At 47.2% G+C, this 70,374-nt stretch overlaps 4 protein-coding genes across 7 annotated transcripts in view; 3 read left to right on the top strand and 1 right to left on the bottom strand.

The window, feature by feature from the left end:
• Positions 1-9,863, top strand: part of GSK3A (glycogen synthase kinase 3 alpha) — a 35,019-nt gene extending 25,156 nt beyond the window's left edge. The window contains exons 8-11 of the mRNA XM_060258262.1: positions 1-47; positions 1,688-1,874; positions 8,161-8,262; positions 8,389-9,863. The exon at positions 1-47 is cut by the window's left edge and continues 49 nt beyond it. Of these exons, the coding sequence (XP_060114245.1) occupies positions 1-47; positions 1,688-1,874; positions 8,161-8,262; positions 8,389-8,465 (413 nt within the window). The 3' untranslated portion in view covers positions 8,466-9,863. The remainder of the gene's footprint in view (positions 48-1,687; positions 1,875-8,160; positions 8,263-8,388) is intronic.
• Positions 9,864-23,196: 13,333 nt separating this feature from the next.
• LOC132586168 (zinc finger protein 526-like) lies at positions 23,197-26,083 on the bottom strand. Its single transcript, XM_060258142.1, has one exon. It carries the CDS (start codon positions 26,060-26,062, stop codon positions 23,501-23,503), a length of 2,562 nt encoding a protein of 853 aa, XP_060114125.1. The 5' UTR covers positions 26,063-26,083; the 3' UTR covers positions 23,197-23,500.
• A 3,439-nt stretch (positions 26,084-29,522) lies between these two features.
• On the top strand, positions 29,523-42,192 carry DEDD2 (death effector domain containing 2). Of its 2 annotated transcripts, none has more exons than XM_060258153.1 (5): positions 29,523-29,641; positions 31,178-31,839; positions 32,630-32,740; positions 33,051-33,182; positions 39,106-42,192. In XM_060258153.1, the coding sequence occupies exons 2-5, from the start codon at positions 31,365-31,367 to the stop codon at positions 39,477-39,479; spliced, it is 1,092 nt and encodes a 363-aa protein (XP_060114136.1). In that variant the 5' UTR covers positions 29,523-29,641; positions 31,178-31,364; the 3' UTR covers positions 39,480-42,192. The 2 variants fall into 2 exon arrangements, with proteins under 2 accessions (XP_060114136.1, XP_060114135.1); XM_060258152.1 differs by having other exon boundaries at positions 29,605-29,710.
• A 20,984-nt stretch (positions 42,193-63,176) lies between these two features.
• The window catches only part of POU2F2 (POU class 2 homeobox 2), a 179,081-nt gene continuing 171,883 nt past the window's right edge, over positions 63,177-70,374 (top strand). The window contains exon 1 of one of the 3 annotated variants that reach the window (XM_060258671.1): positions 63,177-63,277. The gene's annotated coding sequence lies outside the window, so the exon portion shown is untranslated. The remainder of the gene's footprint in view (positions 63,278-70,374) is intronic. The other 2 variants (XM_060258673.1, XM_060258674.1) reach the window with 2 other exon arrangements.

Consider the following 70,374-nt stretch of genomic DNA (forward strand, 5'->3'; position numbering starts at 1 on the left):
ACACGGAGTTCAAGTTCCCCCAGATCAAAGCACACCCCTGGATAAAGGTAAGAAAAGAACAAAGGCGGGCAGTATCAGGGGGAAGCGTTTACGGGTACTGCCTTCTGCTGTCCAAAATGGCAGGAGGCTGTAGAGTGTTTTTGATCCCAGGGCTCTGACACTGGCACTTGGAGAGGCGCTCTGGTATGGGGGGACTAGGTGTCCACAACTCATCTCATTAAGAACAGTGAAAATTCTGCATCCGGCCCTTGAGATTCAGCAGCAAGGAACACTGAGCCCAGTGCCGGATTAAGCCCTGTGGAGGCCCCTAGGCAGTCAAAATCTTGCCCCCCCCCCTTCACAAATTATTTCAGAATTGGAGCACCCACCAGCCACGGCCCCCGCTGCAGCCTGCAGGCACCTTCTCAAAAGCAGGAGGGGAGGGGGACAGAGAGAGGCAAACTTGGTGATGATGCCAGCAGCAGCCGCACCAGGCAAGTTGGGCAAAGAGCAACTCAGTTGCTGGCTGCCACGTGCAGGCTGAGAGGGCTGCAAGCAGGGGGGAAACCGGGGGGAGGGGAAAGCTGACCTGCGGCCCCTAAAGGCATGGGGTCCCATAGGCCAGTGCCTACTTGGCCTCATTGTTAATCCAGCCCTGACTGAGCCTTGTGATGCGTGCCAGATGTGCACACCATAGGATCTTGCAGCGGAACTCTGCAAATAACACAGACATTCTCTGCTTGACAAGTTACATTGCGGGGCGGGGGAATGTCCACGAATGCATTTTCAGTTTGCATTCCGTTTCAGGGGAGGTGGGTGTGGCCACAACGGATATGTGTGCAGGAGGGAGAGGGGCACGGGAGCAAAGGAGGCCAAGCAGGCGGGGCTTGTGTTCGAGATCTGCCCACTCCGATGGCAGTTCTCATTTCAGTCTGGTTAGTTTGTAGTTCAGGGTACAGTGCTGTGACTTGGCTGTGCTTGAAGGAAAGGTCACTGTCTGTTGGAATTTCCCTGCCTAGATGGTGTTAATCTCGTCCAACGGGGATTTGCTACTATTTTTTTTAAACATGTGATAAGTTTATTTTAAAAATTCCAAGTTATACAGCTAATTTGTTGGATGAAGTAGCATCAAGTAGATTAATTCCATATATAACAAAATTCTACGATGCATAAAGTGCTATGGTATATATAACATCGTAGAACATCTTATTTAGCATTTAAGATAATTTCCAGTTTGCCAATCAATCAATCCCTTCTTTCCCTTCTTCCCCCACAACAGGCACCCTGTGAGGTAGGTGGGGCTGAGAGAGCTCTGACAGAAGCTGCCCTTTCAAGGACAGCTCTGCGAGAGCTATGACTGACCCAAGGCCATTCCAGCAGATAGATAAATCAATAAATATCTTATTAAGAATAGATTAACTGACAATTGGGCTAGAATTTTCGACTCTTAAGCTAAGAATAATGCCTTGCCCCATCCCGAGCCAAACGAAAGGATTTGCTACTTAATGTTTTCAGCAGTGCAGACGAGAAACTTGTCTGGACTCCATGTTTTCTGTAGATGGCTTTTGTGCCCCACGCTGCCGGCTTTTAGGCCAACCTGTGATAGAGCAACCCCTGATTTAAGGGGATGAAGGCATCGGTGTGGGGTTTAAATAGTATGGGCTTGTGGGTGACTCTGCATCTTCCCTTCTGGACGCCTTCCCCGCAGGTGTTCAAGCCCCGCACGCCGCTGGAGGCCATCTCGCTGTGCAGCCGGCTGCTGGAATACACGCCCGCCACCCGCCTCTCCCCCCTCGAGGCCTGCGCCAACAGCTTCTTCGACGAGCTGCGCGAGCCCAACACCCGGCTGCCCAATGGGCGCGAGCTGCCCCCGCTCTTCAACTTCAGCCCCGTGGGTAAGTGGGTTGAGGATGGGGCAAACTCACAGGGGTGTGGACCTCGGAGACAAAGCAAGCGTTTGCTAGGGGAGAGCATTTAATTTCTCCAGGGCATCCCATCGCTGACCTAAGAGCGGCAGTCCTCAAACAGAGAAGCTTCACAGGGAGAATACGTGAGATTGCTGTATGTGAGTTCATTCACAATTTCAAGGCAATGGGCCCCTCCCCCCAGGGCTGAATAGAGACATAAGGGTTCTAAAAATCTTCCTACAGATGCTGATTTTCTGCCTCCGAGCATTTCGCCCCTGCTCTAATCAAGCTGAGTACATTTTGCATTGTAACTCCGCATCCTGACTCCTTTCTTTGCAATACCTTCACACTGGGATATAAGGACCGGGATCTGTATTTCTACTTGCATTTGACAAAGGGAGCTTGGACTCTGGAAAATGCATACCCCAGAATGCATCCCCCTCTCTAAGATGCTACTGGAATTGAATCTACCTTGCTAGGGGAGGCCCACGGTACCCCCACAGAGCCAGGAATCCAAATCCACAGCATTCAGATTTTGATGCTGGGGAATTCTTAATCCACACCCTGTGCCTTCCTTACTTCTGATTCTTAAAGCTACACAATAATTGGGATTTTTAAAAAGCCCCACATGTAGAAGAATAAGAAGACTATAGATTTATGCCTCGCCCTCCACTCAGAATCTCAGAGCGGCTCACAATCGCCTTTCCCTTCTTCCCCCACAACCGACACCCTGTGAGGTAGGTGGGGCTGAGAGAGCTCTGACAGAAGCTGCCCTTTCAAGGACAGCTCTGCGAGAGCTATGACTGACCCAAGGCCATTCCAGCAGCTGCAAGTGGAGGAGTGGGGAATCAAACCCTGTTCACCTAGATAAGAGGTCGCACACTTAACCGCTACTCTAAATCTGGGCCCCACCTCACATTCTGTTTCAGAGGGTAGCCAGGTGGATCTGCAGCAGAAGAGCCGGATTCAAGTCCAGTGGCATCTTAAAGACCGACCAGATATTCGCAGGGTATGAGCTTCCACAAGTCGAAGCTTCCTTTGCCAGATACAAGTAGGGACAGGGGTCCCTGTCTGAGCTTTGCAAGGCTTCTCTTGTAGAAAAAGCCCAGCAGGAACTCATTTGCATATTAGGCCACATCCCCTGATGTCACCATTGTTCTGCACAGGTCTTTTTTTTTCGGTAGAAAAACAACATGAACTCATTTGCATATTAGGCCACACCCCCTGACACTAAGCCAGCCAGAACTGTGTTCCTGTGCGTTCTTGTTAAAAAAAAAAAAGCCCTGGAGCTTTGACTTTCAGAAGATACTCCTAGAGTCATAGAGTTGGAAGGGTCCTCTAGTTCAACGCTCTGCACAATGCAGGAAGTTCACAGGTACCTCTCCACACCTACAGTGACCCCTGTTCCAAGCCCAGAATATGGCAAAAACTTCTGAGATTCTTGGCAAACTGGCCTGGAGAAAAATTGCTGTCTGACCCCAAAGTGGCGAACAGCATTTCCCTGGGCGTGCAAGAAGGGGTCGTGAGAACGAAGCCCTGATGCAACCCGTTCCTGCCTTCCTTATCACGATCTGTCTAAGGTCACAGAATCAGCATTGCTGCCTAGCCTCTGTTTAAAAACCTCCAAAGAAGGAGAACCCACCGCCTCCCGAGGAAGGCAAGGCTACTTTGTCTTAGAAATATTTGCCTTAAGTGCTTTGGAATCAAATAGAGTGCCTTGTCTAAAATGAGGGACGGTGGCTCAGTGGCAGAGCATCTGCTTGGGAAGCAGAAGGTCCCAGGTTCAATCCCCGGCATCTCTACTAAAAAAAGGTCCAGGCAAATAGGCATGAAAAATCTTAGCTTGAGACCCTGGAGAGCCGCTGCCAGTCTGAGTAGACAATACTGACTTTGATGGACTGAGGGTCTGATTCAGTAGAAGGCAGCTTTCTATGTCCATAATTACTTGAAAACTTGGACATAAGAACACAAGAGAAGCCATGTTGGATCAGGCCAATGGCCCATCCAGTCCAACACTCTGTGTCACACAGTGGCCAAAAAAGAAAACAAACAAACAAACCCAAGTGCCATCAAGAGGTTCACAATTGGGGCTAGAAGCCCTTCTACTTTGCCCCCCCCCCCAACACCAAGAATACAGAGCATCACTGCCCCAGACAGTTCCAACAATACGCTGTGGCCAATAGCCACTGAATCATGCAATTAATTAATTGGACCCACAAAATATACAGGATGGACATGAAAACCACTATGATGGCATAGTTTGGTACATGCCATTCATTGAGGAAGAAGTCATCGGAACAAGGGATTGTCTAGAATCCTCGTGTGGACTAAGACTTCATATTGGACTTCTCATGGACGTGACGGTTTCCATTTGAGAACTAATGGACTTTGTGAATTAATTTGTTTATTGGACTTTATGTACTCTGCCTGTTGCTTTAATGCTCCACGTTGAGAGGCAATAATCTTGTGTAAAAATATAACAAGATTCTGTCATCATTGACATGAATGAAAATTGTTTTTTATTTCTGTGCTATTACAGCTAACAGTGTGTTGGTTCAATTTGACCTCCCGAGGAAGCCTGTTCCACTGAGGAACCGTTCTAATGGTCAGGAAGTTCTCCCTAATGTTAAGCTGGAAAGTCTTCTGATTTAATTTCAGCCTGTTGGTTCTGGTCCTGCCTTCTGGGGCCACGAAAAGCACATCCACCCCATCCTCTGTACGATAGGCCTTCAAGTGCTTGAAGATGTTATCGTATCACCTCTCTGTTGTCTCCTCTCCAAACTAAACAAAAATCCTGTTGATCCGAAAGGTGCTACTGGACTCAAATGTAGCTCTTCTACGTGGCTGCCCTCCTGATACAGAACTTACAGCCATCTTAGTTCTGGGTACTGACAGATTCAAATCTGGTTGTCTCACATTCTGTTTACCGGCTGCAACATTCTGTTTACTCCGGCTGCAACGCCACTGAGGACGTTCTCCGCAGCCGAGAACGAAACGTCTGGAAGAAAAACGAAACGTCTGGAAGAAACACTTTCTCCAGTAGAACACGGCACTTGAGCCCGAAAGATTCTACAAACCCTAAGGATTTTACCAGCCGTGAACACCTGAAATCTTTGATTCTGTTTACCCTTTGCAATAAATAAAGACAGGGCTTTTTTTTTTTTGCAGCAGGAACTCGTTTGCATATTAGGCCACACGCCCCTGATGTAGCCAATCCTCCTGGAGCTTCCAGTAGGCCCTGTAAGAAGAGCCCTGTAAGCTCTTGGAGGACTGGCTACATCAGGGGTGTGTGGCCTAATATGCAAAGGAGCTCCTGCTACAAAAAAATCCCCTGATTGTAGCCAATCCTCCAGGATCTTACAGAGCTCTTCCTTCAGGGCCTACGGTAAAGCCCTTGGAGGGCTGGCTACATCAGGGGGGTGTGGCCTTAAATGCAAAGGAGGTCCTGCTACGGAAGAAGCCCTGAATAAAAATGTATGTTTTCTGGTAGATTCAGGTGGGTAGCCATGTTGGTCTGAAGCAGCAGAACAAAGTTTGAGTCCAGTGGCACCTTGAAGACCAACAAAGTTTAATTTCTGGGTAGAAGCTTTCATGTGCATGCACGCTTCTTTCAGCTTATCTACAGAAGAGCCAGTTTGGTGTAGTGGTTAAGTGTGCGGACTCTTATCTGGGAGAACCGGGTTTGATTCCCCACTCCTCCACTTGCACCTGCTGGAATGGCCTTGGGTCAGCCATAGCTCTGGCAGAGGTTGTCCTTGAGAGGGCAGCTGCTGGGAGAGCCCTCTCCAGCCCCACCCACCTCACAGGGTGTCTGTTGTGGGGGAGGAAGGGAAAGGAGAATGTGAGCCGCTCTGAGACTCTTTGGAGTGGAGGGCGGGATATAAATCCAATATCTTCTTCTCAATGACGTGTGCATGCACACCAAAGCTTATACCCAGAAGTAAACTTTTTTGGTATTAAAGGAGCGAATGGTCCGAAGCTTTGTTTTGTGGTGTTTCATGGGGGCATGAATGCATGCAGCTTAACCTTAAATAAAGCAAGGTAAAAGGCAGCTGCAATTTTGGGGCTGTATTAACAGAGGTATGGTGTCCAGATCACGTGAAGTGATGGTATCGCTTTACTCTACTCTGGTGAGACCTCACCTGGAGTATTGCGTTCAGTTAGGAGCACCACATTTTAAGAAGACTATAGACAAGCTGGAAGGGGTCCAGAGGAAGGCGACGAAGTTGGTGAGGGGTCTGGAGACCAAGTCCTATGAGGAAAGGTTGAAGGAACTGGGTATGTTTAACCTGGAGAGGAGGTAGCTGAGAGGTGATAGGATCACCATCTTCAAGTACTTAGAGGGCTGTCATGTAGAGGATGGTGCAGAATTGTTTTCTGTTAGGCCAGAAGGTGGGTCCAGAACCAATGGGTTGAAATTAAATCAAAAGAGCTTCCGGCTCAACATTAGGAAGAACTTCCTGACAGAGCGATTCCTCATTGGAACAGGCTTCCTCCTTGGGAGGTGGTGGGCTCTCCTTCCTTGGAGGTTTTTAAACAGAGGCTAGATGGCCATCTGACAGCGATGCTGGTCCTGTGAACTTAGGGGGAGGTATTTGTGAATATCCTGCATTGTGCAGGGAGTTGGACCAAATGACCCTGGGGGTCCCTTCCAACTCTATGATTCTAAGGATTTATCTCCATTAGTCCACTGAAGAAAACAGGGGAAGGAATCGGAAGGCTGTGAGGTAAAAACACTCACTTTACGCCAATGCAACTGACAAAGGCAGTCTTTGCCATTTAGTAAAGAATATATTAAATCAGGAATGTCAGACTCATTTTGCTATGTAGGCCAGAATCTGACATAAATGAGGTCTTGTTGGGCCGGGCCATGTGTGTGCCTGTTTAAGATTAGGTAGCAGAGATATAGACTTTTTAAAGGACATAAACATGACTAAAGATTTTTTTTTTTAACTTAAAAGGTTAGAACTTGTTGGTCTTAAAGGTGCTTTCTTTGTATTTCTCCCGTGGGATCCAGGGAACTAGGGAGCTCTGGTTGTTTCCTTCCCTCCCCAGGGGACCAGGAGGGGGAGGAGCCTCAACCAATGGAGAAAGTAGAAGTCTTGCTCTGTAGCTCCTGTGCGATTAAGCAAGCCTTACAAAGCAAGTTGAGTTGCAGAAGGAAGCAAGTGAGAGGGAGAAGGAAGCAGACAGCAGCCAGTTGCTCAGGGACCTGATAGGAATCTTCCCGGGGCCTGATTTGGCATCCCTGTATTAAATGATATATGCCCGAAACAGGTCAAAGGAACTTGTGCAGACTCCTGAGGCTGTACCTGTACCGCAAACTATACTGTATTTGTGAAATCGAATCAGGGTGATCAGATGCACCCATTGGTCTTTTTAAGCTGTAGACTTGTTGGGAGAGCCAGTTTGGTGTAGTGGTTAAGTGTGCGGACTCTTATCTGAGAGAACCGGGTTTGATTCCCCACGCCTCTGCTTACAGCTGCTGGAATGGCCTTGGGTCAGCCATAGCTCTCGCAGGAGTTGTCCTTGAAAGGGCAGCTGCTGTGAGAGCCCTCTCAGCCCCACCCACCTCTCAGGGTGTCTGTTGTAGGGAGGAGGAGATAAAGGAGATTGTGGGTCTCTGAGTCTCTGAATCAGAGAGGGCAGGGTATAAATCTACAGTCATCGTCGTCTTCTTGACTCACTACCAGTGTTCCCTCTAAGCTGAGTTAATGTGAGCCAGCTCACAGATTTTTAGCCTCCAGCTCACAGATTTTTTTCTCAGCTCAGGAAAAGTGGCTCTAGAGCAAACCAATTTAGGCAGCAACTCGCAACTTTAATGCCAGTAGCTCACAAAGTAGAATTTTTGCTCACAAGACTCCGCAGCAGGGATGGTCAGACTGCGGCTCGGGAGCTACATGTGGCTCTTTCACAGATATTGTGTGGCTCTTGAAGCCCTCACCACCCAGTCAGCTGCCTTGGAAAACGGCATTTGTTTCTTTAGATCACTTCTCTAAGCCAAGCCAACCAGTAGCTTGGAGGATGCTTTTAAAGCTAAAGTTGCTTTCTTTCCATCTCTCCCTCCCTCCATCTGTTTGCATTCCTTCCTTCCTTGTCTTCTGGCTCTCAAAAATCTGATGTTTATTCTATGTGGCTCTTGCGTTACGAGCTGAGCTGCTTTGCAAACGCAAACCCTCTGCTTTAAAATGCGGGGAGATTCCCACTGGCTCAGGAAGCCTGGGAAGACTTCCGGCCCCTGCGGTTAACCTCCTGTCTCTCTCTCCCTTTGCAGAATTATCCATCCAGCCGTTGCTCAACCCCAGCCTCATTCCGCCACACGTCCGGTCCCAGGCTGCCTCAGTGGGATCCGTGCCTGGCCCCACAACTGCACAAAGTGAGTGGTTTTCTCCACGGATTGCTCTGCCCATCCCTGCTGAGTGGCGGGGATTCTCCAGGAACTGATTCCCTCTGGATTCTGGGAGCATCCCACCTGAACTCTTCCTGGTTTCTTTTTTTGCAGGTGAAGGGAGATTGGGAGGCGACAGGAGCCAGGTGACGCCCGCAGACGGTGCAGGACCCATCGCCAACACGTCCTGAGGGGCTGCCGGGCCAGGGGGGCAGGCCCCTCCACTCTCCCCCACCCCCCCAGGCCACCCACATGGACTTCTCTGAACTGTGAATGGTGGGGGAAAAGCAACCGCAGCCCAGGAGACCGCACGGAGCCCGCTTCCCGTCAGCCAAGGGGGAGGCCAGCCGGAGACGAGACGGCCGCTTGGACGGGAGGGAGACGTTCCTGTCTCCCCGAGTCACTTGCCTCGACTCCCTCTCACGTGGCCCCGTGATGCCTTGGCACGGAGAGAGGGCAGGGGAAATCCCGCGGTTTTAAGGGCTCCCTTCTTTAAAAAAAAAAAAGCAGTTCAGGCTGGTGCCTCCGGGGAGGGGTGGAGAGACCCGAGAGCTGCCTTGGGATGCTTCCCTCTCTCCCCCCCTTCCCCAGTGCGTCCCACCTCGATTTTAAGGTCCTCTTGGTTTTTAACATCCCATGGAAACAACATGGTTTTATTTCTAGTCTCACGCTGCCTGCCGTTTCCGACGTCCCACCCCCACGGCCCTTCGACACACCGTACGTTCTCCCTCTCCCAAGTACCCCCCAGCCTCTGCCAACTCGGATGCTGTCTTTTTTTAAGCAGGTCGTTCGGTTTTTATCGTTCAGGCTGTTCTCCACCACCACCACCCCCGGCCCGGCCCCTTCCCTTTTCTTCCGTCCCCATCATTCATTGGCTGTGTCCCCAACCACAATCTTTCCTTATTGGGAACAAGAATCTTCTCCCTCCTGGCCCCCCCCCCCAAGCTTGCGTCGGGGGGGGGGGGGGGGCACGGCCAGCCATTCCTTTCACAAACCGACCTTCCGAAATCGACAGCAACCGAATTTCCTACGGTTCGTTACAGGATGGTATTGAGCCTGCTTTTTCCAAGCAAGCGGGCTGGCAGGGGACGCCTGTCCCCACCCCCCTTCCCCATCACAGATCCTTTCCCAGCGCCGCCAACCCACGCCAGTGGGGAGGAGCTCTCGAAAAGGCATACAGAGAAGACTAGTTTTTAAGTTCCCGCCCACTCCGTTTCCAGCTGTAAATACATCTCCCATTTTTTTGCCCCGTCCCTCTCCTCCCAGATGGTTTCCTTTTACCGTTCTCCCTGTAAATAGATTATAATTTTTTTTTTCTTAACGCAACGTTGCAACGATCACCCCCCCCCCCCCCCCCGGAACTCTGTTCTCCCGCCCTCCACCTTCGAATCGCTGTAGGAGCGAAGGTTCCCCTCCCTGGGGAGCCAGGGTGCAGCCTGTGGATAACCCCCCACCCCACCCTACCCCTCCACACACCGATCATCACTGCCTTCCTTTCCCTCCCGACATTGTGTGTTAGTTTCTTTCTTAGGTTTTTTGGCTGTGTACAGACATCCGGTTCAATAAATTATTGGCATGAACGGAAAGAACGGCACGGGATTCCTTGTTTTTGCATGGTGGGGGGGGGGAGGTCGGAGCCCAGAAATATGGGGATCAATGCACCCTCTAAGCCACGGGTGTCAAACTCATTTGTTATGAGGGCCGGATCTGGCATAAATGAGACCTTGTTGGGCTGGGCCATGTCTGTACCTATTTAAGATTAAGTAGCAGGGATATAAATTTTATAAAGAACACAGACAAACACAAATATATATATTTTAAAAACTTAAAAACATGCTTACAACATTAGCACTCATTGGTCTTAAGGATGCTTTCTTTGTATTTCTGCCATGGGATCCAGAGAACTGGGCAAAGGAAGCTCTGGCTCTTTCATTCCTTCCTCAGGGGGCAAGGGGGGGGAGCCTCAGCCAATAGAAGGAAGAGATGCTTGGCTCAGTAGCTCTGCTGTGCAGTTGAGAGCCTGGCAAAGCAAGCTATTCATCTCCCCCCCCCTTCCTCCCCAAGGGAGGAGCCTCAGCCAATGGAGAAAATAGAGACTGCTCTGTAGCTCCTGTGCAATTGAACAAGCCTTGCAAAGTAAGCTTTTATGCAGAAGGAAGCAAGATATAGGGAGAAGAAAGAAGATGACAGCCAGCTGCTGGGGGGCCTGAGAGGAGCCCTCTGGGGGCCTGATTCGGCTTCCGAACTGCATGTTTGACACCCCTGCTGTGAGCCATGGAGCCTTGTGTGCAAAACCTCTACTTTCTGAGCTCGTGGCATTAAAGTTGTGAGCTACTGCATAAAATTGTACCAGCCACATGGCGCAGAGTGGTAAAGTTGCAGCACTGCAGTCCAAGCTCTCTGCTCACAACCTGAGTTCGATCCCGGCAAAAGCTGGGTTCAGGTAGCCGGCTCAAGGTCGACTCAGTCTTCCATCCTTCCGAGGTCGGTCAAATGAGTACCCAGCTTGCTGGGGGGGAAGTGTAAAAGACTGGGGGAGGCAATGGCAAACCACCCCGTAAAAAGTCTGCCATGAAAACGTCATGATGCGACATCACCCCAGAGTCGGAAACGACTGGTGCTTGCACAGGGGACTACCTTTATCATCTTTTACTGCATAAATTAGTTTGCTCTGGGGCCATTTTTCCTGAGCTAAGACAAAAACGCGTGAGCCAGAGGCCGAAAATCTGTGAGCTGGCTCACACAATCTCAGCAGACAGAACGCTGGTTAGGATTAACGGTCCAGGTGACCCCAGTCATTTTTAGCGATAGAGGGGGAGAGGGCCACTGCTAGTAAAGGAGTCTGACCTCTCCAGCTTTAAGACCATTGCCCCAGATCTCAGAAACAGTGGGAGCTCTCCCTTCTCATGCACACGTGAAGGTGCCTTCTATTGAATCAGACCCTTGGTCCATCCAAATCAGTATTGTCTAATCATAATGGCAGCCGCTCTGCAGGCTCTTGGAGAGAGAGAAGCTTTCACATTGCCTACCACCTGATATTTTGTACTGGAAATAATGAGGAATGAACCTGGGACCTTCTCGGTGCAAAGCAGAGACTCTTCACTGATACACAACCCCTCCGTTTGGTGTAGTGGTTTAAGTGCGCGGAACTCTTATCTGGGAGAACCGGGTTTAATTCCCCACTCCTCCACTTGCACTTGCTGGAATGGCCTTGGGCCAGCCATAGCTCTGACAGAAGTTGTCCTTGAAAGGACAGACTCCTCTTATCTGGGAGAACCAGGTTTGATTCCCCACTCCTCCACTTGCAGCTGCTGGAATGGCTTGGGGTCAGCCGCAGCTCTGCAGAGCTGTCCTTGAAAGGGCAGCTTTTGGGAGAGTGCTCTCAGCCCCACCTACCTCATGGTGTTGTGCGGGGAGGAATGTAAAGGAGACTGGCGGCCCCTCAGATTCAGAGTGAAGGGCAGGATACAAATCGAATATCATCTTCAATCTTAAGAGTCCCTTCACTAGCTGCCTTTCTTGTCGTTTTGGCATTGCCGGGCAAGGTTAAGGCTGCTATTTTAAAAATGTCATCACCCGAACAGCAGGGCCCAAGTCTTCAATGCTGCAAGGCAATGACCGGCTCAGTCTGCTGTTGGAAGCGACTAAGGTGAAGAAGATGACATTGGATTTATATTCCGCCCTCCACTCGAGTCTCAGAGCGGCTGACAGTCTCCTTTACCTTCCTCCCCGCACAACACCATGAGGTAGGTGGGGCTGAGAGCACTCTCCCAGCAGCTGCCCTTTCGAGGACAGCTCTGTGAGAGCTATGGCTGACCCAAGGCCGTTCCAGCAGCTGCAAGCGGAGGAGTGGGGAATCAAACCTGGTTTTCCCAGATAAGAGTCTGCCCTTTCAAGGATAGCCTCTGCCAGAGCTATGGCTGACCCAAGGCCATTCCAGCAGCTGCAAGCGGAGGAGTGGGGAATCAAACCTGGTTCTCCCAGATAAGAGTCCGCGCACTTAACCATTACACCAAACTGGCACAATTAGTGACTGTTTCAGCAATGAGCTGCTTCAAACAGCTCATTTCCTCCTCCGCCAAAGAACAATTCCATGCAGCAGAAAGGGATGCAAAATGAGGATGACCAGATGTTTACTCATGCCTGTCGCACGTGTGTACTGGGAAGTAGTATTTACCCACGGCTTTGTAATAACCCAGCATGGCATGTGCACTCACTAATAGGCACATTTGATCACCTCAGGCTACTTTTCATGTTTCCAGCGCATTAGAAGATATTGGATTTATATCCCACCCTCCATTTCGAATTTCAGAGTCTCAGAGCAGCTCACAATCTCCTTTATCTTCCTCCCCCACAACAGGCACCCTGTGAGGTAGGTGGGGCTGAGAGAGCTCTCATAGCAGCTGCCCTTCTCTCTGAATCAGAGACTCAGTGGCTTACAATCTCCTATATGTCTTCTCCGCCCACAACAGACACTCTGTGAGGTGGGTGGGGCTGAGAGAGCTCTGACAGAAGCTGCCCTTTCAAGGACAGCTCTGCCAGAGCTACGGATGACCCCAGGCCATTCCAACAGGTGCAAGTGGAGGAGTGGGGAATCCAACCCGGTTCTCCCAGATAAGAGTCTGCACACTTAACCACTACACCAAACTGGCTTAAAGGAACTCTGCTAGTCTGTATAAGGAATGCTTTGGCTACTCTTAGCATTTAAGAAACGGAAATCTCAACTTCACATGCTGTGAGCTTGTTAGCCTATATTCCACTCCTAGTATCTTCTCTGGTCACAAACTGATCACAGAAGCAACCAAGTCAGCCGCAATCTCCTTTGCACAGTTAAATTCAGGAATGTGTTCCTTTTTTATTCAGTTAACCAAGGGGACCGCCCTATTTAGTTGTTCACTATTCCCTGAGGGGGGTGGATGAACTCAAAGGCTTCTTCCCAACCTCTGCTCAGGGGCAGCTGTGAGGGTGGGAGGATTATGAGGACTACCAGGGGTGGAATTCTAGCAGAAGCTTCTTTGCATATTAGGCCACACATCCCTGTTGTAGCCAATCCTCCATGAGCTTACAAAAAAGAGCCTTGTAAGCCCTTGGAGGATTGGCTACATCAGGGGAGTGTGGCCTAATATGCAAAGGAGCTCCTGCTAGAATTCCACCCCTGAGGGTTACAATTATTATGATAGTCTTGTTTCACCTTTTCATCCCATGGTGTCCAGCTAGGGCTGCCAGGCCCCCCCTGACCACCGATGGGGGGCTAAGGTTGCCAGCTCCAGGCTGGGAAACTCCTGGAGATTTGGGGGTGGAGCTTGAGGAGAGAGACCTCAGTGGGGTCCAGGGTCATAGACTCCACCCCTCCGAAGCATCCATTTTCTCCAGGGGAATTGATCTCTGTAGATAAGGGTTAATTCCGGGGGATCTCCAGGCCCCACCTGGAGGCTAAGGCAACCAACCAGATTAACGCAGAAATTGGAGCAGGGACAAAAAGGCACAAAGCCTCCGTGAAAAACCAGCCTCTATCAATTTTACAGTATACTTATCATCAGTTTTATGCAAGATATCGCATACTTATACATTCATGTTGAAATAAATCACATCCAGAGCGTAAGAACACTGACCACACCCACACCCAAAGTCTTTCAAACAGCAATCGATGCCAATCGCTCCGAAATCGAATGTCCAGGCAGTGGTGAAAAGGGTTGTTCTCACGCGGAGTCCAACGCTCTTAAGTCCTTCTTCTAAATGTAGCAGGTGTAATGTTCAAATGCAGCAAGGCACGATAGAAACGCGACAGGGTTGTACGTGATGCCCCGTTTCACTCTAGGCTTCTGCAAGCTTCGAAACGCCGTTATACATTTTTCAGTGGGAGAGCAATCCTTTACGCAAAACTTCTACCAACTTCTTACGCTATGAATGTGATTTATTTCAACATGCATTTATAAGTATGCTATATCTTGCATAAAATTGACAAGTATACTGTATATTGATGGAAGCTGGTTTTTCGTGGAGGCTTTGTGCCTTTCCCCCTGAACATATGAAGCTGCCGTCTACTGAATCAGACCCTGGGTCCATCAGAGTCAGTATTGTCTACTCAGACTGGCAGCGGCTCTCCAGGGTCTCAAGCTGAGGTTTTTCTCGCCTACTTGCCAGGACCCTTCTTAGTTGGAGATGCCAGGGATTGAACCTGGGATCACCTTCTGCTTACCAAGCAGATGCTCTACCGCTGAGCCACCATCCCTCCCCCTGCCCCACCTGGAGGCTGGCATCCCTATATCCAGCCATGCTACCTGCTGTTCTTAAGGGAGAAGACTGCCAGCAGTAACCAGGTTTCCCCATGGGAAAGGGTTATGAGAACAGTTGATGTGACCAAAGTTGTTGATTTGCTAGAGTGTGATCGCACAATTAAGAAGTTCCCCATGTGCCACTTTTATGTGCTCTGTTTTGTTGAGAATGTGGCTGTGTGGCGGGCATTACGGTGTTACGGTGTCAACGTTTTAGAAAGGTGGAGGAGCAAAACTGTAAATGGAATCCATGCCTGGATTTAAAGGTCCGGATAGATAGAAAAGGCCTATTGGCTGGGTCAGCCATCATTCAGGGGTGCCAAACTCATTTGCTATGAGGGCTGGATCGGACATAAATGAGACTTTGTTGGGCCAGGCCATGTGTGTATCTATTTAAGATTAGGTTGAACAGGTATAAACTTTATAAAGGACAAACACAATTAAAGATTTTTTTAAGCTTAAAATAAAACATGCTTAAAACATTATCACTCGTTGGTTTTAAAGGTGCTTTCCTTGTATCTCTCCCATGGGATCCAGGGAACTGGGCAAAAGCCTCAGCCAGTAGAAGAGAGGCTTGGCTCAGTAGCTGTGCTGTGCAATTGAGAGAGCCTGGCAAAGCAAGCTCTCCCTTTCCCCTCTTCCTCCCCAAGGGAGGAGCCTCAGCCAATGGAGTAAATAGAGGTTTTGCAGATGACTAGTTGTTTGGGGGCCTGATTCAGCCCCCTGCCTGCATGTTTGACACCCCTGATCTAGACTATAATTGAAACAGCCTCTTGTATGTGGATCTGAAAAAATCAGGTGGAAACAAACTCAACTTTGAAATATGCTGAAAAGGCTACAAGGGTCAAGCTACAGCAGATAACATAATATCTCCATGCGTGTTACACCATGTAATATTCATTTTGATATTGTTTCATTTGCAGTAATTTGATTTTTTGTGGATCCAAAAACCTGGGATGGCATGGTGCTTGAAGTGCTGGACTAAGTTCTGGGAGACCCAAGTTCGAATCCCCACTCGTGCCATGGAAGCTCGTTGGGTGGCCTTGGGCCAGTCACATGCTCTCTGCCTAACCTACCATACAGGGTTGTTGTGAGTATAAAATGGAGGAGAGGAGAACGATGTAATCCACTTTGGGACGCCATCGGAGTGTCAGATGGTACATAAATAATTGTCTCCTATGTCTATAGAAGAAGACAACTGGACTTCTGGGATCGGAAAATGGCGAGCTGAGCTGCTTTCCTTAACGGGGGCAGGCTGGCACTTCTGTTTGGGGTAGTAAAAGGCAAACTAATGCCTTCTGCCTACTTTTCTCAGCTAGAGAATTGTCCAAGATATGCACAGATACTTTGAGGAGACTTACCTTGGCTGAAAGGGTGTTCCGGAGGGGGCTCTTTTGAGGCTTTGAGGGATCTCTGGAGAGAAGTTGCATATTCATCATCTACAGAAGTTTCCAGAGTCATTTATTTGACTTAAGCTCGACAGGATCCGAGTCTTCTTTTACAACTTTAAACATCTAATCTACAAAAGACTGGTGTCGATTTGGATAAACTACAAAAAAAAGGTATTGATCGCTATCTTTTTACTCCGGGACTAATTAAAGCTAAACAAAACTAAAAGGTGAGAGTTGGATATAATGGAAGCCTGAAAGGAGGAGAAGAAAAGGGGCTAAATTTGAACTTTGTAAATTTAAAAGACAGTGCTAAAAGGAGAAAGGAATTTATTGTTTTGTCTATCTGCGGCTGAGGAAGTAGCCCCATCGTCATAGATCTGCAGCACTCACAGTCAACACAGGAAGTACGTCAGACATCGCGAGATTTCTCTACCAGCGAAATGAGACTTGGTGGCAGGAAAAGCAGGAAGTACCAGAGGAAGAAGGAAGCAAGAGAAACAAACAGTCTACTTCAGGATTATAATTTCAGAGAGAAACATCGGCAGCCATTGTTGGGAGGACAAAGTTTTAACAACTTTTTAAAGTGACTGGGACATTAAAATTGGTGGAGTTAATTGAGTTGGTAATTTTAAAATAAGGACTATTGGACAGTGGTGAAGAAAATTTGAATTTGATTAAGGGAAAAGAAGGGAAATTTTTAAAGTGAAGCAAAAGTTGCGTCCGCCATTTTTGGGAAAATAAAAACTTTAAACATTAATATCTGAGCCTGGGAGGCTCAGAAGATGGCGAATTGGGTTCATTGGAAAGGGCAAGCTTCACTCTATTAAACCTGATGGTCCAAATTTAATTTGGTAAGAAAAATTTTCGATCTTTTTTATATGTCAGATCTGAAGCAAATTCGTACTAGGTCTGGTTCGATGGAGAAAATGCAAGCCCAATTAGATGCAATGGAAGCCAGAATAATGAAGGGGGTGAAAAAAAATGATAACTGCCTCTAAAAAAGAAATAAGATAAGATATTGAAGACTCAAAAAAAGAATTTAAAAAAGAGAGAATCTCAGAAATGAGACTGTAGTAATAACAAAAAAAGTACAGGAGGTGGAAGAGAGTGAAAACACATGATTCCACCTTATTAAAATTACAAGAAAAGATGATAATACATGACTGCAAGTTGATGGAGACACAGATTTGTCTGACAGGTATACCAGAAGATGATGAATCTGACTTGAAAGAATACATCATAAAAATAATTGCAGAATTTTTGAAGGAAGATCCTGAAGGGAATAGAAATATGTATGATTATATGTACAGAGTGAATTCACTCTATGCAAAAAAGAACAATCTGCCAAGAGACGTGGTCATAAGATTTATGACAAAAGAAATGGTGGGGAAAATCATGAATCAAAATTTTGAAAAAACATTGATAATGGGAGGTAGTAGGATAAGAATTATGAAAGTGTTGCCAAGGCAAGTGTTAAATGACAGGAATGCATAAAAAAACTGACAGAAAAATTACGTGACAACGGAATGAGATACAGATGGATAATACCTGAAGGTTTGAGAATTAGTACCGAAACTTCAAAAATTGATGAATACAATAAGATCAGATGGGAAAATACCCAATACATGGAAAGAAGCTGTAATTTCGCTGATTCCAAAGGAAGACAGAGATGTCACGAATGTAAAGAATTATAGACCAATTTCATTATTAAATAATGACTATAAGATATATACAAGAATCCTGGCAGAACAGCTTAAACAATATTTAATAAATTTTATTAAGGAAGATCAAGCGGGTTTTCTTCCCAAAAGGCAAATAAGAGACAATATTAGAACTGTTGTAAATATTGTAGAATATTATGAGAGACATCCAGAGAAGGAAGTTGCATTATTTTTTGTGGATGCAGAGAAAGCTTTTGATAATCTGAACTGGGACTTTATGTTTGCAGTAATGGAAAAAATAAAATTGGGGGAGAACTTTATAAGAACGATAAAGGCAATATATACTGAACAACGTGCAAGGTTATGTATAAACGCAGATCTCACAGATGAAATGAAAATTAGCAAAGGTACAAGACAAAGTTGTCTGCTTTCGCCATTGTTGTTTATAATGAGTCTTTAAATCTTACTGATGCAAATACAAGATGATGAAGAAATAGAAGGAATGAGAATTAAAGGTTTTACCTATAAATATAGAGCATTTGCAGATGATATAATGTTTATAAATGAAAATCCTATACAAGTAACACCTTTATTATTAGCTAAAATACAAAATTTTGGAGAATTGGCGGGGCTTTATGTTAATAAAGAAAAATCAAAACTTTTATGTAAAAATTTGCAAGTAAATAAAGGGAACTGCAGAGCCTAACGGGATGTGAGGTTACTTCTAAAGTAAAATATTTGGGTGTGGAAATAACAATGAAGAATATTGATTTGTTCAGAAATAATTATGAAAAGTTATGGCGGAAAATGGATGAAGATATGATAAAGTGGAACAAGCTTAATTTGTTATTGCTTGGGAGAATAGCTGCAATTAAGATGAACATTTTGCCGAGAATAATGTATTTATTCCAAACAATCCCAATTGTGAAAGACAGCAAACAATTTAATCAATGGCAAAGAAAGATCTCAGAATTTATATGGGTTGGGAAGAAACCAGGGATTAAAATGAAAGTTTTAACAGATGCTAAAGAAAGAGGAGGTTTTCAACTACCAGATTTAAGACTATATCATGAAGCAGTTTGTTTGGTGTGGATAAAAGATTGGGTGATGTTACTGAATAAAAAACTTTTAACGTTGAAAGGTCATGGAAATAAATTCGGCTGGCACACTTATGTGTACTATAGGAAGAAAAAGATGGATGGTTTTTTCTCTCACCATTATATAAGAAACAACTTGCTAAATATTTGGATGAAGTATAAGAAATATGGCGATGAGAGAAAACCACTATGGATAGTGCCTGCAGAAGTAATACAAATAACAGCTGAGTTAGGAGAGGGAAAATGGATGTCATACAATCAATTATTAAAAATACAAAGCGGGAAAGTAGAGTTGAAAACTGCTGAGGAGCTGAATTATAAGTATGACTGGTTTCAAATGCAACAAATAAAGAGTTTGGTGGAAAGTGATCTTAAAACTGAAGGAATAAGACGAGAACAAACGGAAATGGAAAAAGTTCTGCTTGGAGATAATGAAAAATTAATTTCGAAAATTTATAAGTTACTTTTAAAATGGTCTACAGAAGATGTAGTAGTGAAATCTCAAATGATTAAATGGGCAATTAATGTAAATAAAGAAATTCAGATGGACACATGGGAATATTTGTGGAACTCTATGAAACTCTCAACATATCAGAGTATCAAAGAAATTGAATATACTACCATATGTTACCAATAAAATTGTTTGAAAACAAATATAGAAGACAACTGCAGATTTATACCCCGCCCTTCTCTCTGAATCAGAGACTTAGAGTGGCTTACAATCTCCTATACCTTCCTCCCCCCACAACAGACACCCTCTCACAGCAGCTGCCCTTTCAAAGACAACCTCTGCCAAAGCTATGGCTGACCCAAGACCATTCCAGCAGGTGCAAGTGGAGGAGTGAGGAATCAAACCCAGTTCTCCAAGATAAGAGTCCACGCAGGTAAACCACTACACCAAACTGGCTCTCAGTAGAGGCACTGGAACTCCAAATCAGAAGCTCTGTAGAGCTTAGCGCTCTCTGCTGGAAAGCAGCTGTCATGGGGTAACTGTGATGGTCCACATTTTGATGGCTCTGTGTAAAAATGCCCCCTTTATAGTCCCCCTCCCCACTATCAGGGTTGTCTTACTGTTGCCTAATAACTTTTCTGGGTAGCTTGGAAATCAGGACTACACATGTACCAAACTTCAGAACTCTTATCTTAAAACCATACAAGTTTGATCTGGTTTTTTTTTTTACATAATCCCACCAAGATTTGAACTTGTGCCAGCTTTTGTAACAATGGCAGCAATATAAAGTAATTGGGTGCATACCCGGGTCTCTTTTGGGGTAAAGCTGGCTTTCCCCGGATTATGTGAATAACTGGGACAGGAACTTGGAAGTGGGCACGGCCTCTCTCCTCAAGGCAGTATGAATTCCCACCTTTTATTCCTGATTCTGTACACATACCTAGAAAACTAGCAGATACCCGCACACCCGGCTACCTTTATTTAGTTGCCCCCTTGGTTTTACAAAGTGTGACCAAACTATGTGCCTCATTTAGAGGTTCGAGGCTAGCTGTTTAGCATAAATCTTGATATTGTTAACTGCATTGCTCCTCCCCCCCCCCCACCTAACGGAAAGCTTAACCTTGCTAAATAAGCTGTTTCAATCCTGCAAATATGCGAGTCCCTCAAATAGGCTTCTAGCCTCACGGCTGCAGAATAAATCATAAAAGGGTGATTAAGTGGACTCCATATTTTTTCCTGTGCCAATGTTCTATTCCCTTTCTGTGCTCAGTTCAGTACCTTATGACTAAGGGTTCCTGTTTGGCATTGGGACAGCGACTGCATTTTTCTACCATGAATACGTAAGCTGGGAAACGGTGGCCAGTCACGGGTTTCTGACAGGACTATTACTCCTGTCCTACAGGGAGCTCAAGACGTGCGCGTCGAAGACTAATTTTAGGTGTGCTCCTAAAACCTACCATCACGAAATCCCAGGAAGTGCGTGGGTTGCAGGGGAGGAGCAATTAATGAGAGGATGGCAGGTACCTAGGAGGGACAGGAACTCGAAAAGCAGTGAACAGCTCAGAGGGGGTGCAGGGGAAAACCAGCCTAGTGGAACTGTGGTAGATGGGCCAGTGGGGAAAAACTGGGGAAGGCAATGGCAAACCACCCCATAAAAAGTCTGCTGTGAAACGAATGGTGCTTGCAAAGTGGACTACCTTTACCTTTTTAGCTGGAGGGGGGGAAGGGTTTACATGGATCGATAAAAACTTATTTTGTAATTTGATCAGCTGCCCTGAAAATCGCATCTTACAATTTAAGCATGCAGCAGCTGGCTACCAGCTGACTTAACTTCTCACAACTACATACTAACTTTATAGTAGCCAACACAGTTACATAAAAACATAAGAGAAGGCATGTTGGATCAGGCCGATGGCCCATCCAGTCCAACACTGTTACAAAGTGGGCAAAAAACCCAGGTGCCATCAGGAGGTCCACTAGTGGGGCCAGGACACTGGAAGCCCTCCCACTATTGCCCCCCCAAGCACCAAGAATACAGAACATCACTGCTCCAGACAGAGGTCCATCTATAGTACCAAAGGTGTCAAACATCTGGCCTGGGGGCCAAATCAGGCCCCCGGGGGGGATCGTATCAGGCCCCCAAGCAATTGGCTGTCATCTGCTTCCTTCTCTCTCTCTGTCTTGCTTCCTTCAGTGTAACAGCTTGTTTTGCAAGGCTTGCTCAATTGCACAGGAGCTAGAGCAAAACCTCTATTTTCTCCATTGGCTGAGGCTCCTCCCTTGGAGAAGAAGAGTTTGCTTTGCTAGGCTATCACAATCACACAACAGAGCTTCTGAGCCAAGCCTCTCTTCCTTCTATTGGCTGAGGTTCCTCCCCCTCCTGGTCCCCTGGGGAAGGCAGGAAAGAGCCAGAGCTTCCTTTGCCCAGTTCCCTGGATCCCATGGCAGAAATACAAAGAAAGCACCTTTACGACCAATGAGTGCTATGTTTTATGCATGTTTTAAGGGTTTTTTAAAAATCTTTAATTGTGCTTGTGTCCTTCATAAAGTTCATATTTCTGCTATCTACTCCTAAATAGGTACACATATGGCCCAGCCCGTCATGGCCTGGCCTGACAAGGTCTCATTTATGTCAGATCCGGCCCTCAGAACAAATGAGTTTGACATCCCTGATCTATTCCATGTCTGATAGCCACTGATGGACCTCTGCTCCATATGCTTATCCAATTCATTCTTGAAACCATCAATGCTCATAGCTGCCACCACCTCCTGTGGCAGTGAATTCCATGTGTTAATCACCTTTGGGTGAAGAAGTACTTCCTTTTATCTGTTCTAACCCGACTGCTCAGCAATTTCATTGAGTGCCCTTGAGCTTACATTGTGAGAAAGGCAGAAAAGTACTTCTTTCTCTACCTCCTCTGTTCCATGCGTAATCTTGTTACTGTAGAGCGTTGTTACGGCAACGGCGCCAGATTCCTCCCACCCCCAACTTCATGCCTGGAGTTTGCTAATAAAAAGAGGTAATTTTTTGTGGTTGACCATTCAGTAAGGGGCTTTGTGTCTATACATGTCAGTTTCCTCAACAACATTCAGGGTCACAGAAGGAAGTACCTTCCCTGGATTGCCACTTGGAAACAAAAACAAGAAAGTTGACACTGCCAAAGAAGACACTTCCTCAGAATTCATTTTTAAAACATATTTAGACCTGACCCCTGGCTGGAATTACTCTTTTACTACAAACCTGCTTTTATCAGTGGCACAGACAGGGCATAAGAACATAAGAGAAGCCATGTTGGATCAGGCCAATGGCCCATCTAGTCCAACACTGTCACACAGTGGCCAAAAACCCAGGTGCCATCAGGAGGTCCATCAGTGGGGCCAGGACACTAGAAGTCCTCACACTTTTGCCTCTCCCAAGCACCAAGAATACAGAGCATCACTTGCCCCAGACAGAGAGTTCCAATAATACCCTGTGGCTAATAGCCACTGATGGACCTCTGCTCCATATGTTTAGCCAATCCCCTCTTGAAGCTGTCTATGCTTGGAGCCGCCACCACCTCCTGTGGCAATGAATTCCATGTATTAATCCTAACCCTTTGGGTGAAGGACTTCCTTTTATCTGTTCTAACCCGCCTGCTCAGCAATTTCATTGAGTGCCCACACGTTCTTGTACTGTGAGAAAGGAACAAAAGTACTTCTTTCATTACCTTCTCTATCCCGTGCATAATCTTGCAAACCTCTATGTCACCCCGCAGTTGATGTTTCTCCAAGATAAAGGGTAGTTGTATCAAAGAGAGGCAGTGTTTATTAAATTCTCAGAGACATCTCTCTCCAGGTCAGGCAACCCTATTCTTCATTTAAAAAAAAAACAGTGCTTTTATTTCTCCACAATTAAATGGAAATAATATCACCCATTAGCTCGAGAACCCAGGGCCCAGCAGAGTGTGATTTGAGAGGAAAGGTTATCAGTAGGCACACCCAAAGCTAGAAAAAAAATGGTTTTATGGCTCCACCTAGGCCGAGATGAAACTGGAGAAACTCCTTAACTGAATATAACCAAACTTTTTATTTACAATAAATGTGCAGTTGGGACGGTACCAAACTTCACAGTTCGCTCTATGGCACCACACCCTGCACGCAAAAAAAAGGCAATGTTCCCCAAAAAATCCTCTGTACGAGGCATGTGAGCAAGGGGGCTCGGCCCCAATGCAAACTGAACAGGTTCCATTTGGGCACCGTGGGACTGGGGCAAAAGTGCCAGGGGACTCAAGCTTGACTGGTACACAGAATGATGGAGACTGTGCTCTGTTTCCTGCCGCCGTGCAAGGATGAACTAAGAGACGCTCAGCCCCTATACGAAGGCATTAACCTGGATATTACCTTCCAGCGTAGCCTCGTAAATCTCTATCGTTCCGCCCAAAGGGAGCGGCTCGGAGCTCTCTATGATCGCGATCGTCTCCCCAAATTCAGTGCACATAATAGCGTAGGTTGGCTGGGCGCTTGCCGCAAAGGCTCCGGAGGACTGGAGCACGCCTTGATTGACCAACAGCTGCGTGTGGGTCTTGCGGTGACTGCGCAGGTTGGAAAGTGTCTTAAAGGTCTTGGGGCACAAGGGGCAGGGGTGGGGGCGCTCGCCGGTGTGGATGCGGCGGTGCTCGGCCAGGTGCATAGACTGCACGAAGGCCTTGCCGCAGTCCGGGCAGAGGTAGGGGCGCTCCCCCGTGTGCAGCCGCCTGTGCTCCTGCAGGTGGGTGGCCTGCCGGAAAGCCTTGCCGCAGTCCGGGCAAGGGAAAGGGCGCTCGCCCGTGTGGATGCGCTGGTGCAGCTGCAGCCCGGAGGCCGCGACGAAGCTCTTGGCGCAGACGGGGCACTTGTGGGGCCGCAGGCCGGCGTGGCGCTGCTGGTGCCGGCTCAGCCCGCTGGCGGTGGTGAAGGCCTTCCCGCAAATCGGGCAGAGGTGAGGGCGCTGGCCTGAATGGGCCAGCTGGTGCATGGCCAGCTTTGCCAGAGAGCCCAAGTACTTGCCGCACGACAGGCAAGGGTAAGACTGTGCCGCTGCGTGCTCCCGGCGCCGGCCGCAGCGGTGCTCCTGCAATTTGGAAGTCAGCACAAAGAGAACGCCGCAGTCTGAGCAGCGCTGAGGCTCCTGCCCGGAATGGCTGAGCCGGTGCAGTTCCAGGAGGTGGCGGCGTGGGAAGCATTTGTCGCAGTCCGGGCAAGAAAAGGCCAAGCAGCCCGCGTGCGCTGCCCGGTGCAGAGCCGACTGGGGCCCCTCGCCGTTGGCGGCCGCGTGCAAGAGGCGGTGCTGGCGAAGGTTCGAGGACTGGGTGAAGCGCTTGTCGCAGACCTGGCATTGGTAGGGGCGCTCTCCAGTGTGTGTCACGTGGTGCCGGGCCAGGTTTGCCTGGGAGACGAAGGTCTTGCCGCACTCCGAGCACTGGAACGGCCTCTCCCCGGTGTGCGTCCTCAGGTGGTTCCGCACGTGCACCAGCTTTTTGAACTTTTTGCCGCAGGTGGGGCACTTGTGCTTGCGCTCCAGGACATGCACCACCCGCTTATGCCGCACCATCCGGATGTGGGTGGAAAAGGCCTTTCCGCACTGAGGGCACAGGAAGCCAGCGCTGGGCACCTCGGTGGCTGTCCCTGGGCTGGGAGCGGAGGACGAAGAGGAGCCGTTCATGGCGGACTCGCTGACAGTCGGAGCCTCAGGAGGCTGGCTGGGTACCTGGTCTCCTGTCCCGCGGGCGGGCGGGACCCCGCTCTTCCCAGCATGGGTGCGACGGTGGTAGAGAAACTTTGTCATGTTGCTAAAGGTTTTGCCACAGTGGCAGCGGTGCAGGGGGTTGGCCGTGTGGCTCTTGCGGTGCACGATCAGGGTCATCTCGGTGGAGAAGCCGAGCCCGCAGTCCACGCAGAGGTAGAGCGCCTCCCCTTTGTGGATGCGCATGTGCTGCTCCAGGGACGCCGCCTTCTTGAAGATCTTGTTGCAGTTGGGGCACTCGTAGGTGCCGTCCACGTGGACCCGCTGGTGGGCTAACAGCCGCTTGGCCGTGGTGAAACCACGCTGGCACTCGCCACACAGGAACTCCTCGGTGCTGCTGAGGTGCTCTTGCTGGTGCCGCCGCAGCTCCTCCGCCGTACTGAAGGCTTGCTGGCATTCGCTGCAGGAGAAGGCCGGAGCAGGAGGAATGGCTGCTGGGGGCTCCTCGGGGCCTGGCGTTGCGGACGCGTGTGGACTGCCAGTCTCCTGGGTTGCGGCCTCGGGCGCCTCCCCGCTTTCTTTCTCAATCTCTGTGAAATGCTCACCTTGGTGCTCCAGCAGCTCCTCCGGTGTCGGGAAGAGGCAGGCACACTCTGAGCACTCATAGGGATGAATGGGTGGAGCGGGTTGGGGGGGAGGAGGAGGGGAATCCGGCGGGGAGGGCTGCGGAGCTGGTTGGTGGACAGGCGGGGAAGGCGCCATCTGGCGGGAGGACGGCACCGACAGCCGGGACTCCCCTGCGGCCTCTTGCTTCTGGTGTGTCTGCCTGTGCACCAGCCACAGGCTTGTGGAGGGAAACAGTTTGTTACACTCATTGCACTGGTAGCGGATCTGTCCCGCGGAAGGTGACGGAGGTGGGGGCTGGCTTGGCACCTCCCGGGGATGCACTTCCTGGTGGGCTAACAGTTCATCCGGTGAGAAGAGGACACACCCACATTCCAGGCACTGGTAACGGTTGCCCTGCTGAGGCCCAGCGTCCACCTCAGTGGTGGCGGCAGCAGCGGCAGTGGCATCAGCAGCAGGGGGCTCATAGGGCTCTGTTAGGTGGTCCTCCTGGTGGATCAGCACCTCTTCAAAAGTGTTGTAGAGACGCCCGCACTCTGAGCACATATACTGTTGCTGGAAGAACAGAGAAGCCAGGTCTTCTTCCATAATGCCTGCAAACAGGAAAGGGAAAGAGAGAGACGTTAGCAAACCAGTTGAAAGGGAGTGTGGGTGGATTTTGTTTATTCTATTCAATTAATTTATACCCCACCTTTCTCCCCAGTGGGGAACCCAAAGTCGCTCATAGAAGGAAACAGTTTGTTACACTCGTTGCACTGGTAACGGATCTGTCCCATGGAACTGACGGCCATTTTATCCTACAATAACAAGCAAAGCTCACAGCCAAATACTGCAAAAAGTAGTCCATATATTATACAATTACAGGTTCAATCACAGGCTGGCATTACCAGCGGTTGTGCATGACCTGAAATGACCCTGTGATTGGATCACTATCTCAGTATTGTACATGCGCCTGAGGAAGCTCGCTAGGAAACGGTGTGGATACCGGTCTGCCGTTGTGCTTTTCCATCAAATCATCAGGACTGGACTGCACTTCAATGCTGTGCCATGGAAGACTGAGCTGCGCTCTTGCAAATGGATAAGCCTTTTGGGAACAATCTTATTCAGCTTATTTTGTGAATGTGCACTACAATTTTTTCGGGTCTGCATATTGTGAACCGTGACTGTCTTTACAATACAAGACCATCAGTATGAATTTTATGCACTCAGAAGCACTTTAATAATATATAAATATACAATGCTTTTTGCAGCATTTGGCTGTGAGCTTTGCTTGTTATTGTTGGTTGTACTGCATGGTCTCCTCTTGTGCAGTTGGCCATTTTATCCTGGCAGCAACCCTGTAAACTAGCTTAGGTTAAGAGGATGTGACTGGCCCAAGGTCACTCATTAAGCCCACACAGCACAAGTGAGGATTCGAATCTGGGTTTCCCAGGCACTAGTCTGCCACTTTTGATGAGACACGCCTACCTCCAGTTCTGAAGAGTCCTCTAATAATGTTAAACTACTTTAATGCCACTCTTGCAAAAAAAAAGACGTTAGGGAAACTTTACTTTTTGAAAAGGTATGGCAAAGAGAAATTATTGTCAGGCAATGTTCCTTCTCATTCCACCCCCCTCTCTCAATGGGCAGAGCAGTTCATGTCTTGAGCAGAATATAACTGCTGTAATCTTCAAATGGGCGGCACATGACCCTACACAGCTCCAGATCGTTGCAGAGTGGGGCTTCCTGTTTTAATAAGCAGCTGCTAACATGCACATTTTAGGGGGAACACTACTGTCAGGTCCAGGCCAAGAGAGGACACTAGAGGCATAACTCTAGAAAGTCAGGGCCCACTTCTTTAGAGCCAGAAGCGCTCATCCAGTAGATAGATGGATTCATGTGCAGGAACCAGACAGGTGCATGCAGGGAAGGGGCATGAGGGCTGCATATGAATCAAAAGGGCTGCAGTAATGCATTCAGAAAGGATGGATGAGGACACCTAACTCTTCATGGTAAGGGTAAGGGTTAACAAAATAAAAAGTAATGCAAGAAGAAATAGATTCTGTTAAGAAACTCACTGGTGTTCAGATATCAGCACCTATAATGAAGAAGATAAAGCAAGTTCCTGTTTACAGCTAGTGGGAAACTAACAAAACCACAGCTGGAGACGGATTTTCTGTTAGCAAAGAGTAGCATTCTCAGTTCAGAAGAAAACATGGCAGGAAGCATGGGCAGGGTGGAGGGCGAGAGGTCCCCCCCCCACTGCCAGATAACAGGCACTAGGTTCAGGTTTTTGGATAGTGGACCACCGAGGTAGCGCAGGGTTGCTACACAGAGGCAGGCAATGGCAAACCCCCTCTGTTCATCTCTTGCCCTACAAGGGTCACCATAAGTCCAGTCAACCTCACGTGACCAGCACTAGCCCCTTGGGAAGGTCCTTGTAGTCTTCTACAGGCTGTTTGCTACCCAAGTGTGAACATAAGAGAAGTCATGTTAGATCAGGCCAATGGCCCATCCAGTCCGACACTCTGTGTCACACACCAGGTGCCATCAGGAGGTCCACCAGTGGGGCCAGGCCACTAGAAGCCCTCCTACTGTATCCCCAGAATACAGAGCATCACTGCCCCAGACAGAGAGTTCCAACAATACGCTGTGGCTAATAGCCACTGATGGACCTCCGCTCCATGTGTGTCCAGATCCCCTCTTGAAAGCTGGCTATGCTTGTAGCTGCCACCGCCTTCTGTGGCACCACCTCCTGCGGACAAATGAAGCTGCCTTCTACTGAATCAGACCCTGGGTCCATCAAAGTCAGTATTGTCTACTCAGACTGGCAGCGGCTCTCCAGGGTCTCAAGCTGAGGTTTTTCATGCCTACGGGGATTGAACCTGGGACCTTCTGCTTACCAAGCAGATGCTCTACTACTAAGCTACAGCCCCACTTCATGGTTCTCAAGGCTGAGATCTTTCCCATCACCTCCTGCCTGGTCCTTTTAACTGAAGATGCTGGAGATTGAACCTGGGACCTTCTGCTTACCAAGCTGACGCTCTACTACTGAGCCACCGTCCCTCTGCAAAGGGAGCACGTGCTGGACTTGAAGTATCTGGGCCTGCAGCACAGTCTTCTCTAACGGGAGAAAGGAGGGGTCCGCCCCCTCCCCGTTGTTTTCACGCGATGCTTCTAAAGGGAGAGCCCTGGGGGAGGGGCTCCTTGACCCCCCCCACCTGCCCAGGCTGCAGCAGGGTGGGGGACGGGGGGGCACTCACCCGGCCCGCGGTTCACAGCCAGCCCCACAGCTGCCGCCGCCCGCTGTTGGGTCTTCCTCTCCCCCAGGCCTGCCTTGGCCTAAGCGGCACCGCGCCCTCTCAACGTCTCACCCCCCACTCCGGGGGGGCCAATCAGCGACCTCGATACTGAGGGGGCGGTTCGGCTCGAGGGGCTCGAGACGTAACGGCCGCCCAGACCTCAAGCGGAAGGGGGCGGGGCGAAGGCGGGGCCTTTCGGGATGGCAGGTGGGAGGGGGCTTCTTTTTTTTTGGTGGTATTTGTTTAGACACGCCCAGTCAGGAGGGGCGGAGCGCTGCGAGCGATCCCCCTCCTCCTCCTCGTACGCCGATTACGTAACACCAGGCGCTCATGCGGACGTTTCCCCCTCGCGTACGCAACGAGCCCAGTCGCCTTGACACCGCGACCGCTGTTTACGTAAACACCTCCGTTCTTTGCGTCGGGCGGGGTTGGAGCGTGTGTAAAAGAAAGTAACGTCACTTCGTATTCTCTAACGTTAGTAACGCAGTTAGCCTCCATTGCTACCAACGGGACGGCTTGCGTCTTTCCACGCTCTCGCCCCTCCTTTGGCGCTCCCCATCAGAGCCTCATTGTTCCCTACGTGAGGGGACCGGCGTTCGATTGCTCCTCATATCCCTACAGAACGTCCACCTGAGCGCATGCGCCGTTGACGGTTATTTCCCCCCCCTTCCCTCAGACCCGTCCGACGCCTGCGCAGTAAACGTTCGAAGGAGACGAAGAGAGCAGGTAAATACGGGGTAAAGAAAAAAACACCAGCCTACACGCTTGGGCGCATGCGCTATGAGGTCATCGAGGCGGAGTTCGGTCGACGCAGGCGCAGACGCATCGAAGCTACCAGAAAGACATAAACGACGGTTGTCAACAGCTGTGGCGGTTGGAAGCCGCGGTGAGTGGCGGGGCCGGGGAAAGGGAGAAAATGAGAAAATAAAAAAATGAAATCTCATAGAGAAGAAAGGTAAAGGAGAGCGAAACGTATTTTATATCGTTGGCGACGGGGGGGGAGGGGCGAGTTGAGGGGGAACGGGTGAGGAAAGCACCGTTGATGGGGGGCGGGGAGGAAAGTCGAAGGAAAACCGCCTGTGAGGGGAGAGTGGAAAAATACTGGGTCGGGGGTGTTTTGGGGAGGGGGCGGGGGCGGGCTCTGGGCGCGTCAGCGTTAAAGGCTGCGACGTAAACTGCATCGGATAGTGAGGCGGAAAAAACTCGGGAAGTAGGCGGGGCCAGGGCGATGACGCGAGGCGGGGGCGGGGCCTCGCCTCTTGTGACGCAAGAAGGGGCGGGCGGAAGAGCGAGGAGCGGCGGGCGCTGCGCCAAGGGCGGGGCGGAGCCTCGGGCGCCTGGGCTTGTCCCCCGTACTTTGACCGTGCGATGCCTGCCCTTCAGCGAGGCGGCGCCTGCTGCTGCTCTCTGGCGGCGGGGCGGCGCCTTGCACGGTGCGCAGCTGGGTGAAGTTTCCCGGGTCCAAGTACAGAAGGAGGTAAAACAGGGATGTCAAACTCACTGGTTATGAGGGCCGGATCTGACATAAATGAGACTTTGTCGTCGGAGCCAGGCTGTGTGTGTACCTATTTAAGATTAGCTAGCAGAGATATGAACTTTTAAAAGGACACAGGCAAACATGACTAAAGATTTTTTTTAAAAAAGAAACCTTAAAATAAAATATAGCACTTGTTGGTCTTAAAATTGCTTTCATTATATTTCTCCCATGGGATCCAGGGAACTGGACAAAAGAAAGCTCTGGCTCTTTCCCTCCCCAGGGAACCAGGAGGGGGAGGAGCCTCAACCAATGGACAAAACAATCACAGTTCCTGTGTGATTGAGCAAGCCTTGCAAAGCAAGCTGAGATGCAAAAGTAAGCAAGATAGAGGGAAGCAGGGAAGAGCCAGTTGCTCTGGGGCCTGATAGGAGCCCTCCAGGGGCCTAATTCGGTCCCCAGACTGCATGTTTGACACCCTTGAAGATGTGTTAATGTTCTGTAGTATGTGTTATATAAGAGGACCACAGTGGTTGTTGGGGTTAAGAGTTGGGTCGGACAAATCTTGTCTTGGTGCCTTCAGAAGCTGGCTGGTTGAACTTGGGCAATTCACGCACCCTCCCAAGCGAACCCACTTCACGGGGTTGTTGTAAGGATAAAACGGAGGAGTGAAGGAGGCTAAGAGGTACTTTGGTTCCCTACTGAGCAGAAGGGCAGGGTAGAAATGAATAAAATAAAAGGGTGTCTGTATTTTAAAGGTGTTTCCTAGGTTTGGCTTTCAGCTGAAATGCAGAAAGATTAAAGCAGCACTTTTTTTTTTAAGTCTCTTTGACTCTTCTGCACAGTTTTGTGAGATTGCTGGCCTAATTTGCAAGATGGTTGCAGAGGTTTATCAGGTTGGGTGTTGCTGGAACTCAGTTTAATAAGTTCCTGTTTCTGTTTTCGTAGGTGTGTCTTCGGCAGCATTGTGAAACCAAAAAAGGATCGTTCCTTGAGGCCTTGATCCTTTGCTTTAAAAAGGCTCTAACGCGGTCTTTGAGACGCATCTCTTCCTTCTCCCTCAGTGTTCAAAGCATTACATATCTACCCCTGTAGTTCATAGCATTAGCTTCCTTTTAGGGCTTAGCGTCTCCATATGGCTGAGATGAGGAGGTCACTGTTTAACCACATGTGGGAGGAGGAAGAATGCTTAGAGTACTATGGGATGGTTTCGCTGCACCGCATGTTTGTGGTGATCGGTTCCCAGCTCACAGAGAACGATATAGATGTGCTCTCGTTCCTTTTGGATGAGACCCAGCCGTGGACCCACCCCCTGGATCCTGCCCTTTGGGCTGTGGCAGCAACAGAGGAAGGTGGTGCTGAAGTCACCTCGCCTGTGCTGGAGAGCTGGAAGAGGAGGAATCAGTGTGGGTGTCAATTGAGCAAGACTGATGGCAATCTAGAGATGGCTTCCGGTAGGCAACGGCCCAAGAATGGTGTTGAGCTACTCCTAGAGCTGGAAAGGAGGGGGAAATGTGACGAAACCAACTTCACACAGCTGCTGCAGCTCCTGAGGGTGCTGACAAGACACGATCTGCTGCCACACGTCACCATGAAAAGGCAGCGTACAGGTACTGAGCCGACAGACCATGTTATAAGCGCTTTTATGAATAATAAGAGCAGAGAAGAGGGTATATTTTCCTGACTGGATTTAGAAGAAAAGGATTTGTTTTACTTTGGCTTGCAGTCAAGTTGTTTTGCCAAGGACTGGTAGGAAAAGATTCTGGAGCAGGATATGAGGGATGTCTGTCATCCAATGGCTAGGAATAGTGAATTAATAGATTCTTCAATCACGGATAGAATTTTTCAACATTTTAAAAGCAGTGTACACCTCTAAACTTACTATATTTGTTGGGGCTTCCTATTATTGGTAGCTCAGAAGGAAGTGGGCATAGGCTACATCTGTGCCTTCTTGCACTGCTGGTGACTGAGAGCAGCAATAGCTTGAGATTGAATGGGGATGCAGGTCAAAGGCAGGGATTGAAGAACGAATGTGGAAGCTTCTCTCTCTTTTCTCCTTATCCCACGGCTGGGAGGAGAGGGGCTCAGAGTCCTGCAACCTACTTTGGAATCGCAATTTAGTGGTCTAGGTTCTGGCAGACCCACATTCACATCCCCTATTTTGCAATGGAATATGCTGGATGACCGGGGGCCAAGCACCCTTGTTCACCTGCATCATAGATGTGAGGTTAGAAAGAAGAGAGATCCATTTATATCGTGCTTCAGTTCTTGTACGAAGGATGGAATTAAAATAGATTTAAAGATTCAGGTGGTTCAGTATTTTGATATTCTTTTTTTGTCCAACTGTAGTTGTTAATAGCAGTAGCTGCTGCTAGGGTTGACTTTCATGTTTTGTTTTAGTTTCTCCTGAGAGGTATACCTACGGACCGTCTGTCGTGTCATCAGACCAACAGGTGGACAACTGTCTCAACACAGCCTCTGCAGACAATCAACACGATCAGTGGGAGACAGGTGTGTAAACGACGTAGTTTTCATTCCTTTCTAAATTTAAGCCCCTTGTTGTCCTTAGGACTATCATATTGTGCTAACATGTCTTCTCCAGTTATTTGCATATCTTTAGGTTCCATCCATACTGCACTGTAATAACCTTTAACAGGTTTTTAGTGGATTTTTAAATCGCCTTTCAGATTCAAATGGCAGGAACTGTAAAAGGTTCGCATTATTTCCATTTGAGGTTAGGCTGTGGCAGCTTTATGGGAATTTGATTGTCAGGTTTTGAGCTGGTTCAGTAATTTCTGGTGACCCTTTTCTTCCTCTTCAGGCTCCAACTCCAGCAAAAGGAAGCGAGTAAGCAGAGGCCGGGCAAAGGCTGCTCCTCTCCGTAGGCGGCGGGGAGCCAAAGCAGCTTCTGCTCCAAAGCAGGAAATCCAGATGCCCACCAAAGTGACCTGTGGTAGGTATCTGCCTAATGTGTGTTGTGTTTTGGGGCTCCGTCCATTTGGTTGGACTAAGTCTTTTTAATGAAGCCAATTTGAAATCACTCTTAAATGCTGAGTAGCAATCTGGTTTCCGTTAAGGGTGTAAACCATCTTCCATTCTCTCTCTAGTTGGAGCCAGAGAGGAATAGAATTGGGGGAGACAAAAACAAAATATTTCTCTCGTGCAGGCCATCCCATTCTCTGGTGAGCGACCTTAGGTCTTGGCTTGCTGTTCACGTTTAAGCACACAGCTCTGCCCCAGCACAGTGGGGAGTGAGAGCTTTGGCCCCTCTTTGGGGATGAGGGTGGGAAGGCTCTGACCCACTTCTGTGAATGTTGCCTTCAATTCCCAGTGTGATCTTCTCTATTAATCCTCCAGATGCTTAAGCTATGTGAGTGAGGGCAAATATGTCTAAATATTGTTAGCCCTTTAATGCCCAGTTGCTGGGAGGGATGTGAAAACTGCTAATTGCACCCTTGTGCTTGATATGCTGGTCTTGGAGAGAGCCTTGTGTTTTAGCTCCTGTCCTGAGTTGGGGAAGGTCAGTCAGTTAAAGGGGAAGCACAGATAATCTAGCCAAAGGAGGGTATGTAACACTTTTGTCACACGTCAGTGCCGTGGAATCCATGCCCATAACAAAGGAGCTTTTCAGGTCGGCAAGTACCCGATACAGTTTAATGAATGTCTCCTGCGGTTGAAATATTCCTTGAAGCAAGATATTAAAAGCAGACTCAATGTTTTTAATTAAGGCCGTTTTAGAAAGAAAAGCTTGTGGATCCAGAATGACCAGGTCTTGGAGGCATTTGGTAACATAAAATAAAGGTTATTGTATATAATATAGTAAAACTGAATCTTTAAAAAAGAAAAATCAAGTTTGTTGTGAAGCTAGTTCATTCATACCAAAACAACTTGATAGAAACGCTTCCAGTGAAATTGCAAGGAATTCCTTACAGAAACCTGTGCATGTTAAGTAGCGGTGGTTTCCACTCTTAGGTCGTGGCCAAAATTATCAGATAAAGCTGTGGCCATAGAGCCCTCTGGAACACTTTGTGTGTCCTTAAATTCCCAGTTGTGTCTCTGGTTATCTAAAGGGGCACATTATGCTGACTTGCCCAGTAAGGCTGTCCATTGAACGGATTGGCTTATACTGCTGAGGTTTTCATGGGGGAACGGAGGACCTTGAATTAAGCTTTGCTGTGACTTGCCCGGAGTTCCCAGAATTAGGTTGATACTGAGTATCTGTCTCCAAGACAAGCATATCCCGTCCCCTTCCTATGACTAAGGGCCACTTCAAATATCATGGGCTTCATCTGTGGAGCAGAGTTTAGTTGTGTACAGGAAACCATGAAACCTGTTAGTAGACTGTTCCATGAGACAACCTATGGGATTCTCTTACTTCCTTTGTGGGAAAAGTGCTTCTTGTGTTGCACGTGCATAATAGTTGAAGAGGCCCTCCCTCAGCAGGCAGGTGCCCGAAGGGTTTGGGGTAGGCTCTCCGCATAGTTCAGTGTGCTGTTGTCTTTGTGTCAGTGCAATGCAAATGAAACAAAAAAAAAAAGCGAATGCACAAACCGCTCTCTTACCATCTGACCGATTTACAGGCAATTGGTTCTATCGAAGAAGGTTCAAAAATAATTCAATGAGTGTCAAAACTGCAACTCCATGGTGCAGCTAAGGCTTCTGCCGGGTAGGTGCAAGGACCAAACTGTAAGCTCCATTCAGCACTAGATTGTTGCCTGTATGTTTTGTATTAATGACCTTGCTTCGTGAGGGCAGAGTTGACTCTTGTTGACTCAGACAGCTGTTTGTGAGACAGGCTCTGCATTTTGTAAAATCTCTTGAGGTGCACACCTAAACTTTGGAGTCTAATACCCATCTCCAGATTGCAACCTCCTGGGCTGTGTCAGCCTTGCCAGATCTAGCTCTTAGAAGCCGAAAACCCACAAAGCAAACTCCCAAATGATCTCTCTCTCTTTTTTTGTTGCTGCTTGATCTCTGCCAATTCTTTCTCAATCCACCATTTAAATTCCAGGTTACTAAGCAAAAGTTGATGATAAAGAGACTCTGTCTCTCTTGTGTGCTCTCCTCTCACAGAATGGTCTCGCAAAGGTAAATGAAATCCATGCACCCAAGTTTCCACCAGTTCTTTGTGAAAGCAAATCTGTGTCTAAATGTGTGCTGAGTTACCTTAATGCTAGGGGAACCACAGGCTGCCCCATCCTGCATGCCAGCCTTCTCAAACAGCCGATTCCCAAAGGCGTGTTGGCTGACGGGACACTCAGTGGGATGAGGCTGGGCTGGCAGCCTCTGGGTTTGTGACAGTGCAGAGCCGCTCCAGACTGGCACCGCGGGGGGCTTGTGCCGCAAGCCTTCAGCAGGGTCTGATGGAAACAGGCTGGGGTGCCACAGCAGTGAGGGGTGTGCCCCTTGTGGGGCTGTCATTGGTTGATGTCTCAGGCACTGATCTTTTGAAAACTCTGCTCAGCAACAGATCAGTAGGGATCTGATAGGCGACCTGTCACGTGATTTCGTTAATTATGTCTATTTCTACTGCTGCAGATATCAGGCCACTGTAAAACGTTATGAGTTCTTTCTTGGGTTCTGTTTAATCCTTTTCTGCTTGGGGCAGAATGGTTCCCTTAAGACGATGCTCACCAGTCCTTCAGTTTTCCTGAGCAGTTTTCCTCTGGCTTGTCAGCTTTTGCCCTTGATGGATAAACTGCTGATGGTTAATAAGCCTGGGATCATTCACTTTGTTTACCTTGAATTCCATTTGGTATTGTTTCATTCCCCCCTCCCCCCAATAATCGGACATTAGGATGAGCTTGAACCTTCATTGATCTTTAAGCTGCTTGGTCCTCCTTTGCAATAAGGCACTGAAATTTTGTGTCCTTGCAGTGAGAGGTTCCTTGTCCTGTCTGGTATCTGCAGCAGTCTGCAACGAAACTAGAAGGTAGCTGAGCTATTTTCACACCGTTTTGTGTTCCTTTCTTTGCCGTATTGAATCTCAGAATGATTTCTTGCTGTTGCCATGTGCTAAAAGTCTTGAACCATGTTTTTCTCGGTCCACAGTTGAAATTCATCCCTGGAAAAGCATAAGTATTGGCCCAGGCAAGCGGGCCAAGTACCAGACACTGGTAACAAAACAAAATAAAAGCAAATACAAAAAGCATACTAAAAAGCAAAAAACGTTACGGTTATTCCAGCTGCATCTTCACCGCTTCTCCTATGTTAGAAGCGACTCTGCATCTGGACCCTGCAGCGCTCTTGTTAAACAAGCTGTGAGAGACACAGCCATAGACTCTGGGACTGGTTGCTTCCCACTCAGTGGGGGAATTGTTGTGCAGTTAAATTGTAATGGGAGTTTTGCTGGCCTGTAACTCTGACTGTGCCTCAAGTGGGGAAAATGCTAGTTTGTGGAGTGGAGCTGAGTTGGTGTTATATGCAGGTTCCATTTCTCTTTGGGGAAACTGGTACCGTACCCTCTCAACTTCCTTGTGGAGTTCTCTGCTCTCGGCTTGTAAAACTGCATTGCATCCTTGATATATGCTGAAGGGTTTGCCTAGGCGACAGGCCTCGTTCTCTGAAACCATCCTACTTTGGTAACAAATTGGAGGCTTCTTCTGTGACAAAAATGCGGGGAAGGACATAAGCAGACGCTTCCCTGGCACAGGACAGAGTGATGATATTTCTTAAGTTGTCTCTCCTAAACAAATAATCATAGTGGGATTATTTCACTGGGATTGGGGCCTGAAGATCTAGTGGTTTCTCCGTGCTAAAAAAGCAGAGGGTTTGGGCGGGAGCAGTTGTGTTTGTGCTGCCTCAGCTGTAGTGGTTGCCCATGTAGGTCAAAGTGTCAAATTTGCTGCAGCTGCTCAGGGCTTGCGTTAGTCCTGGCTGGGCAAAGCCACCAATTCCTACCTCTTTCAAATCAATTACGCACCACCTGTTTTGCTGGAGCCAAGCATCGAGTGCTGCACGCCCTGCCTGTTTGAGATAAAAGGCTGGGCTCGTTCTCCAGAGTCTATATTTTGAGGCTCTTCTCCTTCCCTGGGAGGCTCTTCTCCTTCCCAGGAGACTCTGGTCCCTTAAGTGGGGCTCTGACCCCAGAGATGCCAGTGCGTCTGATGCCAACTCTGACAGCTGCTGCTGTTGTGTACTCCAGAGCACTGTTGCTATTGGAAAGTGGGCAGGCTTGGACTGTTACTGATGAAATTTGAATGTTTCAAACCGTGGATGCAAAGATTGTGTGTCTAAGCTGTGTACAGCGCTTAATAAAACAAAACTTCTCAGCTGCTTCGCTTGAAGCCAGCGTATTGAGTGGGAGGCTTTGGTTGGGATACGAGAACAGTTTCCAGTGGGCCCAACAGCTGAGCTCCCTTAATTTGCTCCCCTCGCCCCCTTATGGCAAGCAGGTGCCGGCATACAGATGAACAATCAAAATCTCTGCTTCAGATCCAAAACATCTAATAAACTGGGCTTTAATCATGTGTATGGATACGGAGCTGCTTGTAGTATAAGCCCCTGACGGTTGGGTGTTCAGACCTAAAGGGTGCCGCTTACTGGCTGTTCTCCTGCAGAGTAAAATAAGTGTCAGACCTAATTTGCGGCACTGCTCTGCTGTTGTCCTTCTGGAACGAAGGGGTATGTTCTGGCAGTTGAGTAGCAAAGCCTGCCTTGTACCGAGCTGGCTGGCCCGGGTGGGTGTGGGCTCCAGGCCGTTCCAAGTTGCTAGTAAAGGGCTGTGACTGCACTCTCGAGTTAATGCTTCTACAGGTGATGACCACAAGACACAGAGAAATTAAAGCTGACGGCCTTGTTGAGCGTATGTAACACACCACCTGCCTCATTTTATTTTTTTAACGTATCTTACTTTGTATTTGTTCCATTTTCCCTCCCTTTTGAACCTTTCAAATTTCAGCTGAAATGCTGATGGGATTTTGGGCAACCGAACAAAACCTGTCCTTCCGCCTCTGGTGTCCATGGTTACAACTGGACTTCACTAATTTCTGAGATCCCTACTGCGTGGTAGTATGCTAAGCTTGCACCTAGTCTGTGTCGCATAGGCAGAAGGTAATTACTCGGGAACTCAGAGTTCAGGTATCTGTGATTAAGATTTCATTCCAAATGTCTCAGCTCTTTCCCTTTGTTCACATCCATGGGATTCCTGGCATTTCATAAGTCGTCTCAGACTGATGCTTCCATTGGTGTCAATATGCAGCAGCAGCAGCAATCCTAGTAGTTTGGAGCAGAGAATATAAAATCAAGGTTTCAGGTGTAAAATGGCTGGAAGTCTTCCATTGGGGGAATGTATTTTGAAGAATGTCACTTACCAGTACTGGTGGAAGATGGCCAAAACGAGCGGTGAAGCAGACACAAGACTTAACAAGTTTGACCTAAAGAGGTGGGAGCTCAGGCAAGGCGTACCTCTTGACGTAATCTAATTTACAGCTCAGTAGTGTGCAGGTTTACTCAAAAGTATGCCCTGCCATATTCAGTAACGCTTGCTGCTGGGTAAGTGCAGCTGTGGATGGGGTTATATTATCCGGTCCAGTTGCCTTGGAGTCTGGATCCTGTTGGATAGGCATTAGTGAAGTTCAGTTGTAACTTTGCGCCAAGGTACTTTTCAAAGACGAGTGTGAACACCCCTTGCTGGGACTGACCATCTCAAGGAGCCTGAATCTTTCGGGAGTCCTAAGTGGCCTGAACCTTCCGCATGGTGGGCCTTTTGTGTTCAACACCTGCTTAGGGCTATTAGCCCAATCTTGGAATACCGCTGCATGACCGCGTGTTTGTCTGCATGCTCTGTTGGTGGCCCGCAGCTCTAATGCGCCTGTCTGTCTCTCTCTCTCTCTCCCTGCCCTCCCCCCTCTCCTTGTTCTGTCTGTCCTGCTCAGACATCAGGCTCCGTGTTCGTGCAGAGTACTGTGAGCATGAGCCCATCCTGCGTCAGAATGTGATGTCAAACAAGCAGAACCGGCTCGAGCGTCAGTTCGATGTCTTTGGGCAGTCCAATACCATCCTCAAATCTCGGGACCTGGGCTCAATCATCTGCGACATCAAATTCTCAGAGCTGTCCTACCTGGATGCCTTCTGGAGTGATTATATGAATGGCTCGTTGCTGGAGGCTCTGAAAGGGGTCTTCATTACAGACTCACTCAAAGAAGCTGTGGGCCAGGAGGCTATCCGGCTGCTGGTGAATGTGGATGAGGACGATTATGAGGAAGGGCGCCGTCTCTTGCTGGAAAGCGTGGCTCCCCAGGCCTGGTGACCTGGCGTCATCTAGGAAACAGAAGTACGTCCGTCCTCCCCCCCCCCAGCTGGCTGGTAGTGCGGCGTATGCTCATAAAAAGAGATCAGACCAATAGTCCATTTAGTCCAGCATCCTGTCTCACACAGTGGCTAACCTCTCAAGGGCCAAAACAGGGTATAGAGACTAAGGCCTGATGTTGCCTTCTGGCTCTGGGATTCAGAAGCTTAGTACCTCTGAATGTGGAGTTCCTCAGTCGCCATGGCTAGTAGCCACTGATGGGGCTGTCTTCCATGAATCTGTCTGATTCCCCATTTATTCCTGTGGCCATTGCTATATCCTCTGGCAGCAAATTCCACATTTTAATCACTCTCTATATAAAGAAGTATTTCCTTTTGTTTGCCTTGAACCTAATGCCCATCAGCTTCTTTGGACACCCTCTAGTATTTTGGGAAAGGGAGAAGTTCTTTTTGACAACTCTCTCACTCCCATGCATACTTTTATAAACCTTTATGAGGTCTGCCCTTAGCCTTCTCTTTTTAAAACGGGAAAGGCCCCAAATCTTCAGCCTTTCCTCATAAGGAAGTTGCTCCAACTCTCCTAATTATCTTGGTTGCCCTCCTCTGTACTTTTCCCAACTCTGCAATGTCCTTTTTGAGATACGGTGACCAGAAGAACTGTACCCAGTATTCTAAATGAGGCCTTACCAAAGATGTATACAGGGGCATTACAGTATTGGCCGTTTTATTCTCGGTGCCTTTTGTAATAATCCCTAATGTAAAGCTTGCCTTTTTTTTTACTGTTACGGCACACTGGGTTGACACTTCCATCGAGCTATCCAGTGTGACCCCAAGATCTTTCCTGTCTCTGTCCCACAAGCTCAATCCCCATTAGCCTGTACTTGAAGTTGGGATTTTTGTTCTGTCCCAGTGTGCATCACCTCAGGACTTGTTCAGGCTTTAGCAGCTTCTCTTACCTGTCCCCACTTCCACTCGCTTTCCTGTTTTAATTGCTTTTTGCTAAGGGAGAGTGAACTTTTAACTTGGGTTTAAGTACGTTTGCCTCTCTGTTTGCCAGCTAGTTTTAGATGTCCTCTCAGTCGCCCCAGATTCTGTTTCAGAAAATCAAGACATTTGGCAGAAGAGAAAAAAGGTTAACTTCATAAGAGGCATGAAGGAGATTGTTGGGGCCTTCCTTTTGTGGAGTGTAGCAAACTTATGGCCAGTGTTCCCTCTAAGCTGAGTTAGTGTGAGCTACCTCACCATTTTTAGCCCCTGGCTCTCACATTTTTGTCCTTGCTCAGGAAAAATGGCCCCAGAGCAAACTAATTTATGCAGTAGCTCACAACTTTAATGGCGATAGCTCACAAAGCAGAATTTTTGCTTACAAGACTCCACAGCTTAGAGCAGGGGTGGCCAAAAACTCTGGCTCGGGAGCCACGTGTGGCTCTTTCACACATTGTTTGGCCAGCTTGGAGAAGGCATTTCTCTCTTTAAATCACTTTTCCAAGCCAGCTGGTGGCTTGGAGAATCCATTTAGAGTTAAAGTTGCTTTCTTTCCACCCCTCCATCCAGCATCTGACATGCATGTCTTGCAGCTTTCAAACATCTGACGTTTTTTCTATGTGGCGCTTATGTTAAGCAAGTTTGGCCACCCCTGGCTTAGAGGGAGGTATTGCCTGTAGCTTAGCTTCCTTAAGAAAAACTAGTTCAAGCTTGCCTGAAGAAACCAGAATAATAAAGGAAACTATTTGCTCCGTTGTTAGTCCTTAATCTTTGTGGTCTAGCCTGTGTTTCATAGGAAGCCTTCTGCCCCAAAAACTTGTCATCGACCATATCATGAATTACGCCTCTTGCGTTTTCCAGCTTGGTGGTCCTTCAGTGGATTTGGAGTCAGCATTTGGGCTTAACATCTTTTTTTTTCTCACAGGAGGTGGCATCGATCCACTTAGCCACGTGGAACTGCAGACTTGAGAAGACAGGACTTTAGAAAAGGAACCTTCATCCCGTCGTGGGGCAAGGCTGGATCTTGGCAGCGACGGGAGCCCTGGGGGGGTCACACGGCATGTCGCAGCTGGTCATGCTGTGCTTGAAGCATTGAATAGACAAGAAGGAAATGATGTTAACGGACATTCAAACGTAGCAGGGCTTGGGCAGAGGCACCCACTCGGGTTCCTTTCCCTCTGAACTGAACGGGACACCCTGGGCAGAAGTACATGTCCAGGGGACTATGGAAAGGGCACAAATCAGAGTGTATATCATGCTCACTACCAGTGCTCGATTCACCCCCCTCCCCCGGTGGAGAGCAGTCTCGTCTTGTGGAGGTGCAAACATAACTTCTGTGAAGGATGGCAGCGAAGTGTGCCATTTCGAGCTGCTTTGTAGGAAGAGAAACCAACTTCTCTCAGTCAGCTGTCGGGGGTGGATATTCCCCCCTCCCCAAGTTCAATATACAGCCACAATGCTGATGGTTGTAAACAGTGGAAGTTTGGGTTATATCCAGAGGGATACTTTCCAATTGTCTGCGGCTTATTTGTACATAGTATAAATTATAGAGGTTTTTTTTTAAGGCAAGCACTTCACACGGCATCTCTCTTAGAGGAGTCTGTTTCATGACACTGGGGCGGGTGGGGGAACAAATTCCTGTAATTTAATTTTTTTTTTTTTACAGAACAAAAGAATTTTTGATGTTCTTGTATTGTCTTTGCAAATGTCAATAAAGAGAGTTTGCAATTGCCCAGCTTTGCTTTGTGAGAAGAACACCTCGGTCACAGAGACAGGGCATGCCTTCCCGTCCCCCGTTGAAATCTTTTCAGTCCTGTTTGTCGCCTCATGAGGAAATTTGAAAGTCACAAGTAGCACTGCATATAAAGCATTTCAAATAATCATGCTGCACAAATGTTTACATACTCGTTATTCTTTATACTTTTGCAAGAAACATAATTCATAGCCCTTACCGTCAGTGTCCATTAATCATATAAATAACAGTCCAATCCAGGCTGCAAAAAAGAAGGTATTAAAGCCTACTGTACAATACTTACTTGTATTTTCAGATCATAGAATCATAGAGTTGGACCTCCAGGGTCATCAACCCCCTGCATAATGCAGGAAACTCACAAATACCTCCCCCTAAATTCACAGGATCTTCATTGCTATCAGATAGCCATCTAGCCTTTGTTTAAAAACCTCCAAGGAAGGAGAGCCCTCCATCTCCCGAGGAAGCCTGTTCCACTGAGGAACGGCTCTAACAGGAAGTTCTTCCTAATGTTGAACCGGAAACTCTTGATTTAATTTCAACCCGTTGGCTCTGGTCTGACCTTATGGGGCCACCAAAAACAATTCCACACCATCCTCTATAGGACAGCTCTTCAAGTACTTGAAGATGGTGATCCTATCACCTCTCAGCCGCCTCCTCTCCAAGCTAAACATGGCAGGAAGTACCGACTTGAAACTTGACAACATCCTTGAGGCCGCAGTCCTCTTCAACTGGTGCAGCGACACGATTCCTAGGTTTAGTTCCTGTTTCATTTGTCACTTTCACTGGCCGTAATTACTTAGCTAGGAACTAACAGTCAACATAAAATTAATCATAACAATATACGATAAATTAATCATACCAAAATACAGAATGCATCTTACCCCATGCTAAGGCAACCGCTCAGCTATACTTGATTCAATGCTTCTAATTTGCACAAATAGTTCTCATTCCTGAGCTTTTTTCCAACATTGTATTAAAAGGTCTACAACAACTGTTCCTGCCTCATGAGGGAAGACAGAAAGGAGTGGGTCGACTCTTACCTGTGGCTGCAGGTAAATCTAAAGGTCTGCTTACTAGAAAGTGTGTAATGGCATGTTGAAATTTAAGTCTAAACCACTCCAGAGGTCTTGATCTCATACAAGCCCAAGTCCCCCCTCAAATTCTTACCTGTATTACACTGGAGACAGGCGCTGGGCAACAGTGAAGTGGACACCCATTGCCTTGACATAGCATGAGCACAGCATCTAGCTTCGACAGGGCCATTGTGATCGGTGCCTTGCTCAGATAGGAAGCTCTCTATCTTTGCAGACGGGAAGTATTCAGCCGCTGGAGTACAACCAATACAACTCGCTTTGCTGGGACAGTGAAATGCTCACCCCCCTCTTACAGTGTAGAAGGGTAGAAAATTCCGGTAAGCTTAGAAATCTGCAGCCACTCCTTTGGTGATCGGTCACAAATGCTGCGTTGGGTAATCTTGCCATTTTTGCAGAGATCGTAGCAACGGGGAAGAGGCTTGTGCCAGTTTGGATTGATGTTGCCCAAGTAGCTGGTTTGGAAGGGATTGCCCTGTACTGGAAGATTTGCACCCGCAAGCGGTTTCATTGGACATGGGTTCTTCCAAGTCCGTGGGCAACGCAGTCTAACCAAGTCTGATTCATTCCGAGTGCCGCAGTGGGACTTGTGGCAGAGGCCGATGCCAGCATCCTAAGGCATGCCATGCAAGGGAGCTTGAAGGAGCACAGGTTCTACTTCCCTCAACCAGAAATGGAAGGTGGTTTGATACAGCAGGGTCTTTGGGCTAATTTAGGGGTATCCCAAAGAGAAGGAGCAGGGGCCAGCTCTCCCTTTTGACACCTTTGTCTTCCACGAGAGTCAGGCTGGATTCCCTAATGAGTCAACTTTTAAAGCTCCAGGGGACAGTGAGAAAATCGAAATGTTCTGGTCTGGAGCTTCAGCCGTAAGAAAATGCAATCTAGGGGCATTTTTGAATCCACCTCTAGGGCAGTGGCCCCCAACCTTTTTGGCACCAGGGACCGTTTTCACGGAAGACAATTTTTCCATGGACCGGTGTGTGGGGGGGGACTGGGGTTTTTGCCCCCCCGGCTGCCCCCCCCCGTGCCCGTCCCTGCTCCCATGAGGGTCTCTAAATGGGGGGGAGACTGGGGCTTTTTCTGCCACCCCCCACTAGGTGGCCAGGCAGCAGAAGGCCAATCTGCCTCCCCCTCATATCTAAAGATCCCCACCGATCATCTGATTGGTGGGGGTCTATAAATGAGGGGTGGGCTAAGGTTGCAGCAGCACTGCCCCTTCTGCCAGCCTGCAAGGGGAGGCGGCCTCAGAGCAAGGTCACGTTGCCTTTTTTGTCCACCTGGGTCCCAGGCAAAAGGGGCTGGTGGGGCTGCTCTTCCTTACTCCATGGCCCCTGTTACTAGCAGGCCACGGACCAGTCCTGGTCCACGGACCAGTGGTTGTGGACCTCTGCTCTACGGGGCTTCACCTGAAAAGCCAAGAGCTTAATTACTTTCCTTATGTTCTCATCGTGAAGTACAGTTGTCACGCTGCAATAGGGGCTTCTGGAGCAATCTACCATTTCCACTGGGAAGGGTGGCCTGGAATTAAACTGGAGTAGCATTTTCAAACCCTATGGGGCAAATTACCCTCCATTTTGTGCTCTGCTACCTCCTGTATAGTATGTTCCCGCCCTCTGAAGCTTGGAGCTAGCTTTGACCTACAAACAAAATACATGGTCCCTATAGCCTCAAGATATCACGCACCACTGGCTAATCAGGATTTCTCAAAGTTTAGGAGTCTCAAAGGACCCTGGGGTTTGTAGTTCTGTGAAAGGGAAGAGCTGGCAAAGCATTCTTGGTATAAAAAGAGCCGGGAGTTCCTTGGGGTAAGCTGTACAGGATACGTATTTGAAACAGGCTATAACTGCTCTGGACAGAACTACCTTAAGCTTGTTGGTTCCCTGCTCTCTTTCCTTGGAACGGTGATGGTAGCCATGCTCAGTAGAACTGGGTGGGATGGCAACGCTGGAACGTTCTAAAGAGGTCAGTGCTGATTGCTTCCTGGTCAGGAATTTGAATCCAGAATCGTAGGTGGAACTGTAATGCAGGTTTTAAAATTGAAATTCTTAATTTTTTGAGCAACAGTGATAATTGGAAATCTAGAACTTTGCATTTTTGGTCTTTTTTTCCTTCTCAGGTGTGGCTAGAATGGCTGCTCTTAGTCTAGGTCAGGGGTGGCCAAATGTGGAGCCACATGTGGCTCTTGAAGCCCCCACTGCCTGTTGGTCAGCTTGGAGAAAGCATTAGACTCTCTAAATCCCAAACCAAGCCAGCTGGCAGCTCGGAGAAGACATTTAAAGTTAAAGTTGCTTGCTTTCCACTTTTCTCTCCCCTCCTTCCACTTCCATTTGCCTTCTTCTTTCTATCCCGCTTTCACCCTCCCTCCCTCCCTCGCTTTGTTGCGGCTCACAAACATCTAATATTCATGTTTTGCGGCTCTCAGACATCTGATGTTTATTCTACGTGGCTCTTACATTGAGCAAGTTTGGCCACCCCCGGTCTAGTTTAACGGGTGAGCCAGCTGGAACGGAGGCAGGACGCCATCTTTAATTTGTGGGTCGTCAGCCCTTTGCTCCTGCTGTTTCCTATTTAGTAGTGTTCCGTGGTAGGACATCTGCTCGGTAAGCAGAAGGTCCCAGGTTCAATCCCCAGCATCTCCAACTAAAAAGGGTCCAGGCAAGTAGGCGTGAAAAACTTCAGCTAGAGACCCTGGAGAGCCACTGCCGGTCTGAGCAGACAATACTGATTTTGATGGACCCAGGGTCTGATTCAGTAGAAGGCAGCTTCATATGTTTCTTTGGCCCACCTGCTCTCAAGGCTACCTGTCCTCCAGTTTCCCTTTATCCTAAGACTGCCCTTCCTGTCCCACGATCTTTTTAACCCAGCCAAATTGATGATGTTCCCTCACAGGAGATGGATTGCAACCCATTTCAGCCCCCCACCCCCACCCTGAGCAGTTGAACCTTCTGAACCAGGGGCCAGAGGTTATGCTGCCACGAGCACAAGATGGATTATACAAAACTTTAAAAATCACAGGTTATGAATTTTATGGGGTTTTAAATACATATTCCCTGAATGTATGTGGCCACGAGCAGACCATCTGAATGAATATCTGTGAAAAGACTGTAGGCAATTACCTAATAACGGTGTCAGACTTGGGTCAATCTGACCCAGTATGGTGTGCCCCAAACTGGTGACAGTGATCAGGTGAAGCCCTTTCCCAGTATCTACTAGTGGAGATCTTTTGGACTGGAGGTTTAACCTCTGTGGGTCTGATCCCTGTGCTATATACCAGGGGTGCCAAACTTGCTTAACGTAAGAACCACATAGAATAAATGTCGCGTGTGAAAGCCACAAGACAGGAAGGAAAGAAGGCAAATAGATGTGGGGGAGGGAGAGGTGGAAAGAAAGCAATTTTAACTCTAAATGCATTCTCCAGGCTGCCAGCTGGCTTGACTTGGAGAGAAATGCCTTCTCCAAGCTGGCCAACAGCGTGATGTGGCTTCGAGAGCCACACAATCGGTGTGAAAGAGCCACATATGGTTCCAGAGCCACAGTTTGGCCATCCCTGCTATATACCAGGGGTGGCCAATGGTAGCTCTCCAGATGTTTTTTTGCCTACAACACCCATCAGCCTCAGCCAGCATGGCCAATGGCTGGGGCTGATGGGAGTTGTAGGCGAAAAAACATCTGGAGAGCTACCGTTGGCCACCCCTGCTATATACCATCCCCCAAAGGAGCAGTTCCTACCCTTTTTGGCATGGTGTGCCCACAAGTCCACATTTACTTGGTATGGTGACCTAGCCAGGGCTGGCCCAATTGGGGTTTTTTTTGCGGGGGGGGGCACCCTAGGCAAACTATGGCAGAAACAAAGACAATCTGAGTAGCACAATAACAATAGTATAGTCTGTATTCTTAAAGACACAGTGACATGTAAAGTTATCCGCGATCAAATCACTATTAAAAGTCTCTCAGTATTGACAAATAGACTTGTCCTGCGAAAAGGATTGGACTGGTGTCCTGGTTAATAAGTAATTGCTTGTATTATTGGTGAGTATGGTTGTATTATTGTCTCTGAATGGGATATTAGATATTGGTTTATTTTGTTCATTGGCTAGTCTTGTATAGTGCTAGGAGGAGTTGGGATGCGTTGATTTGTGTGAAGGCCTACGATTGAGGAAGGCGTGGCCAAAACTGGTCTCCGCCTCACTGAAAAGGTTTCCACTGAACTTGTGGCTCTCCTCCACGGACGGACGTCTTTTGACAGCAATCGTGAAGGACTACGCTTTGGACACAAGTCTATTTGTCAGTACTGAGAGAGCCAGTTTGGTGTAGTGGTTAAGTGTGTGGACTCTTATCTGGGAGAACCGGGTTTGCTTCCCCCCTCCTCCACTTGCAGCTGCTGGAATGGCCTTGGGTCAGCCATAGCTCTGGCAGAGGTTGTCCTTGAAAGGGCAGACTCTTATCTGGGAGAACCGGGTTTGATTCCCCACTCCTCCACTTGCAGCTGCTGGAATGGCCTTGGGTCAGCCATAGCTCTGTCAGAGGTTGTCCTTGAAAGGGCAGACTCTTATCTGGGAGAACCGGGTTTGATTCCCCACTCCTCCACTTGCAGTTGCTGGAATGGCCTTGGGTCAGCCAGAGCTCTGGCAGGAGTTGTCCTTGAAAGGACAGCTGCTGTGAGAGCCCTCTCCAGCCCCACCCACCTCACAGGGTGTCTGTTGTGGGGGAGGAAGGTAAAGGAGATTGTGAGCCGCTCTGAGACTCTTCGGAGTGGAGGGCGGGATATAAATCCAATATCTTCTTCATCTTCTTCTTCTTTTATAGTGATTTGATCGCGGCTAACTTTACATGTCACTGTGTCTTTAAGAATACGGAATGTACTATTATTATTGTTTCTGCCATATCAGCTCTGAGTATCCTCCTAGGCAAACTATAATAATAATAATATTTTTTTATTTATACCCCGCCCTCCCCGCCGAAGCAGGCTCAGGGCGGCTTACAGGACACGGTATAAACCATGTTATAACAATAAAAACAAGATGATACAGTTAAAATACAATTCATAGGTTAAATATATTAAATTAATAGTCTAAAACCAGTATAACTTAATAGTGCCACAATCTCAGTACGTACAAAGATGGCTTGATGTTACTACCAGGTTCTGTTTTAGAAAGCTAGTTGGAAGAGGGCAGTTTTGCAAGCCCTACGGAACTGACTGAGATCCCGTAGGACCCGCACCTCCTCCGGCAACTGGTTTCCACCATTGGGGTGCCTGTATCGAGAAGGCCTGCTCTCTAGCTGTTTTTAATTTGGCCTCCTTTGGCCCAGGGATTTCCAGAAGATTTTGTGAACTAGATCGCAGTGCTCTCTGGGGAATATATGGGGAGAGGCGGTCCCTAAGGTAGGCAGGTTTATTAGCATGGCAGCCATTTAGTTCATCATTCCATCTCCTATCGGTACCCAATCAGATGTTTTTGAGAAACCAACAACGATCACACCAAGGGCTCAGCCGCTTTCATGAAGAACTCCAAGCTGGTGGCATAGCAACATACCCAGCCTTTGCCTGTGGAAATTAGATCCCGGCTTTTGATTACCCTCTCTTTCTCCATCACTCCCTCTGGTCCCACTTAAGATTCTAAGAAACAATCTAGGAACTATCAGGATCAACACGTAGTTGCGGCGGAGGGGTGGGGGGAACCCAACTCATGTATGACATGGAAGATTCTAGGGTCCTATCTTTGGTCTGCCAAGATACAAAACAGCAATGGAAATGGCAGAGGCAGCCAATAGGCTGGTGCTAGGGTTTTGGGTGCCCTAGGTGAGCTGCCCACTAGCATCTACCTTAAAATGCTTCTTGAATTACAATTGTCATAATAAAACCTTACTTCCATCCAATGTTCCCTCTAAGCTGCAGAGTCTTGTGAGCAAAAATTCTACTTTGTGAGCTACTGGCATTCAAGTTGAAAGCGAACGATTTTGCCACTGCATAAATTAGTTTGTTCTGGGGCCATCCTTCCTGAGCTAAGACAAAAATGTGTGAGCCGGAGGTTAAAAAACTGCGAGCTAGCTCACACTAACTCAGCTTAGAGAGAACCTTGCCCATCAAACTTTTAAAATTACTTTCCCCTATGTGGCCACAGTGGCATGATGAAGATTTCCATCTGCTTTATATGTTTTGGCTATTTTGCCATTTTTTTCTGTGTGTGTGGGGGGGAAATATTAGAAAGTTTGTCAAATCAGAGTTCAGCAAAATTCTCACAGAGGGTTTGAAGAATGGAGCCCAGAAGCAAGTTTTTTTTGGGGGGGGGGGGGTAAGAAAGAAAGAGCACAATAAAATTTAGAGGTTCCAGAGCTCCGCTCCTGTGAGTTCCTGCCCAAAATGAGGCCTGTTCTTAATACTCTGAGGCATTTATTTGCCTGTTTTCTCCCAGAATTCAATCTAAACTATAATGACCTTATGAATTTAATTTGTTATTTCTGGTATGCTTGCATGCTAATTTGCTGTTCAACCTCTGCTTTATAAGAAAGGGTACAGGCCAACATTCCCTCTAAGCTGCAGAGTCTTGTGAGCAAAAATTCTACTTTGTGAGCTACTGGTATTAAAGTTCTGAGCTACTGGCAATGAAGTTGTGAGCTACTGCATAAATAATTGTGCTCTGGGCTTCCTGAGCTAAGACAAAAAGGTGTTAGATGGAAGCTAAAGATCTGTGAGCTAGCTCATGCTAACTCAGCTTAGAGGGAACACTGCTACAGGCTACTGTTGGTTCTCCAGCGGGATAGAAAGTGGAATTTCAGCTTTTGGCATAATTCCTACCCCCACTCCTCATAATCTGCCACTTTCCACCTCCCTAGTCAGCCCTTACCATTGGATCCGCTCCCTTTCACTTGCTTCTGCCACAAAGAAGCAAGTTTCCAGCCACCAGGTGGCTCCCCTAATCCGAATCCATCCGGCTTCCTTTCTAGGACCCCCTAAATAAATGTCATTTCTGCAATTGTAAATCAATAACGTGTCACTGATGAACAATAATAATACAAATCTCCTGAGCGTTCCCCTGGATCGAAGAGGGGGAGGGGGAACTCTACGCACGCCTCATCTTGTTGAGTTCTCAGTGCTCTTGCCACTCCTGAACCGACAAGGGTGCAAATTAATCCAATCTGATTTCAGAGCCTGGAAGAGTTTAATTTGGTGGATTTCCTGCACAGCCTAAAAAGGGAATAGCAAAGAGCAGAGAAGGGAAATAAGGTGCCCAACTCAGGCCACACTGAGAGACTCTTTAATAGAGATAACCTCAAGAGAGCCACGCAGCTGTGTGAACTGTCAGAAAGTAATGTGTTAATTGGGTTTAATCCATTCTCTGTTAATTCCCTTTCCCTCTGTGTGCAGGGAGTGGCCAAACTTGCTTAATGTAACAGCCACATAGAATAAATGCGGAAGGAAGGAAGGAAGGAAGGAAGGAAGGAAGGAAGGAAGGAAGGAAGGAAGGAAGGAAGGAAGGAAGGAAGGAAGGAAGGAAGGAAGGAAGGAAGGAAGGAAAATATGGTGAGGGAGGAGGGAGGGAGAGGTGGAAAGAAAGCAACTTTAAATGCATTCTCCAATGCTGGCTGGCTTGGCTTGGCTTAGAGAAGTGATTTAAAGAGAGAAATGATGGTGATGATGATGATATTGGATTTATATCCCGCCCTCCACTCAGTGTCTCGGAGCGGCTCACAATCTCCTTTATCTTCCTTCCCCGCAACAGAGGTGGGTGGGGCTGAGAGGGCTCTCACAGCAGCTGCCCTTTCAAGGACAACCTCTGCCAGAGCTATGGCTGACCCAAGGCCATTCCAGCAGGTGCATGTGGAGAAGTGGGGAATCAAACCCGGTTCTCCCAGATAAGAGTCTGCCCACTTAAGCACCACAGCAAACTGGCTCTCAGAAATGCCTTCTCCAAGCTGGCCCAAGGGGCGGTGGGGGCTTTGAGAGTCACACAATATGTGTGAAAGAGCCACATGTGGCTCCCGAGCCACAGTTTGGCCACTCCTGCCATAGGGTATAATGGAAAATTGATCTGTGGGTATGTGAGGCTCAAAATAATCCTCCAAGTTTAAAAAAAAAAATTTGTATCAGGGGGTCCAATTCTATGAGCCCAAAAAGATGGTGCCCCTATTCTTCATTATTTCCAATTGGAAGGAAGGCATTTAAAAGGCATTCAGTCTCTTTAGATGTGATGGGTAGAGCTCCCTTTGGAGTTCAATCATGCCTGTCACGACCGTGCTCCCAGCTCCACCCCCAAAGTCTCCCGGCTCCACCCCCAAAGTCTCCCGGCTCCACCCCCAAAGTCTCTCGGCTCACCCCCAAAGTCCCCCCGATATTTCTTGCGTTGACCTGTCACCCCTATGGCTGGAGATCTCCTGCTATTACAACCGATCTCCAAGTGACAGAGAAAATGGCTGCTTTGGAAGGTAGACTCCAGGCCTCAGATTCAGCAGGAGCTCACAAGAGCACAGCTCCTGAACCTTTCTGACGGTTCCCTCTTTTCTAATGAATAGTAGCTACAGCTGCATAACAATCCCTGGATTAGGAGAGCAGCCAGCCACTAGGGGCTTTGCCATGTGCCCAGCAGCCCTCATTAACCCCTGGAGAAGCCCACGCCACCCTCTCTCCACTTCTTATGTGATTTGGGGTGGTGGGTGGCTTGCTGGGCCTTTTGACTGGGGTGGGGACAGCCCAGGAGAGCCCCAGGCAAGCGAGGCCAGCCCAAGCAGGCCTCACTCGCCCACGGCTCTCCTTTCTTGCATTAGGTTGCTTTTGGCTGGGGGGGGGTAGCATATGCTAATAAGTTATGCTAATGAGCTCCACCACCTATTTTTTCTACAAAATGAACCCCTGGTATATGGCATTATACAGCACTGAAGTCCCTTTCCTGACCAAACCCCACCTCCCTCAGGCTCCACCCCCAAAACCTCCAGATATTTCCCAACCTGGAGCCGGCAACCCTATTAGGGCAGTAGTTTTGTGGTTGGCTCCACCTCCTACAGCAACTATTTTGTGGCTGTGCCCACCACCCTGTGTCAGAACTCCAAAGGTTCCCATCAGCTCAAAATAATTGCGGGGCCCTGCCTAGGGTCACCAGGTCCATCAGACCAGCCAGCAAGGGATGGGGTTGATTTTACCAAGAGCAGCAAGGGAAGATGCTGAAAAGAAATGTGGTGTGCCTACATCACCCAGAAGTGATGTAGGCACGTCAGGGGCAATGCTTTCGTTTGGAGGCTTTCCCATTCCCTAAATAAATAAATAAATAAAAATACAGCAGTGCAGTTCGCCTAAATACAGTCTTCAGTTCCTTGTCCCCCAGCAGCTACACTTTCACTAAATGAAAGTGAACACACACACTCTCTCACAAAGCAGCCAAAATAAACAGTTAGCAAGCACACACTTGTGATCTCACGGGGGGGGGGGATTTACTCACATTGCTGAATATAAACCATCTGCTGTATTTCAACCAACTTCTTCAGACTAATAGAAAACAAAGGAACAGTCTGGGGGTGGAGTTTTCCTCCAAACAAACAGAGGGACTGTGCAGAGAGGAGATTTAAACTTTAAACCACCTCTCTGGAGCTGCGCTGCAGCAGTGGCACGATTTCTCCATAGGATACAATTTTGAAGTGACCTCTTCCTGCTCCCCAGCAGCCCCACCACAGCAGCCCTCCCTGGAAACCTAGCGCCCTCCATAGGGTTGCCAAGTCTAAGAAATATCTGGGGACTTTGGAAGTGGAGCCAGGAGACTTTGGGGTGGAGCCAGAAGCAAGATTGTGTCACGCATAACTGACTCCAAAGGGAATTCTGGTCATCACATTTACAGATACTGCACACCTTTTAAATGCCTTCCCTCCATTGGAAATCTTGGGCACCTTCTTTGGCAGCTCATAGAATTGGACCCAATGGCCCAATCCTTTTGAAACTTGGCAAGTGTTTTGAGGAGAGGAACTAAGTGCATTGCTGAAAATTTGGTGCCTCTAACTAAAAAAAAGTCTCCCAAGAGCCTCATATACCGCAGATCAATTTTCCATTATACCCTGTGGGAATTTGTCTCCGTAGGGTATAATGGAGTGCCCAGCAGATATTTCCTTCCCACCCACCCCCAGCCCAACAAGGTCTCATTTATGTCAGATTCTGCCCTCATAACAAATAGTTTGACATTCCTGGGGTACAGTGTCATAGAGTCCGCCTCCTAAAGCAGCCATTTTCTCCAGGGGAAATTATCTCTGTGGCCTGGAGACAGAGTTGTAATCTCAGGAGATCTCCAGCCGCCACCTGGAGGCTGGCAACCTTAGCTGACCTCCACCATGCACCTCCCTTGCCTCCTGTCCATACCCATCTCCAGGGGTGGAATTCTAGCAGAAGCTCCTTTGCATATTAGGCCACATCCCCTGATGTAGCCAATCCTTCAAGGCTCTTTTTTGAAAGCTCTTAGAGGATTGGCTGCCTCAGGGAGGTGTAGCCTAATATGCAAAGGAGCTTCTGCTAGAATGCCACCCTGCTCCCCAGAATCATTGAGGAAGGGTATCAGGTGGTACACAGCTGGCGGCACTCCTGGTGACAATGGCACCATCACTCCCAGTTGCATTCACTTGTCAGTGTTGTTGAGGAAGGGGGTGTGCCACTGGTGCAGGCACTGGCCATGGGTGGTAGGAGGGAGAACAAGAGGGAGAAGGGCATTTGAACAGGTGGCGGGCATGTGGGGAGGTGGAATGAAGGGCTTGAGAGGGCCCTGGGGCTGGGCAGATGGGACCCCGGGTTTCGTCTAGAGAAGGTAGAGAAAGAAGTACTTTTCTCCCTTTCTCCCAATATGAGAAACTCGTGGACATGCAATGAAATTGCTGAGCAGTCAGGTTCGAATGGTTGAAAAGAAATCCTTCTTCGCCCAAAGGGTGATTCACACATGGAATTCACTGCCACAGGACGTGGTGGCGGCTGCAAGCATAGACAGCTTCAAGAGGGATAAGCAGAGGGTCCATGAGTGGCTATTAGCCACAGCATATTGTTGGAACTCCCTGTCTGGGGCAGTAATGCTCTGTATTCTTGGTGCTTGCGGGGGGAGCAACAGTGGGAGGGCTCCTAGTGTCCTGGCCCCACTGATTGGACCTCCTGATGTCAACTGTTTTTTTTTTTTTTGCCACTGTGTGACACAGAGTTGTTGGACTGGGAGGGCCATTGCCTGATCCAACATGGCTTCTCTTATGTTCTTATGTCTTCCCTGGGTCCCTCTCAAATGGAAAACAGCCCTGCATGGCCATCAGCAGATGGCATCAACCCCTGACCCTGTGCTGTTGGTAGTCAAGTCCAGTGCTCCCTCTAAGCTGAGTTAGCGTGAGCCAGCTCACAGATTTTTAGCCTTCAGCTCACACATTTTTATCTTAGCTCAGGAAGGATGACCCCGGAGCACAACTAATTTATGCAGTCGCTCACAACTTTAATGCCAGTAGCTCACAAAGGAGAATTTTTGCTCACAGGACTCTGCAGCTTAAAAGGAACATTGGTCAAGTCCAAGTTCAGCACCTTCAGTGTCGCTGCAGAAACTTGGCATCACCAGTGGTTGTCAGCCCAGCAAATGGTGGGATGAACCTTGCTTGGGATGACAAAAATATCGTGCCCCAGCCCTGCTTCCTTGTTGGTTACTTTCTGATGCTCACCAGCATTCCGTACCAGAAACAGGAAAAGGTGTGATGTCCCTGTTCTTGAACTAGGGTTGCCAGGAAGTATCTGGGGAGAGAGCCAGTTTGGTGTAGTGGTTAAGTGCATGGACTCTTATCTGGGAGAACTGGGTTTGATTCTCCACTCCTCCACTTGCACCTGCTGGAATGGCCTTGGGTCAGCCATAGCTCTGGCAGAGGTTGTCCTTGAAAGGGCAGACTCTTATCTGGGAGAACTGGGTTTGATTCTCCACTCCTCCACTTGCACCTGCTGGAATGGCCTTGGGTCAGCCATAGCTCTGGCAGAGGTTGTCCTTGAAAGGGCAGACTCTTATCTGGGAGAACCAGGTTTGATTCCCCACTCCTCCACTTGCACTTGCTAGCATGGCCTTGGGTCAGCCATAGCTCTGGCAGAGGTTGTCCTTGAAAGGGCAGACTCTTATCTGGGAGAACTGGGTTTGATTCCCCACTCCTCCCCTTGCACCTGCTGGAATGGCCTTGGGTCAGCCGTAGCTCTGGCAGAGGTTGTCCTTGAAAGGGCAGCTGCTGTGAGAGTCCTCTCAGCCCCACCCACCTCACAGGGTGTCTGTTGTGCGGAAGGAAGATAAAGGAGATGGTGAGCCACTCTGAGTGGAGGGTGGGATATAAATCCAATATCTTCTTCATTTTCTTCTTCTTCTTTGGGGGTGGAGCCAGGAGACTTTGGAGGTGCAGCTAGGAGCAAGGTTGTGACAAGCATGATTTAATTCTGACTGGAGTTCTGGCCATCACATTTAAAGGGGCCTCACTCCTTTTAAATGCCTTCCTTTCATTGGAAATAATGGAGGATGGGGCATCTTCTTTTGGGGCTCATAGAATTGGACCCTCTGGTCCAATCTTCTTGAAACTTGGGTTTTGGTTTGGTGTTTTGAGGAGAGGCACTGGATGCTATGCTGAAAATTTGGTGCCTCTACCTCAAAAAACAGCCCAAAAAAGAGCCCCAGATACCCACAGATTGATTCTCCATTATACCCTATGGAGACCAATCTCCATAGGGAATAATGGAGAGCCCAGCGAACATTTCCCGCCCCCTTGCTTTCTGATAACCCTGAAGCAGGGGGGGAGGGCCTCCAAACCGGGGGATCCCCTGCCTCTAATTGTGTATTGGCAACCCTATCTATTGCTGCCTGATTCCTACTGTTTATGCATTGCTGAAAGCTCTGTTCTGTCCACCGTACTCAGTGGTAGCCTATATCAGCGGTTATCAACCTTTTATGTATTGTGGTGACCCACTAGCCCACATTTTCTTGGCATAGTGTGCCATTTAAGGCAAGCCAAAGGTTTTGTTGGTGCCCCTAGGCACTCTATGGCCTTGGGGCGAATCTAGTGAAGAAGAAGAAGACTGCAGGTTTATACCCCGCCCTTCTCTCTAAATCAGAGACTCAGAGCGGCTTACTATCTCCTATGTCTTCTCCCCCCACAACAGGCACCCTGTGAGGTGGGTGAGGCTGAGAGGGCTCTCACAGCAGCTGCCCTTTCAAGGACAGCTCTGCGAGAGCTATGGCTGACCCAAGGCCATTCCAGCAGGTGCAAGTGGAGGAGTGGGAAATCAAACTTGGTTCTCCCAGATACGCAACCCACTTTCAGAGGCGTTGAGACTCACAGGTTGGGGAACACTTGCTTATACCGCACCGTTCGAAAGCCTTTTGTTCTTGAGATGAACAATTGGCTTGGAAACTATATTATCCGTTTTCGATGCTTCAGAATGGGCCTCAAGTGAACTGTACCTTAAAGTCCACACAGGTGCAATGTTCCTTCCAAGCTGCAGAGTCTCGCGAACAAAAACTCTACTTTGTGAGCTACTGGCATTAAAGTTGTGAGCTATTGCATAAATTAGTGTGCTTCGGGGTCATCCTTGCTGAGTGAAGACAAAAATGTGTGAGCTGGAGGCTAAGCGTCTGTGAGTTGGCTCACGCTAACTCCGCTTAGAGGGAACACTGGTATCGAGACAGAAATCAAAACATCTCAGGTCCCAGGGGGAAGTATTAATTTTGGTGACCAGTTTTGGCGAATCACATTCCAAAAAGATGTTTGCCCCAAAAGAGAGTACGAGGGGCAGAAAATAAGGGATAGCCACATTCGAATCTAGTAGAACCTTCGATATCAGCAAGATTTTCAGGGGTATAAGCTTTCGTCAAGGAGATTTGACTATCAAAACCTCATGCCCTGAAAATTGTCTTGGTCTCAAATCTGCCACTGGACTCAAATCTAGCTGATCTACCGCATACTGACACGACGACCCTCTGAAATGAGAAAATAAGGACAGCCCCTGGTAAATAGGGACAGTTGGAGGGCACACCTTCTGGGAACTGACCCTTGACCTGCCTTTTTAACCATTCTGTCTTGCCTTTCAGTGGCACGCCTCGGCCTTGCCCTACGGGCAGGACCGAGAGTGTATGAAAATGGACATATGTTCTAACAATGTTCGCATATCTATCTTGGGCTGGAGGGAAGTTATTTTTGAAGCCAATGTTCCCCAGTCCTTCAGTAGGGGGCGCCACTACACTTTACTGAAGAAGCTGGTTCGTCTCCCCTTCTTAAGCCCACCTTGCAGTTAAAAAAAAGTATTCTTGTTTTCCTGTGTGAAATGGTGGCGGTGGAGAAAATATACTCAGCAACTGGTGGCTGTCCTATAGTGTGTGGCTCCCTTTTGGCCCTCTGGCTTGGGAACCCGGAGGCAAAACAGGAGTGCAGCCCAAGCCATGGGATTTGCTGGGAGGCTATTTTGAGGCCTTTCCTTCTGCCTAAGCCAGACTCAAAACGGCCCTCCAGCAAAACCAGTTGTTGGCTAGGGGACAATGGTGCATTTGAGGCAGAAGGCGTTGGGATTTCTGCCTTCTGCTTCTTTCCGGGGGGGGGGGCAAGATGGAAGGGAGGTTTCAGAGCTAGCCTCTTGATTTCCTGAGTAATATTTCTTCAGTTATAGACAGCAGTCACACGACCAGACATGGGCAAAGCTGAATTCTATTATGAAACGTTTATTTTGGGCATGAACCTCATTTTAATATGCACCATGTCCTACACCCTTTTGTCCCTCACGGCCCTTTGAGGTACATCCAATGTTACTGGCCAAAAATTCCTGACAGTCAGTTTTCCTAAGGCCTTTCAGCCCAGACCTCCAGCATTCCCATGATGGCTGCTGATTTGAGACACACAACATTGAGTTCGTGGAAAACATGGAGTTAATATTTTAGTTAAAACCTTTAATGCTGTCTTTCCTCTGAAATAGCGTCCCCAAAGTGGGGGACATGAAAATAGTTGAACACTGAAGTAGCATTTAACATATAAACAAAACCACCTCTGCAATGCCACACCAGTCTTTTTGGCAACTCAGAATTTTTTTCCCTAAGTGCCTTGGCTCAATTTTCCATTAGGATGACCCCCCCCCCCACTTACATGTTTCCTATGTCTGATCCCTGGAAAAGCATCTTTTCCTGTTCATTCCCCGCCTCCCCCCACCCCCAATCCTTCAGCATTTGTTCATGAGATACGTATGCCTGTCTGGGTTACGTTAGAGAAGATATAATCCAACGCACTAACAAACAGACTTTGATCGAAATATTTGGTTTTTCAGGAAAAGGTTTTCCTCAGATTTCCCTACAGCTGTCCAAAACCTCTTCATATTTTGGGGCAGGCCTTCACTGCTTTTAATTTACAAATTGTGCCATTTAAGCAATTATTTTTCCATTCCTGCATCCAAATGGTTCTTGATGAGATTTCTGGTAATTCAAGAGCAAGGGGTGGGGGTGGGGAAATGGGATGTGCGGTTGTTGGTGTCTAATTAATTGGAAATGACATCAATGTAGATGTTACCATAGATCACATTGTTGAAGATGCGTCAAACCAAAGGCATGCAAAATAACATCTGGGCTGGGGTATCTCTGGACACAACACAGTGTTCTTTTTTTGCGAGCGTGGACTAAACCTTTGTGGTCAGACGCATGTCTACAGCGACACGCAAAGGGTCAGACATCAGGGCTGTGGGTCGAGAGCCCCAGCCGAGCTAGGAAAGTGAGGTTGAATTAACAGCTATGTATATGGAGGAACTCCATATCTATAGAAGAATTCAGTACACATACGTAAGAGGCTATTGAAAATGTGGTCTTCGGTTAATTGTGGATCTGGTCTTGTTAATCAATTAACAAGCAGGGGGAGATTATTTACTTGGTTTTATTTGGGGGGAGGAGGGGGGAGCTGGTCTGTTTTCCAGTAAAATTTGGTGCATCTCTCTTGATGATCCTTCCAGACTGTGATCTTGAGCTGTGGCACACGACAGGTTTTTTTCCCCCCTTCCTCTCCTTGGGAACTAATAGAATCAGTATTTTTCCACCCAACGAAAATTCTGTGCCTTGTCCTTCGCTTGCCGGCGTTCCATGTAACACTAAAATAAAAACCACTAGGTATGGTGTCTAGAATCCTTGAAATGTACCACTCAGGGAATTGTTTTTAATTGCTGTGTACAGCAACCTGTAGGATCAGAAGAAAAATAATTCTTTGGAGACCTAAGGAAATAATTACCCATTCCAGACACCTATGAACTTAACGCAACAGTTCTTTCTTTCTCCCCCCACCTTGATTTTCTGTTTCTAAAACGTTTAGTTGAAGCACCTTCCTCCTCTAATGATATTTCCATTTGTTATTTCTCTTTTATCTTCACAAGGAATTTCAGATGGTTTTTTTTATCATATATGGCATGCCCAATTTTCCATTTTGCACAGCATACTGATTTTGTGTTGTATGTAAATAAGGACCACATGCGATAAACAATTTTCAAGCTTCAATGCAGAAAAATTGCTTTATCTGTAAGGAGAAAAGACTGCTTTAAAAATACCTCCAATAATGTTATTATAAACAGGTTCTGCGTTTTCTAGATATGTTTTCTAGCCAACTTACATTGTGTTAATTTTGGGTTGTTTGTGAACATTTAATAACGATAGCAGGAAGGCCTTAGCAATTTGTATGGCAACAATGCATTGTGTCAAAAGCTTAAATGCAAACTACTGAATACATACAGAATTTTGAATCCAGGGTGAATGCTGTGCAAATTCTGATCAACTTTATATATTTGTCTAGTGAGAATTAATTCCTAGTATCCAAAATTAATTCCTAGTATCCAAAATTAATTCCTAGTATCCAAAACCACTGCAATGTGAACAGTATGACTCCATATATATGAAGTGCGAGAAATTCAGCTATTGGACAAACAAAATACCACAATCCAACCCCATATTTAAGGTGCAATTGGTTTAATTCTCTGTATATTTTTAACTGAAACAGTTCTGGGTGATCTTATGCATTATAAAGGGGGGAGAACCACATTTCTAAGTAAGCCATAATGATTTTTCTTCTTTTTAAAAGATTATTTAACATGGTTGAATATATCCTTAATATATTTTAGGTAAGTCAGAGTTTCCACATGCAGAATACTTCCATGTAAAGTTAATTTTGTGTTTGTTACTTTACATACTATTTCAAGGATTTAACACTGGCATGTTGTAATGTATTTGGAAGCTAGCTTAGCAAAATCTGGTCATTCTCTAATTCTTTACATTTCAGGGTTGGATTGAAGATTATTCTTATTTCTGTATTGTACAGAATACTCTGCATTATTGAACATAATAATCATGTTGATTCAGCACTGGTAATCCATCTCTATAACTGAAAATTAACTGACTGACACTGAATACTGATAATCATACTTTGCATATAATCATATTAATTCTTTCTATGCTTATTGCATACAAAAACACCCTAGTAATTTCCAGTAGGCATTTAAAAATGGTCTAGTCTGTGTCCCGATGTTTTAAATTCTTTTGCAAGTCAGATGCTGATTGAGAACTAATCAGACAACTTTAAATATGACATGCAAAGTTCTCGGTTTTAAACTGACATGACATACAAAGCATGTTCTTTAATTACCTATTATCCACAATAGTTTCTACTTTTCAGCAGTGCCATTTGGTTACTCATTTTCCGTATGCATCACATGCAAAATCTCCCGTTGTTTTTACATATGATTTCAATATTTGGAGAGGAATATCACATATATTTCACTGACCCTTGACGCAAATTCCAAGTGTCTTATAGCATTCAGTCCTTTTGCATGCAATGCTTATTTTTTAATAGATTTTGCATAAAACATTTTTGCATATTAAACAGAATATCCTTTCTTCCCACACCATTTCCCCTGCTGAGCAGTCTTTTTTACTGATTACATTACTTCTAAATATTTCTTGTATGCTATAATTTTATTTTTCTCTGTGTTGATGTTACATACTTTATATTTCCAGTTCGTAATATCTAATTTTGCTGTTGTTGCAAATGGAACAACTAAATCTTTTGCTACAAATATATATTTTATACAATACTCAAAATGCTCCAACTATTCACATGAATGACACATGGCTATTTTCAATAGAATAACTTTAACTGGAATGCAGAAGCTTATAATTTAAGTGTGTTTCATATAAAATACAATTAACTTATTGCATAAAACACTTGATACCAGCCACAATCAATCAATCAGTCAAAGAGTTCTAGCTGTTGGCAAGTAATACAATTAAGCATGCATATTTATTTTATATAATTCACTGTTTTGCATATTTTAATTAAATATTCTTTCGTGGCTACGGCTGTCTTGCTGCTTACAAAAGTTCATGAACAGCTTTCTGATTTTTGTAAACTGTAGTATCATTAAGTGAGGATATATAGTACATGGAATCCTCTTGTTTCAATTCATAAGACTCTTCAAAAAATGCCCAGTAATGTAGTAATAACAAATTATAGATATTCTGCGGCTTGTATCTAGTATTTCTATTATACCAGATATAGTTCAATAAAATGCTTAGTTTCAAGGAGCCAGTTGATAACAATGATTTGCAGTTATTTTGCATTTAATCTTTAATATCTACTCCATATATTGTGTCCTATCAGCCTTACTTTGCAATCGATGTTACTGTTAATTTTTTATACAATAGACGAGATACAATCATCCTAATTTTTAGCGTAAAACTGTTAAAACATTGCAATCTTCCTTTCCAATTTCTCAAAATATTAAGTATATCACATCCCTAATATATAATGTATATACTCTATGTCCCCTAGCATAGCACTTTTCCCCCAGTACTTGGACTAATTTATTTCCATCACTTTAGACTCTTCTTTTCTTGACGACCCCTTTGTGAAATATTTTGTGTTTCTAGAAAATAGGTCTAAAATAGATGGGGGCAATGTATACAGAAAAGTTTCCCAGAGTTTCCCAGGGCATGAACACTCTCTCAGATTTTGCAAATAATCAGTGTATGTATGAAACTGGGGACTGGGAGAGGGCTGGTTTGACATGCAAGAAAGTTGTGTCCACACACATGCACCCATATACCCCTTGCCCCCACCGTTCACACACTCATTTTGCCAGCTTGGGGTTCCAAATCCTTCAGAATGCAATCTTTACTGATGCCTGCCTGCTCTTGGCAATTCTCTCCTTCCCCACCCCCGTTTTCTTCTCCTTTAAACCCCTAGGGCAACCCTTGCTCTGCTCCTTGTTCACAGATCTTCTTTCCATCCAACCCTAAGGGGGCTTCATTGTCCCCCTCCAGCTCTACATTCTGGGACACTCCCTCCTCCTCCTCACCTTCCCTACTTCTCCTCTCATGCCCTAAAACCTTAACAACCCCCCCTTTCTTACCCTTCAGTACCCAGCAAGACCGTTCTCCCCCCTCCCTTTCTGCACTGCCCTCTTCCCCCCTATTCCTTCCATGCCCCCATCTGAAAACTCTCCCGCTCTTTCCACCCCCTCCAAGAGTCCTCTCTCTCCTCTTCCTACTTTCATAACATCGGAGGACCCCCTCTTTCCCCCCTTCTAAAATCCCGAGGCTCAGACCCCCCCCCCCATTTATTTTCTTCCTTCCCGTCTACTTTTTCTCTCTCCCCCCCCCCTCCCGCTTTCCAGTCAGGGCTCCCCTTCCCGCGCGCCCCAGCTCCATCCTCAATCTGCCGTTGCTGCCCTGAGCATCTTTCATTCTTGGTGCTGATGTTGCTGCATCTTTCTCGTTGCCCAGGCAACGGGAGCCGGGGACTGGGGAAGGGAGGGGGGAGAGTGAGCGAGAGCGAAAATGATGGAGAGAATCCGGCGCGCGCCCCGGCTCGTGCTCTGACTGCTGCTGCTGCTGCGGCCGCCGCTCCAGCTATTGCTCCTGTTTCCTCCTCAGCTCCTGTGTATCTGGGCTGCACCCATGCGCGCATGGAGGAGTCAGCTTGCGCCCACCGATGGAAGCAGAGGTAGGTGCAGTCTCTATGCAATCTCTCTCTCTCCCCCCCCCACCCCGCCTCCTCCTCCCCGTCTCCTTCCCTCGCTCTCTCTCCCATTTAAAAATCTTTAAAACTTTGCATATTAATATCTGCGCTTTGCATAAATCTCACCCGCTCTTTATTGATTGCAAAATGCTTAATGCAGCAGCTGGTCTCTCGCACACACACACAGACACACACACCGGCGAATCTATTCCTTTCTCTCTCTCTCTCTTTCAACGCGGCAGCCGCAATTGTTCCAAGACCCTTTTTCTTTTTTTTCCTCCCCTCTCTCTCTGGCATTTTGTTTTTTCGGTGGTGTCGGTGGCTCAGCCTGGAAGGAAAGGGGGCGAAAAAAAATTGGGAAAGAGGGGCAAATAACGGAGAGATGTAATAGATTTTAAAAAAGGATTTATTTTTTAGGAAAAGGAAATAAAATGCAAAAAAATGATACCGAGGTGCTTTTCAATTGCCTTTTTTGGGGAAAAAATGCGTTGCAAAGGGAAGCTGTTTTTGCAATTGCAAAAAAAAATAATAAAGAAAAAGGTATTTGGTGGCTGTAATTTTTGCAAAAAAAAAAGAAAGAAATTTTGTGCAAGGGGCGAAGGCTTTTTTTTTTTAATTAAAATGTGTTGCATGGATAAAAAATAACATCGGAAGACCGAGGAAAAGCTATAGAGGATTTTTGTGCCTATGTCGCTTGGCTTTTCGGCGTAGGGGGCTCGGCTTTTGATGCTCCGGCGATGGAAGAAAGAAGGGAGGGGAAAACGGGAAGAAGAGAATGAAGGAACCGGAGGAGATGATGCGGGGGGGGGGGGGGCGGGGAGAGATTGTGGTTACCGACGTTTATGATATTTTTTGCAGAGAGGGCATTCATGCTTTTGCAGTACTAGGACATCCCCCCCCCCAAAGACTCTGTGCAATATTGGGGGGGGGGGGTTGCTTCTATCGAGTGGGGGGGGATGTGCATATGGAATTTTCCTCCCTTGTCAATGCAAGTTGCATAATGGGGGGGGGGAGGAAGCCGGAACGGGGCTTGGATTGTCCGGAGAGCTGATGGGGAGGGGGGGAACGATATGGGGGGGGGGAGAAGGTGTAATGGCCGGAGCCAAGCGGGGAAGCAGAGACAGACAGCCAGAACTGGACGCTTCTTTTGTCCGTGGAGCGGGGGGTGGTGGTGGAGAGAAGAGGCAGGAAGAGGAAAGGATGTTATTAATAATTATTTGCAGCCCAGGGCGGCTATTGTGTGGAAGGGGAGATATTAGCGAAGTGGGGGGGATAAATAGGGTAGTGGTGGATGGGTGAAGAGGTCAGATTGTGACCGGGATAGATGGGGGGGGGGAATTGAGAAGAGGGGGATTTGTGGGGGGCGGGAGCCAGTTGGGGGTGCAGGATAAGGGAGCCACATGAGAAAGGGGAGGGGGGAAGCATTGAAGCTGATGGGGCAGGTAGATCTAAAGCAAGCGAGCAGAGAGAAAATCCAGAAATGGGGGTGTCTGTATGGGGCATTCCTGGATTGGGCACACTTTGGTCAGGGCAGGAGAGGAAAAGAATAGAGGGGATGTTGGGGTGGGGCTGAATGTTCGGTTTTCCTGAACCCCAAATCCAGATTAACACACGCTCCATCCCCAGTTCACACCATATGACACTCCTTCCCAGTGCCAAGCTTTTTATTCTCTTTCCTGGATCCATCCCATTTTTGCAGTCCTGTGATGGCTTGGCATTTCTTTCTCTGCACAAGGCGCTACAGAGTTTGGGGGAAACACCTGGGCAGGAGGTCTGCTTCCCAACTTAGCTTGGTATTTCTCCTTTGGCCGGTGCATTGCCTAAGTTTCTCAGAGTTCAGGGGTAATCGAAATTTCTCTCCGGGTCTGGCAATGGAAGGAGGTGCTTATGGGGGGGGGGGTGTTTGTCATGGGTTGGGCACTTGCGGGACGTTGCCATGGGGAAGGTGATAAGCACAGTGGGCAACCATGGGGTGGCTTGCTAATATCTTGCGGAAGGAAGAGGGTCTGGCTCCTTGGGTGTTGTGTTGATTTCAGACACTCTGTTTTTACCTTGTGGTTGCTGGACCACACCGTTTTCATCTGCCATTGTCTCTGGATAGTTACTTTGGCTGTAGATAATCCAGGACAGAAAATCAGGTGGTTGCCAGGGGGCGCTTCCCTGAGGTGGGGGACAGGGGAAGATGACTCTAGAGTAAATTTGACACTAGAGAAGCCTCAGAGAGTTTTGCAGTGGCAACCCTTTTTGCTCTGGGATGATGGGACAACACCTTGTATAATTTGAGATATTTGTGTGTGTGTATCCCTGCAGGTATATCTGTCGCCCCCATGAATGTGTGTGTGAATCCATCCATCCATATGCACACTTTTCTGTATACATTGTGTCCTTTTTTGTTCACTTGTGTGCACTGGTGTTTGAATAACCCCGCAAACTGTTCAGGCAAATTTTCTGATTTTTCTTCTCGATTGAGAATGTCTGTTTCTTTCTTTTTCACATCCCCCCAGACTGGAATTGCCGCTTTGAAGAGAAAGATTAGTTGAAACACCAGATTGAATACCTTCCGCTTTTGCTATCCTAATGTTAAATATATATGACCAACCTCCCCCCACCCCCATATTAATTAATCTGAAAGGACTAAACCCTTGGTTCGCTAATGTGGACTAGAATCTCCACCGTAATTATAAACATGGGTTGAAAGGCTGTGTGTGTGGGGGAAACCCATCCCTTTATCACCTTCATTGTGAGTACCACAGTGTGATTAAAAGGAAATAAGGGACAATTAATCTGCATTAAGTGATCTGGGATATGCGTCCTGAGTGTGTACAAAAGGGGAGATAAAGAACATCTGGGGATAAAGGCACTACATTTTTCTGCCTCCCCACTACAAGCAGCCTGAAATGGGTATGGTGATAAATCTCACGAGGCCATACTGAGAAACTCCCTACATTCTCTTCAAGACTCCTGCCTAAATTTGTCTCTGGATTCTAGGAATAGTCCTTCCGGGGGCCATGTGTTCTGAGAAACTATCTGTCCCCAAGGCTGGTGAGGATTTCCCCACCAGCCTTCCGGCTTAGTTCCAAAACCTATTGTGAATCTGGACCCTTACACCCCCAGTTTGCTAGGCCTTGCTGTCTGGATCAATTGATCTGGAATAGGTACGACTCTGTGGTGATAGGAAATCTCTTGACCTGAGTTTGGGAATGGAAGCGGGGGACAGAATATACCCTTTTCTGTCAGGAGAATGAAATCTATAGTAGGTAGGGGGGTTTCTGTCCTTGTGAGAGTGTGAAGAATGGAGTCCGGTGGTTAGGACAGGAAGGGCTAAGAGCTGTGTACCTAAGATTATACTGCTTATGCTCCTTTAGTTAGTAACTGTTACTTCCAGGCTCTAACCTTTGCAAACATGGATTAAAGTCCTTTCTCTGCTGTCCTTGAAAGGAGTTGAGGAAGGATCTAAGCCATCCTGAATAGGACAGGATGGAATGAAGGACATTAATGGATAATTACCCCATTCTTCATCAAGCAAACTTGAACGGCGCTGTGGAATAATGCAAGGGGATGTTTTGTGTGTGGCGTTCACGTTGGCAGAGTTTCCCGTGTGTGTTGTGTGGTTTCGCACTATCTTTTTTTGTGTTGTGTGCATTGGCGCTGTGTACCTGTGCTTTATTTATTTTTAACAGTGGCGGTTCCGTAAATGTGGGCTCCGGGTAGAGACAGAGGTGTCCCACTCGGGAAGCATTGTGCCGCTTGGTGCGTTGTGTGTGGGTGTGATTGCTTGTATGTGTGTGTGTCGCTCTCCTCTTTCTGTTGGGTGTACATCTGCTGTTGTCAAGCGAGACCTCATTTCTCTGCAGTGACCTTTTTTATTGCTGTCTGGTGTGTGTGCGTGTGTGCATTTGTATGTGTGTGTCCTGGTAACCCTTTCGGTACTGCTGGGCCTCTCCCCACTCACTCCGCCCCCCAGTCACTTCTACTGTTCCCCCTGCAGGTTAGGCCCAGGGTCTGAAGTCCTTCTAGGGCCTGGCCTACAGCTTCCCCCAAGCGACATGCTCTGAGGCCTTACTAGTAGTCTTCTGGCTTCAGAGAATCCCCCCGCCACCCCCTATCCATCCATGATTCCACAGTCTAATTTCTCTCTCCGAGACTCTAATTCCTTGCTCTGTCCACTCATCTGTCTGCGGACATGTGTTTAATGTGTGATTTTTGGCCCCCATCAATTCAGTTCCTCTCCTGATCAGAACGAGGCCTCCTTTATTTATATATGCAGATAGGTTGCTCTCTGCATCCCTGCTTGTGTCCGTCTCTTTCCTCTGTCATGGAACGCCACCGATTTCTTTCCCTTTACGTGCCTCTCTTGAAGCCTTTTTAAAAAGCTGCACCCCTCTTCCTCTCACCAGCTTCCCTTTTCATTTCACTTTCTGCTTTCCTAATTATTATTTTTTTACTAAATTATTTTGGGACACACTTCTTCCCTGTACTGCCATTTAACTAGCCTCTTCTTTCTATCCAATAAAGCCTTTCCACATCTCAACCCCACTGAGTCTCTTTGGCCACATGATCTTTCACCCTATCCCCTCCCCAGCCAGGGTAAAGTCATGACTGTGTTGGAAAAGGGAAGGTACCCTCCCCCCCCCCCCCACACACCTTTGCTTCTCTTCCCTGAAATCCGGAATGGGGGAATAGAATAGTATATTGTTCCCCTTTCCTTTAAAAAAAATATCCAAACCCATTTCCATTCATCGAGATAAAAAAAAAGATGAGTCTCTAATTTGCTTGGCCGTGCTCCCCATGTCCAGCCATAAGGGACGGTGCGTTAATGGCAAATTCTGATCCACAGCTCTCCAGTGCTATGTGAGAGCAGCCATTTCCTGGTCAAGAAACTGACCGCCAGCTCCATCTCACCCGACAAAGAGTCCAGGTCATTTATTCTATGAATGTCACCTGGGGAGGGGGGGAAGGGAGAGAGAGAGAGAGCAGTCATACCCTTCAACCATCAAACACTGTATCCCCCCCCCCCTTTGCCCCACTTTGGTGTCCATTTCAGTGGGAACTAGATGCTTCCCCCCCCCCACCCCTGAAACACACCTTTACCATATTTTCCTCTGGGGGAGGGTGGTCAGAAGGCCAGCGAACGTGGCTGGTTGCAGAGAGTCTCTGTAGAGGATGCAGAGAGGGAAACATATCTGAGATCAGGGATCTGTTTGCTTTATTCCCTGCAAAACAGCCCCACAGTCTAGCCCAAGAAGAATAGAAGGACCCCAGAAAGGAAGGGATCAGGGAAAGAAGGGAATAATAATAATAATAATAATAAAAGAAATGTGTTGCTTGGTTCACCTTGGGTTTCCTGAACAGCTGGAAATCTTTTTTTAAAAAAGGAGTCAAAATTACAGAATATCTATAGATAGAAAAAAAGAGAGGGGGGGGTAGATACAAAGGAAGTCAGTCACCTATGTTAGAGCGACGAGCAGGCCTCAGTAACAATTAGTGCAAATCTACTATGGGTCAGTGTTTTTCCTATTGCTCAGCCTGGGTCTTTGTTGTGGTGAATAGAGCCATTTACAAGTCAATGCATGTTAAGTGGGAAGTCATCAATTTAATTATCAGCTGTTTTGAAATTTGTTCTTTCCATTGAAAGGTTCATTTCCAAAACCTGTAAATTGCTAACCGGGTTTGTGTATGATGATCATCTTCGTAAATGTGTAAAGGTGGCTGAAAATTACCCTGTGAGAAAGTTTTTGAAATAAGAGTTGGAGAAAGATGGATTTGCTTCTAAATACATAGATATAAGCTCAGTCCATAAACAGCAGATCAGCTTGTAGCTAGAATGATCAAGATATATACAACCAATGGGTTGCACAATTTTTAAAACGGAATCTCTTGGATCTTTGTAATCGCCTTGCCGTTATCCCTTCCTTCTGTCTTCTACAGCTAAAAATTTGATATTAAACTACCTTCAGTTTTTCCTTTCAGTATCAACATTGGGGTATATGCAGATAGGCACACCTGCCCTGAGATAACAGGTGCTTTGGCTCAGATCAATGCATCGATTAGAAGATCACCACATCGATAATAGAAAAACAATCAGCCGGTTCCACAGTATAATTCCCCATCTGAAAGTCTCTTTTGTTTTCGGTGTCTCTGAATGGATCTATCAATAACATGATCAAACCAGTAAATACATTCATCCTTATCAATAATATCCGGTATCTACCTCCAGAATACAGTTCAATAAATATAAAGGGGGGGTCGATTTACAAACCTATAAATAATATACATCACTACAATTGTGTCCTTCATTTTCCATTACACCAAGAGCTCTTCAAAGCACTTATGCAGTGTAAAAAGACTATTGTGAACAGCCGCTCGGGCCCACAGTCTGCAGTTTTTAAAAGAAGCCCTAATGGGATTGGAGTGCTAATCCATAGATAATAACTCAGTTTCTAAATATGTTTGCATAGATTTGCATAGGCATTTTCAGATTCAAACAAATGATATAATTAAGGCAGTCTTGCCATTTCTTGCCAGATTGTAGAGAGAAAATCAAATATTTTCACTTGCCTTTCATCTTTTTTATTTTTTTTTGCTATCTCTATCACATCACAGCCAAATTAAATACAGTTTACAAGTTATCTCGGTTTGAAATGATACTTCCCGGTACAGTAGACACAGAATGGGGAAAAGAAACGATCTCTCATATTGGATCAGCTAAATTGATCTTTATTAAAATAACAATAACAGATGCTTGAAAATGTGGCAGATCAGTTTGTAAAATAAGTGTAAATATATAGAAAAGCCATATGCCACTCAGTTGCAAAGAGAACTCTTTAGATGCCAGAAAGTATGAATACCCTGACATTCTGTGAAATATCTAGAAATTCTATGAAATGCCCTGAAATCAAATAATTTTTATATATGGCTCTATTATTTTCTGTCTCCCTATATTGGCATGATTCTAGAAGTACAGATTTATTTGGACATCTGATTAATTCGAGATACATAAGGGTTTCAGTAAACCTCTCAAAATTAGTAGCCCTTACACAGAATTCCATAGTTAAAAATCGCTTGCTTAATAGATTATCTTC

The sequence above is a fragment of the Heteronotia binoei genome, chromosome 17 (assembly GCF_032191835.1).
Source record: "Heteronotia binoei isolate CCM8104 ecotype False Entrance Well chromosome 17, APGP_CSIRO_Hbin_v1, whole genome shotgun sequence".
NCBI lineage: Eukaryota > Metazoa > Chordata > Lepidosauria > Squamata > Gekkonidae > Heteronotia > Heteronotia binoei.

Coding starts and splice junctions, on each gene's coding strand:
- LOC132586168 (XM_060258142.1), bottom strand. CDS start 26,062: ATGGAAGAAGACCTGGCTTCTCTGTTCTTCCAGCAACAGTATATGTGC.
- DEDD2 (XM_060258153.1), top strand. CDS start 31,365: ATGGCTGAGATGAGGAGGTCACTGTTTAACCACATGTGGGAGGAGGAA. Junction 31,840..32,629: donor CATGAAAAGGCAGCGTACAG/GTACTGAGCCGA, acceptor GTTTTGTTTTAG/TTTCTCCTGAGAGGTATACC. Junction 33,183..39,105: donor GCCCACCAAAGTGACCTGTG/GTAGGTATCTGC, acceptor TGTCCTGCTCAG/ACATCAGGCTCCGTGTTCGT.